At 47.0% G+C, this 68,904-nt stretch overlaps 13 protein-coding genes across 13 annotated transcripts; 9 read left to right on the forward strand and 4 right to left on the reverse strand.

Moving 5' to 3' along the window:
• Nucleotides 1–3,322: 3,322 nt before the first annotated feature.
• Nucleotides 3,323–12,292, forward strand: HD556DRAFT_1433655 (NUC071 domain-containing protein; the record flags this gene model as incomplete). The annotated part of the gene is made up of 16 exons (XM_041305241.1): nt 3,323–3,556; nt 4,714–4,797; nt 6,374–6,679; nt 6,733–6,990; nt 7,046–7,737; nt 7,789–8,065; nt 8,120–9,410; nt 9,467–9,721; nt 9,771–9,906; nt 10,060–10,228; nt 10,293–11,057; nt 11,119–11,364; nt 11,412–11,553; nt 11,577–11,812; nt 11,833–12,051; nt 12,197–12,292. 16 exons carry the CDS (start codon nt 3,323–3,325, stop codon nt 12,290–12,292), a joined length of 5,406 nt encoding a protein of 1,801 aa, XP_041156542.1.
• Nucleotides 12,293–13,108: 816 nt separating this feature from the next.
• HD556DRAFT_1193077 (HAD-like domain-containing protein) lies at nt 13,109–13,646 on the forward strand (the record flags this gene model as incomplete). The annotated part of the gene is made up of 4 exons (XM_041296224.1): nt 13,109–13,159; nt 13,210–13,314; nt 13,367–13,516; nt 13,590–13,646. Coding segments are annotated over 4 exons (363 nt in total), but the record flags the coding sequence as incomplete, so codon positions are not given.
• Nucleotides 13,647–17,396: 3,750 nt separating this feature from the next.
• On the forward strand, nt 17,397–18,707 carry HD556DRAFT_1433656 (uncharacterized protein; the record flags this gene model as incomplete). The annotated part of the gene is made up of 8 exons (XM_041305242.1): nt 17,397–17,536; nt 17,586–17,694; nt 17,741–17,934; nt 18,005–18,131; nt 18,192–18,203; nt 18,226–18,335; nt 18,399–18,527; nt 18,584–18,707. 8 exons carry the CDS (start codon nt 17,397–17,399, stop codon nt 18,705–18,707), a joined length of 945 nt encoding a protein of 314 aa, XP_041156544.1.
• A 145-nt stretch (nt 18,708–18,852) lies between these two features.
• Nucleotides 18,853–19,587, reverse strand: HD556DRAFT_1311251 (uncharacterized protein; the record flags this gene model as incomplete). The annotated part of the gene is made up of 5 exons (XM_041300524.1): nt 18,853–18,936; nt 19,008–19,127; nt 19,179–19,298; nt 19,350–19,423; nt 19,521–19,587. 5 exons carry the CDS (start codon nt 19,585–19,587, stop codon nt 18,853–18,855), a joined length of 465 nt encoding a protein of 154 aa, XP_041156545.1.
• Nucleotides 19,588–20,194: 607 nt separating this feature from the next.
• Nucleotides 20,195–21,727, forward strand: HD556DRAFT_1208396 (kinase-like domain-containing protein; the record flags this gene model as incomplete). The annotated part of the gene is made up of 5 exons (XM_041296521.1): nt 20,195–20,243; nt 20,305–20,579; nt 20,629–20,850; nt 21,176–21,179; nt 21,522–21,727. Coding segments are annotated over 5 exons (756 nt in total), but the record flags the coding sequence as incomplete, so codon positions are not given.
• Nucleotides 21,728–30,206: 8,479 nt separating this feature from the next.
• On the reverse strand, nt 30,207–31,158 carry HD556DRAFT_1311254 (uncharacterized protein; the record flags this gene model as incomplete). Its single annotated transcript, XM_041300525.1, has 5 exons — nt 30,207–30,292; nt 30,412–30,517; nt 30,704–30,715; nt 30,755–30,854; nt 30,953–31,158. 5 exons carry the CDS (start codon nt 31,156–31,158, stop codon nt 30,207–30,209), a joined length of 510 nt encoding a protein of 169 aa, XP_041156547.1.
• Nucleotides 31,159–38,720: 7,562 nt separating this feature from the next.
• On the forward strand, nt 38,721–40,025 carry HD556DRAFT_773400 (Got1/Sft2-like family-domain-containing protein). The gene is made up of 6 exons (XM_041311588.1): nt 38,721–39,174; nt 39,227–39,337; nt 39,390–39,416; nt 39,476–39,593; nt 39,648–39,800; nt 39,859–40,025. The coding sequence occupies exons 1-5, from the start codon at nt 38,957–38,959 to the stop codon at nt 39,798–39,800; spliced, it is 627 nt and encodes a 208-aa protein (XP_041156548.1). The 5' UTR covers nt 38,721–38,956; the 3' UTR covers nt 39,859–40,025.
• On the reverse strand, nt 39,961–46,890 carry HD556DRAFT_1243605 (nucleoporin Nup186/Nup192/Nup205; the record flags this gene model as incomplete). Its single annotated transcript, XM_041298393.1, has 12 exons — nt 39,961–40,065; nt 40,125–40,330; nt 40,389–40,512; nt 40,571–40,710; nt 40,764–40,838; nt 40,891–41,134; nt 41,185–41,334; nt 41,394–41,515; nt 41,571–41,735; nt 41,787–46,178; nt 46,229–46,668; nt 46,721–46,890. The coding sequence occupies 12 exons, from the start codon at nt 46,888–46,890 to the stop codon at nt 39,961–39,963; spliced, it is 6,333 nt and encodes a 2,110-aa protein (XP_041156549.1).
• A 172-nt stretch (nt 46,891–47,062) lies between these two features.
• HD556DRAFT_1243680 (acyl-CoA N-acyltransferase) lies at nt 47,063–47,866 on the forward strand (the record flags this gene model as incomplete). The annotated part of the gene is made up of 5 exons (XM_041298397.1): nt 47,063–47,187; nt 47,255–47,273; nt 47,331–47,460; nt 47,519–47,574; nt 47,624–47,866. 5 exons carry the CDS (start codon nt 47,063–47,065, stop codon nt 47,864–47,866), a joined length of 573 nt encoding a protein of 190 aa, XP_041156550.1.
• Nucleotides 47,867–48,449: 583 nt separating this feature from the next.
• Nucleotides 48,450–50,362, forward strand: HD556DRAFT_1446895 (uncharacterized protein; the record flags this gene model as incomplete). Its single annotated transcript, XM_041307170.1, has 9 exons — nt 48,450–49,279; nt 49,330–49,414; nt 49,465–49,618; nt 49,669–49,771; nt 49,832–49,934; nt 50,000–50,054; nt 50,106–50,132; nt 50,188–50,249; nt 50,303–50,362. 9 exons carry the CDS (start codon nt 48,450–48,452, stop codon nt 50,360–50,362), a joined length of 1,479 nt encoding a protein of 492 aa, XP_041156551.1.
• A 1,425-nt stretch (nt 50,363–51,787) lies between these two features.
• HD556DRAFT_1243675 (Tim17-domain-containing protein) lies at nt 51,788–52,447 on the forward strand (the record flags this gene model as incomplete). The annotated part of the gene is made up of 3 exons (XM_041298396.1): nt 51,788–51,956; nt 52,024–52,232; nt 52,283–52,447. The coding sequence occupies 3 exons, from the start codon at nt 51,788–51,790 to the stop codon at nt 52,445–52,447; spliced, it is 543 nt and encodes a 180-aa protein (XP_041156552.1).
• A 2,688-nt stretch (nt 52,448–55,135) lies between these two features.
• HD556DRAFT_773942 (uncharacterized protein) lies at nt 55,136–56,784 on the forward strand. The gene is made up of 7 exons (XM_041311590.1): nt 55,136–55,388; nt 55,444–55,562; nt 55,616–55,777; nt 55,836–55,911; nt 55,962–56,090; nt 56,144–56,328; nt 56,383–56,784. Exons 1-7 carry the CDS (start codon nt 55,325–55,327, stop codon nt 56,656–56,658), a joined length of 1,011 nt encoding a protein of 336 aa, XP_041156553.1. The 5' UTR covers nt 55,136–55,324; the 3' UTR covers nt 56,659–56,784.
• Nucleotides 56,785–59,029: 2,245 nt separating this feature from the next.
• HD556DRAFT_1397035 (amino acid/polyamine transporter I) lies at nt 59,030–62,321 on the reverse strand. Its single transcript, XM_041303716.1, has 16 exons — nt 62,027–62,321; nt 61,928–61,977; nt 61,676–61,856; nt 61,571–61,617; nt 61,467–61,521; nt 61,305–61,385; nt 61,179–61,245; nt 61,093–61,125; nt 60,942–61,032; nt 60,781–60,882; nt 60,636–60,727; nt 60,518–60,580; nt 60,110–60,464; nt 59,751–60,063; nt 59,377–59,691; nt 59,030–59,307 (listed from the first exon to the last, which is right to left on the reverse strand). The coding sequence occupies exons 3-15, from the start codon at nt 61,835–61,837 to the stop codon at nt 59,395–59,397; spliced, it is 1,758 nt and encodes a 585-aa protein (XP_041156554.1). The 5' UTR covers nt 61,838–61,856; nt 61,928–61,977; nt 62,027–62,321; the 3' UTR covers nt 59,030–59,307; nt 59,377–59,394.
• Nucleotides 62,322–68,904: the final 6,583 nt, after the last annotated feature.

A 68,904-nucleotide genomic window follows, 5' to 3' on the forward strand; every position in this document is an offset into this window, starting at 1 on the left:
GAGAAGCATTATGGTGTCGATAGCACAGCAGTTGAGACCATCCTCAAACCTGATTCGTGGGTGCCAACCTCCGTGAGGATGCCCACCAGTCTCTTTCTCACCTTTGCTAACCCTTGATTAGAATGCATTTCTAGATACTCTCGCACCTTTCGGATTCAACATCTTTGTTGCACTTGTTGTTGATCTTTTGCACGAGGTTGAACTCGGAGTATGGCGCATGCTTCTAGTCCATCTACTAAGAATTCTTACTGCCTTGGATAAGGACCTGATCAATAAACTCGACGAGAGGTCTGCCAGATATTCATTTACAACGGCTTTGCAGGCTAAACTTACCTTTGACAGGTATAGGAAGGTCCCTTCGTTTGGACCGGCCACGATTAGACGGTTCTCTTCGAATGTTTCCGAGATGTCGAACATGGCTGCGCGAAATTTCGAAGATCTTCTACAAGTATGTACTCGCAAGATTCTCATACATAGCCGCGAACTAATTTTGTCAGTGTTCTATCCCTGTCTTCGATGGTCTTTTACCCGTCCCTCACAACAAAGTTCTTATGAATCTCCTTTTCACCATGTCACACTGGCACGGGCTTGCGAAGCTCCGTATGCATTCTGACATCACTCTAAAGATTCTCGACCAACAAACGACTCATCTTGGCGAACAGTTTCGTCGCTTCAAGGAAAAGGTATGCGCTTCATACCAGACCCAGGAGCTCGATCGCGAAGTCGGTGCGCGATCTCGTCGCCAGGCCAAGGATGCTGCTAAACGCAATGGAAATGACCTTGGACGAGCTAATGAAGATAATGGAAAAGGCAAAGGCAAAGGCAAAGCGATAGAGCAGCTTCAGTATTACCCGCACCCAAGCAACCAAGGCGAAAGAAGTCTTTCAATATTCAGACTTACAAATTTCATGTACTTGGAGATTATGTGTCCTTCATCCGTCATTTTGGTACAACCGATTCGTACAGTACCGAACCAGTGAGTTGTATTCTGCTGCCTATGTATATGTTAACTCACCTTCTCAGGGGGAGTTAGAGCATCGTACCCCGAAAGGCAGGTACCATCGCACCGATCGAAGGACCTTTGTTCGTCAACTGACTCAAATTGAACGCCGCAAGACGCGCTTGCGCCGCATCAAACGACGACAACAGCCAGCCTCTCACGCAGGGGTACCTGAAATGGCCAACGATCCCCAACTCCAACATCATATAGGCCAAAGCGAGAAAATGTATGATGATTTTGGTCAGTACCTTCGCGACCACAAAGGAGATCCTGCTATGAGGGTAAGCAGTTTCTGTAACGCGTTGATCTTTATCTTGAAGCATCGCTTAGGATTTCCTGCCTGGATTGAAAACCCATATTCTCGATCACCTCGAGCCGGAAACTACCCAATCGCCTCTAGAGAGATCAGCTCTTACCGACCAGCACAATACCATCCTCTTCAAGCGGAATCGGATATATCACCACAACCTCGCGCGATTCAACTATACCACCTATGACGTTCGAAGAGCTCAAGACGTCGTAAACCCAAGGACTCAGCATTGCAACATTATGCTACTCGCAAATCGCAGTGATGATGGGCACTACCTCTATGCCAAAGTCATTGGGATCCACCACGTCAACATCGTGCGCGTCGCCAATGTGTACGAAAGTCACCGATTCGAATTTCTTCTTGTTCGATGGTATGAATCAGTGCAAATTCACGCGTGGGACTCACATACTTTGGGCCGAGTTCGCTTCCGGCCGCTGGCACACCAGAACGCGTTCGGTTTTGTTGACCCAGGGATGGTTCTTAGGGCGTGTCATATCATCCTGGCCTTTTCTCAAGGCCAGCGCAATCCAGGTGAATCCAGGATTTCTCCTCTTGCGGGTGACAAGCACGATTGGCATGAATACTATGTTAATAGGTGAGCGACCTGAAATAACTTGATGCGGATGAGCATTAATAATAGGACTACACTAGCTTCGTTGATCGCGATACACTCATGCGCTTTCATTATGGCCTTGGGGTAGGTCATGTTTATTCTCATGAAGCAGGAGTCGTGGAGACAACAGTACAGACAGAACATGAACCTTCAGAAAGTGGAGGCCTCATGGAGCGCACACACTGCCAAATTCCCGGTGACGATGAACAGGACGAAGACGAAGACGACGATGAAGATTACGTGGGCGTGGAGGAGCATGGCTTTTTCGATCAGGCAGTCAATGCCAGCACTGAATCACTCATGCAGGCACTAGACGAGATGTTTCTGGCCGGTCACACATTCGATTATGAAAATTAATAAATATAATCAATTGTTCGCTACTGCATCGCCCTTATTCGCCCCCGCTTTTTCATCACATGTGCCGATTCCTGGCTGGGCTGGGCTACTCATGTTCACTTCTGCCTGGCACTGCTGTGCCGCCTAGCAAGCCCCCTGGCTTCTTCCCGGCATATTTCCAATACATGGTTTGCCGTGACTGGCCATCACTGGCTTTGGCCTACCCATGACTAAACCCCTGGCACGCATGTCGATGGCTGATATGTTACGGCATCATTGCCTAGCGGTCGAATGTAATGTGGGCAGACAAGCGCATGTTTGAACAATTTTTAAGGTCTTTTTAGTGTTGTCTGATTCTTCATCACTCCAAACTTACCGGGATGATGCAACTGTCAACTGCGCTACCAACTGTCCATGTTAACAACGCTCAAAACTATGTTTTTGTTCAAGCAAGGAACAAAGTTATGCGACTTGTTCCGCTTCGGGTGAGTGCATCAGTGGCTGACTTTATTCACATCACTCATGATTTCTTACTGCAGATTGATGAGGTTCACTATCAGCCATCAGTCGTCACTCTAATTGACCCGTGTTTTCAGCCCTTTCAAGGCCTTTCAGGTCAATTCTCTTTCCTTGGCTATGTCACTCATGCTTATCATCTTTCGCCACTCTATGTGAGTCTGTCTGTAATTCTCCAAGTCAAATTTTTCATATAATTGTACTTGTTCACAGTGGCCTGAAGAATGTCGTGGTCTTGCTGATGAGCTCCTACAACAAGTGGGATTGTTGGGCATCATAGATGACATTAGTAGATACACAATCTATGAGGTTATTGAGGTAAGAGATCTTTTATGCAGTCGAGTTCACTTCTCATTAGACGAACACATTAGCATGGTGGCGCCTCAATTCTCGAGAATACTAGGACACCTTATTGTGGGGCCAGCACACAAATGAAACTTGTGCCCATGTGGATGGTGAGTTTCCCTTCGAATCCCCCCACATCGTCGGACTCAGTGCGCGTCATACATAGCTTCACGAGTTACACGACTTCCAGTTCTCCCCGGCAATGTTCCCATATGGATTCCCTCCTCCTGTCAAGCTTTCGGAGGAGTTATCTTGGCAGCACTTTGATCAAGTTACTCGGCAGTCGCTCCCTGGACCATCGTTCCATGACACGTCCCTCCACCTGCCCTTAGATTTTGATTATGATCCCTCCGTGTTTGACGTAACCACAGCGTCGACTTTTTCTGGCGTACTCACACCTGCTTTGGAGGAGGAGGGTGATGGCCTCTCGAATGCTGTGATCCTCCCTGCTAATCATCCTTTCGATGGGACACAACTTCCTTACAAAGACCTCCATTGGAGACAAAACTCACGAGAGGATCCACTGAGCAATGGCCAGAGGACAATGCTCAAAAGTTTGATGATAGACTCACCTTGGGCACGCCCATATAAGTTGGCAAGATACCTTTATGTAGGGTGTTTATTGGTCGGCATACCTGCCAACCCCTTTAATATGCCCGAGCCGGTGTCGAGGCAGTTGATTACAACCAGTTTTTTGAAAGCTCTGCTTTTCACCGGTCAAACATACGAATCATTGTGTAATGAGAAATGTAAGTGTCCGCCTCCAATTCTCAACACCACTAACTAACATTGTGATTAGTGAGGGTCACGGACAAAGCTGGGAGGGAGACCCTTGTGGATTGGTCATATTTGCGCAATAGAGTATGTTCGTTTGTCGGTTTACCTTCAGTCACCATTAAACGTTTTCCACAGTTCCCGGACTTATACATAGAATTTACTTCTGAGCTACGTAAGGTCGCCAGAGGTAGCATGAATGTTACGGATGGATTCGTGACCCACGAAACCCACCGGAAACAGAAGATCCTCGACTTGATTAGTTTGTTCGACTCAGGGGACCTAAACCTGGTAAGAACCTGCAAATTCGTATCAAATAGAAACTTGAGACTTTGTCTATCAGATACAACGAGCCCTCACGGAGCTTATTGTCACGCAGGCCTTCCGGGAAGTGCTCTGGGCTTCGTTACTCCGACCTATCGCCGAATTAGCTGAAGGAAAGGTTAGATTGGCAGATCTATACCCTGACGCTGTACAATCTTGGACAGGTTATCTACAAAAAGGTGTTGTCGGTGTACTCAGCACCCTCGTGAGCTTTTACTTATTTGCTCGTCAGACGTCGATGACCAAATTTGTGCTTATGTATCAGATGTTTCAAGGGTTAACTCATCCCCCACAAAGCAACTCTCACTTGAAGGCTCCTGCGCTGTTTCCTATCATCATGACTGCCCTCGATAACATGTACAAACATCCAGGTGACTTCAGCGTCTTCTTCAAGGAAGCCCATGAGCTTCTTTTTCTCAAGTCAGTCTCCTTTAACATTGTAATCTTACTCATCCGTCTCATCTGTTTAGGGAGAAAAATGTCTTAGTTTTGGAGCCTAAGCATGGAATTCCCAAAGTAATGTCAGACGGCCGGAGGAAGACCCTTGAAGACGTCAGGCCCATAGAAGTCAAGTCCGTCGTAGATTTCGAAGTCCCCAGCGCAGAATTCGCCTTTCCAGTTACTGGCATGGCGCAGATACACATTTCCTACTTCACACCGTCGACTATCTCACTTTGATCAACTTGAATATTGTACTCGTCATGATCTGAACGGTGTGCCTTCTGAATATTTTTGTACACGTGTATCTCAGAAATGAATTACCCTTTTACTCATTAGTAAAACGATCTCTGGTGTCGTACGAAAGCTCGACCGCCTCAAGTTCACATTCGCAAATTAGCGCCCACAAAGTTGTTTGTCATTGTTTTTGGTGTGTGACATACTCGCTGATTAGATCGATCAAAAATTGTTGTCAAACGCCCAATAAGGCATATTCACGGTAAGCCCATCAAGCCAAATCTCCTCCGATCGAATCAATCAACGCCTTCGTTAGAACATGTCCCGCGTTGTATACAGCCCAGAGAACGCAAGAAATGACGGAATTGTAAGCATCTCTCGTGTAATTTTGACGGCAAAGTCTCACATTTAACAGTCACAATTGGAGTTTTTGGCAGACTTGGTATGCATTTGTGTACCGCGTCACTGCGTACCTGACTCTGATACCCGAGACTGCCACTCCGCGAACCCCGCTGTGGGATCATATGAGGCAATTGATGCGCCGTTTCACCGGCGGCTGCGCTCGCGTACTGCAGCACATAAGATCGGCCATGCAGAGGGTGAGTTCTTTGATTTACTTCGTAACTATCTATAGTCTCAAGTTCCTCTAAGATGTTTTAGAGTTCCAGAGATGAAGTACAGGCTCAGACTGCAACTATGACCATCACTCCATGATCTACTATACCCATCTCACCGCTGCAGGAATGTATCATGATCTCCCATTTCACCAATCACGAATACTGTATACTATAATAGCGCATAGCATACAGTGCAGGTACTACATAGCCTGATATTGACCTCCTGTTGTATCGTCTTACTCAAATCTTCCTAAAATCTTGCTGGTCATATTGAACTGAAACGTCCTACTAGTAGTACTTACATTTTTGCACGTTGATTCTGAATCACAAAAGATCTGAAGCGATAACCCATGTGTATTGATGTTTTGAAATATATTTCAAGCTTGAACCGATTGAAATATTGACACTTCCAAAAAAGGTAACGATATCCGCACTTCGACCATTTTAAAAGTAACCTTCAAAGTAAAACCGTTCGTCCAGATATAATGAGGCCTCGCAAGGCCCGCTGAAGCATCTCTCGGAGGCGTGACGTTGCTGGAAAGCGAACATCCCATGAAAGTCCCTGGAATGCCCACTGCGATCAAGAACTTTATTTTACGGTACGTCAAGAGCAAAGCTGATTAGTGGTGCTTAGGTCGATTGACTCATCTGTACTTGAAAGCAGAGCGGGAGAGGCAGCATGGGGTACTTGAAGGATGGACCATACATCAGTGCGAAAGAGGCCGTTGCAATTTACACAGCAACTGTTCACGGGCTTGAGAGCCGCAAATTTGGTTCTATACCATTCCCATAAGCAAGCGAGGCATGGTTTGCACATTTTGAACTTACCGTTTTCTCTAGCCCTCTGTCGTTCGGCGCCTGAGCCTTATAATTGGCGCTCTGGCCGCATGCGTCGTGCGCAGGACATACCTCTGGTGAAGAACTGGTATCTGGAGCATTGTCCTCCTAACCAGCCAGTCAAAGTTCGCGTATCGTACCAGAAATTGCTCAAGTGTTTCGTCCTCAACGAACTCAAGAGTCGACCTGAGAAGGCAATGACTAAAAAGAATCTCTTTTGGCAGTTAAAGGCGACGAAGTTCTTTCAGACGACAAAACTTGACTGGGTGGAAGCCGGTTTGCAGGTGTGCAGACAAGGGTATAACATGCTTAATCTCCTTATCCACAGAAAGGTAAGCCTTCTTAGAGACCGCCGGGGTACATTGAAGCTAATTTTCATTTTCAGAACTTGAACTACTTGCATCTCGACTATAACATGAACTTGAAGCCAGTGAAGACGCTTACTACGAAGGAGCGCAAAAAGTCTCGCTTCGGAAACACCTTCCACTTATGTCGCGAGATTCTGCGCCTTACAAAGCTTGTTGTTGATGCTCATGTTCAGTTCCGCCTTGGCAATGTCGATGCTTTCCAGCTTGCAGACGCACTGCAGTATATCTTTGCGCACATTGGGGCATTGACTGGTATGTACCGGTACAAGTACAAGGTTCGCATAATCTCGGTTATAGGCGAAATTTATTTTGTTAATTTTATTCATCCAGCTCATGAGACAAGTTCGCATGACAAAAGATCTCAAGCACTTGATCTACTACCGCTTTAATACTGGCCCTGTCGGCAAGGGTCCTGGAAATGGCTTCTGGGCTCCTGGCTGGCGTGTCTGGCTCTTCTTCATGCGAGGCATTGTACCGTTACTCGAGCGCTGGCTTGGTAACCTCCTCACGCGTCAGTTCGAGGGATGCAACAGCAAGGGCATTGCGAAGACTGTGACAAAGCAACATGTCGAGTCTCACTATGACCTCAAGTTACGTGCGGCTGTCATGCATGACATTCTCGACATGATGCCTGAGTCTATTAAACAAAACAAGTCGAAGACGATTTTGCAGCATCTCTCGGAGGCGTGGCGTTGCCGGAAAGCGAACATTCCATGGAAAGTCCCTGGAATGCCCACTGCGATTGAGAACATCATTCTGCAGTACATCAAGAGCAAAGCTGATTGGTGGTGCTTGGTTGCACATTATAATCGGGAGCGTATCCGTCGAGGTGCTACAGTTGATAAGGCAGTAGTGAAGAAAAATCTGGGTCGGCTGACACGCCTGTACTTGAAAGCAGAGCAGGAAAGGCAGCATGGGTACTTGAAGGATGGGCCGTACATCAGTGCGGAGGAGGCCGTTGCAATTTACACAGCGACTGTTCACTGGCTTGAGAGCCGTAAATTTGCTCCTATACCATTCCCGTAAGCAAGCGAGGCATGGTTTGCACATTTTAAACTTACCGTTTGCTCTAGCCCTCTGTCGTACAAGCACGATACGAAATTGCTTGTACTTGCACTTGAAAAACTGAAGGAGGCTTACTCAGTCAAGGGTCGTCTTAATCAGTCGCAGCGTGAGGAGCTTGCCCTCATTGAACAGGTGTATGACAATCCGCACGAATGTCTGTCGCGCATCAAGCGATTGCTTCTTACCCAGCGTGCGTTCAAGGAGGCTGGTATTGAGTTCTTTGACACGTACAACAAACTCATTCCGTGCTACGACATTGAGCCCGTTGAGAAGATCACCGACACCGTAGGTTTCAGCATTTACTCCGTTATATGCCATGCTGACGTTGATACTTTACAGTATCTCGATCAATTCCTCTTCTTCGAGGCAGATAAAAGAGGGTTGTTCCCTGCCTGGATCAAACCTGCCGACATGGAGCCACCGCCGTTGCTTGTGTACAAGTGGTGCCAAGGCATCAACAACTTGACAGATATCTGGGAGACGAGCGAGGGCGAGTGCAACGTGATGATGGAGACCGTCTTCTCCAAGGTGTATGAGAAGATCGACCTGACCCTGCTGAACCGTCTCCTCCGTCTCATTCTTGATCACAACTTGGCAGACTACATCACCGCGAAGAACAACACCGTGCTGACCTACAAGGACATGGCACATACGAATGCATTCGGTCTCATCCGTGGTCTTCAGTTCTCTGCCTTCGTCTTCCAGTACTACGGTCTCGTCCTTGATCTCCTCATTCTTGGCTTGCAGCGAGCTAGCGAGATGGCGGGTCCTCCACAGATGCCTAACAACCTTTTGCAGTATCGCGACTCGGCAACCGAGACTCGTCACCCCATCCGCTTATACTCCCGTTATGTTGATCGCTTACACATTCTCTTCCGCTTCAGCGCAGATGAGGCAAGGGACTTGATCCAATGCTATCTTAGCGCCAACCCTGACCCGACCAACAACAACGTCATCGGGTATAACAACAAACGCTGCTGGCCTCGAGATTGTCGTATGTGTCTCATCAAACATGACATTAACCTTGGAAGAGCAGTTTTCTGGAACGTTAAGAACAGCCTGCCGCGCTCACTCACCACCATCGAGTGGGAGGCCACCTTTGTCAGCGTTTACTCGAAGGACAACCCACAGTTGTTGTTCTCGATGTGCGGGTTCGAGGTCCGTATCTTGCCCAAGATTAGGACGATGGGTGGCGAGCAGTTCTCGTCGAAGGACACTGTGTGGAATCTCACCAACGAGCAGACCAAAGAGAGAACTGCGCAGGCGTTCCTCCGTGTCTCCGATGACGGTGTCCAGCAATTCAATAACCGTATTCGTCAGGTCCTTATGAGCTCCGGTTCCACCACTTTCTCGAAGATCGTCAACAAGTGGAACACTGCGTTGATCGGTTTGATGACCTACTACCGTGAGGCTGTCATCCACACAAACGAGCTTTTGGGCTCTCTTGTCAAGGCAGAGAACAAGATTCAAACTCATGTCAAGATTGGCTTAAACAGTAAGATGCCATCCCGTTTCCCTCCTGTTGTCTTCTACACACCGAAGGAGCTTGGTGGTCTTGGAATGCTTTCGATGGGTCACGTTCTTATCCCGCAGAGTGACTTGCGATGGTCCAAGCAAACTGACGTTGGAGGTTCGTTCACTCTCTTCTTTGATAATCATCTTCTGGCTTACAATTCGTTTGATCAGTGACGCATTTCCGTGCTGGTATGACCCACGAGGAGGACCAGTTGATTCCGAACTTGTACAGATATCTTCAGCCATGGGAGGCAGAATTTTTGGATTCGGCTCGTGTTTGGTCCGAATACTCCATGAAGCGGAAGGAGGCCAATGCCCAGAATCGGCGCCTCACCCTTGAAGATCTTGAAGATAGCTGGGACTGCGGTATTCCTCATATCAACACCCTCTTCCAAAAGGATCGCCATACATTGGCATATGACCGAGGTTGGCGTGGGCGGTGTTGAGGGTATCTTGGAGCACACGCTCTTCAAAGGAACTTATTTCCCTACCTGGGAGGGTCTCTTCTGGGAGAAAGCGTCTGGATTCGAAGAGTCTATGCGATACAAGAAACTTACCAACGCCCAGAGGTCAGGTCTTAACCAGATCCCTAACCGTCGATTCACGCTTTAGTGGAGTCCGACCATCAACCGCGCCAACGTCTATGTCGGTTTCCAGGTCCAGCTTGATCTGACGGGTATTTTCATGCACGGCAAGATTCCCACCCTCAAGATCTCGCTGATTCAGATCTTCCGTGCGCACTTGTGGCAGAAGATTCACGAAAGTGTAGTCATGGACTTGTGTCAGGTCTTTGATCAGGAGCTAGAGCCTCTCCAGATCGAGACAGTACAGAAGGAGACTATTCACCCTTGTAAGAGTTACAAGATGAATTCATCTTGCGCCGATATCTTGATGTTCTCAGCCTACAAATGGAATATCTCTCGGCCTTCATTGGTCACAGATGTTGGTCACTTTCAATACCCCATTGGACTTTGATCTGATCTCTCCGTTTTTTTAGAACAAGGACGTTTTGGATGGCACGACCAGCAACAAGTATTGGATTGACGTTCAGCTTCGGTGGGGTGACTTCGACACCCATGATATCGAGCGGTGTACTCGTGCCAAGTTCTTGGACTACGTGTCCGACTCCATGAGTATCTACCCCTCACCAACTGGTGTTATGATCAGCATGGATCTAGCCTATAACCTGTGGTCTGCGTACGGCAACTGGTTCCCCGGTATGAAGCCTCTGATTCAGCAAGCCATGGCCAAGATCATGAAGGCCAATCCGGCATGCCACATCTTGCGCGAGCGTATTCGCAAGGGTCTCCAGTTGTACTCTTCTGAGCCCACGGAGCCTTATCTCAACAGCCAGAACTATTCAGAATTATTTTCGAACCAGATCATTTGGTTCGTCGACGACACTAATGTGTATCGTGTCACTATCCACAAGACGTTCGAAGGTAACTTGACGACTAAACCGATTAACGGCGCCATCTTTATCTTCAACCCACGTTCTGGACAGTTGTTCCTGAAAATCATCCACACCAGTGTCTGGGCTGGCCAAAAGCGTCTCGGTCAACTCGCAAAGTGGAAGACTGCCGAAGAAGTGGCTGCATTGGTTCGTTCACTGCCTGTTGAAGAACACCCGAAGCAGGTCATCGTCACTCACAAGGGCATGTTGGACCCTCTCGAGGTTCATTTACTTGATTTCCCGAACATCGTTATCAAGGGAAGTGAGTTACAACTGCCCTTCCAGGCTTGCATGAAGATGGAGAAGTTCGTTTCCTAGTAAGTGGGTCCACGCGTATTTACATCTTCATTGCTGATGCTGTTTCTCACAGCGTGCTACACAACCTCAAATGGTACTGTTCAGCTTGTACGACGACTGGCTCAAGTCGGTGTCCAGCTACACTGCCTTCTCTCGTCTTATCCTCCTCCTTTGTGGCTTGCACGTCAACAACGAGAAGGCGAAGATTATTTTGCACCCAGACAAGTCGACCATTACAGAGCCTCACTTCGTCTGGCCCACTCTTACAGATGATGAATGGATCAAGGTTGAGGTCGCAATGAAGGATCTTATACTGGCAGTAAGTAATATCGCACACTTTTTGAACTTTGACTCATCGAGTCCAAGGATTTCGGCAAGCGGAACAGCGTCAACATCGCGTCCTTGACTGCGAGTGAAATTCGTGACATCATTCTTGGTCAAGAGATTGCCGCTCCCTCCGTACAGCGCCAGCAGATGGCTGAGCTTGAAAAGAGTAATGAGGTGCAGGGTGTTACCGCTGTGCAAACTCAGACCACCAACTGTTCACAGGTGAAACGATTCAGACTGTCACTGACAACCAACTTCAGGTGTTTAGCAGCAAATCTGATTGGCATGTCCGTGCCATCTCTGCTACACATCTTCCTCTCCATCTCCAACATATCTATGTCTCCAATGATGATATCAAGGACGACGCTGCTTCGTACACCCATGTATTGCCGAAGAACATCCTGCGGGCATTCATCACTGCAGCAGATCTTCGCACTCAGGTTGCGGCCTTCCTGTACAGTGTATCACCAAGCAGGTCGAGGAGATCAACGAGTACCTCGGCGTGAAAGTAACAATAGCATTGAGCTGCCCAACCAGTTGCCGAGGGACTGACTTCCTTCTCAAAGATCTCGGACCTCCTGGGTGGGTCAAGACACAAGCGCTTGAACTCAGTCATCTTTCTCCCACAGACGTCACCATTCAAGCCAAGCTGATGTCTGGATCCAAGATGCCATACCTGGTTCGGATTCACATTACAGGCTGACAGAACGCAATATGTAACAGTTTTTTGGCAGCTGCCTTGTTGTTTCCGCGCGGCCGCAAATAATTGACGCTTAGGTTGACGGCCGCAAGTGCTGCTTAACGGGAGGCAACACTGTAGGCAGGTTGCGGTTGGACCACGGCCTTCAAGTCGTCTTAGTACTAGTAGGTCCCTGCATCAACTCTCCCCTTTTTATATCAACTGTTCACAATCGCAGTAGTTCAATACCTCCCTTCAAGCTTACTGCTTGTACTCATCCTGCTTGTCATTTGTTGAGGACCTCTCGTTCGACGACGCTCTCCTGATAGATACCAGGACTGTAATCATCATGCCATCAGATACTCAATCTACAGCTTACAAAAAAGCTGCTGCGTCCGCGCCTTCGAAGGATTCATTATCAAGGACACCACATGCCATTGACCGGTAGGTCCCACCACGCGTTCGTCCCTCTATTTCTTCCAAAGAGAATGTAGGCAGTGCTGCATATACTTCTTCATCATCTACTGCATCTCCGGCACTTGAAAAGCGTGAAGAATCCGCAGGCACATCCACACTCCTTTCGCAAAGTTATTCCAGGCGCAGCAGTCTCCGGTGTCGCTCTCAATCTAAAGATCACTGCTTCATTTGTAGAGTCTTCTGAGATCAAACGTGTCAAGAAACCCAAAGAGAGCTTCTTGGCCACGTTCTTTCGCAAGCTCTTCTGCTGTGTCGGAGTCGATTCCCGAGCTCATGACATCGACGTCGATGGTGTGGCAAGCGTTGGGTCGGGTCCTACTTTACTGGCTCACAAGACCGCGGACAATGCTGTGAAGCAATTTTCTGAAAAAGCACCGGTCGCATCGGTAGTTCCAGGTCGCATCCTCAGGTCAACCTGCTGTACCTCTTAAGGACTTGCTAGAGTACTGCGGGCGCTACCAGTAGGGCCGTACAACTGCCAGGTTCTTCTGTTCCTGGTCAAGTATTAAAGACCTCTGCAAGTCGCCCGTCCGAACATGGTAACGAGTCGGATGATGTTTCATTTGATGAGTTAAGCAAGGAAGATGAAATGCTGATCAGGAATGGGGGTGCAGGCATTCCCATGGGCTCTGTGAGTGGATCCGTAGTCCAATGGATATATTTCTGACTTGGAATTTACAGGACGGAAAGCCATGGCCACTTCTCCCACCCATCGCGCCTAAACATGTTGGCAAGAAGTGTTTAGTGCTTGACCTGGACGAGACCCTCGTCCATATTAACATCATGGTATATCTTTCACTCCGATTTTATACCTGCTTTTGACGTACCTCGCTGTCAGCCCATACCAGATCCAGACTTTGTCGTTCCTGTCCAAATTGAGCATCAATGGCACAACATGTATGTACAGAAGCGACCAGGAGTAGACGAGTTTCTTCGACAGATGGGTGAGCTGTACGAAGTAGTAGTGTACACCGCAAGTCTGGGTTCCGTGCGTTCATTACAGGTGGCCGGGTTCTAAAATTCAACTGATGTCTTTCTCTTCCTTGTTTCGTCTCATTTAGTATGCAGATCCGGTGATGGACCATCTCGATATCTACAATGCCGTTTCGCATAGGCTTTCGAGTTGGGCCGCAAGAACGTGGATAATTCTGCCAACCTACATATACTGCACCAGTGGGTAGGGCGAAAAGTTTCTGCTGGCATAAGGTGCCGTCCTAACACTTTCTTTTGATACTTAGGGTTCGTCTACTGCTGTGGGGGCAGTAGTCTCTGATATAGACCTCTAGCTCGCAGCATAAATATATTTGTGGGCTATATATATCGATAATTTACTTATGATATCTATGGAACTTGTCATTGCGATTGCTTTCTGGTCTACTTGTTGAGTTGAGCGCGCTGATGACTACGTCATAAAATTCCCAAAAAGGAAGTTTGGTTCGATTGTCTTTGTACTCTCCGTACTACTACGGCACGAACAACCTTCAGTCACAGGTTCCTGGCTTGAACATGGTAAGCTCAACTGTGCCTCTTGGACGTGCTCATGATCAAGAGTCTAACATGGTTTAGACAACTTACAGTTCTCAGCAACAGATTCTCAATCATGCGGTTGGTATTTGGCCAATGCAACTCCCGCGGTACGCTGAAGTGATGATGCTGTGAGTACCCGTCTGCGAGTAGGATTGCATTCGATTGACTTTTTCTGCGTACAATTAGTGATGATATACCTGAAGATACTTTCGTTGGTAGGAAGAAAACTGATGTCCCTAGGTTAGTTTCTTTTCTTCATAATGGATTCACTTCAACGCCATCAACAGGCCCTTAAAATATGGGAATTGGGAGGAATTTGTCCACCCATTAGGTGGTACATACTACTATCATAAGGACAAGGTGAGTGCTGCCTAGCTAATCGTATAAGTGATAAACTCGATAAAAATTTAGAGAACGTATACTTCGGTAAACCTAAGGCGGTACCAGGATCCCCAGAAGATCGATGACTTTGTCGATGCATTACGAGCTGTGACGCAAGAAGATGCGTGGATACTGGTCGTTCATCCAACAATGTTCAGAGGAGAAGAAAAGTTCCAATATTACTATGTGGTTCTGGACCAGCGTATCATTGCCTGGATAGAGGAACTAAATGGTTACCTTCTTTTCCGCGACTGTGTCCAGCCAAGCCAATGGGAACATAAGAGTCAGTACCTTATCTTTGAATTTTTCTTTGAGACCGATTGCAATCATGTAGGACTCGAACTCGAGGCTCAGTATTGGTAAGTGGTCGGATGTGCCAACCTGATTGATCAAAAGACTTCTCACTGTCGGCAGGAAACACTTTGAATTCTTTCCGCAGCAGTTGTCGATGGATGTTTCGGTTGTGAGAAGCGTACGGAGAGAAATTATTTGCTATATTGGAGGTAAGCTTTATATCACGGGGATGGCAAGAATCGCTTAGCAGGCACAGAAGCAATTACGTTGAGTCAATCCACGGCCGGTTCGATATTCTGGACCCTGGAGCAAATGAAGCAAATCATCGAACATCTAGCCAGTATCGGTTCGTACTTGTATCTAGTCCTGCATAGCATTTTTATAATGAAGAAACAGAAGACCTTGCAGACAACGGGCTCATACATGAAACCGGTATCGTGTTCTGTTGTATGTGAGCCCTGGAAAGCTGAATTCAAGTACTGATATCCCAATTCACAGGTAGAATTTTATACATCTTACGTGCGTTGCTTTCTCACAAACCCTATCGTCATCAAGTAAATGAACGTTTTAGGGCACCATCAGTATCTTAACCGCCACAACCAACCAGAAGCTCGACTGATTCGGAACCATGCAGTGAAAGAGAAGCGTAGAAACTGTAAACTTCTTTGTTTCATGAGCAATACTGCAGCTACAGTCTTCTGCATGCCGGTCACGATCGAAAGCGTCAAGAGGACTTCCGTCGATGGTATCGTGAATGGAGTGGAGGTCAAAAACTTTGTCGACAATCTTAGCAATCAGACGAAAAGTCAAATTACCTTGGTAGGCGCTACATCAATGAGGGTATCCACCCACTTATTCACCCACAGGCTGGTGTCTCCATGGCCTTGGACATCGCCATCCTTGCTGTTCCAGGTTTAGGCACAACAGTGACCTCACAGATGTTATGTTCTTGCTCTTTACTTTTCGGTGTTGGCTGCATTTTTGCTGGCACGATGGTGCAACATTTCGGCGAGAGAATGAGATCCATTGACTTTGCGGTTCGATTCACACTATTTTTTCTCAAGAACAAGCCTGATATTACTGACTGGACAGGTATATTACCTGCAAAAGAGGACAGCGATGCTTGTTGTCATTACAAGCATACCGACTTCTTTTTGTGTATTGAGGTAAGCAAACTTCGATCGTGATTATTTGTGTCACTTATGGTTCGGTAGTGTGACAAGCTCCATCCTCGGATTCTTCGCAGGTGTTGCTTCAGACTTCAGACCATCTACACCTCTAATGATTGCGTGCTTCACTACGCTCGGTGTTGTGGTAGGTTCTTTAATTATATTGGTGATTGCTAGTTATGGTCCTGGCCTGGCCAGGATACGGCCGCAGTAACATCTTGTCCTGAAATTATTCTGCGAGAGTATTGCAAATATAGGATGGATATGTCCCACGCAAGTCGCATTACGAAGATAGGAGTCACCAACATTGTCTGCACCGCGACATCATGCGACACGGTAACACTACGGTATTTTTTCTGTACTTAGGTTCTCAAATTCGTCGTCATCGTCCGCTAAGAAAGACAGTCAGTTTATTGAAGGGGAGCACACGCCGGACATACATTGAATGGGAGAAGGGGCGTCCCATGGGATCTGACCAGGAGATGTACTGGTTACATTTGGCACATATTCCTGCAAGATTCTGGCACAATAATTTTCTTCCAGCCAACGCAACCTGTATTTTTTGTACAGCTCTTCAAGTCGCGCGCAACCCAACTCTGCATGTCGCAGTCGTTCTTTAACATCAGCCATGGACTCCTCGCGGCTCTCTGTCGTAGGGCAGTCCTTGTCAATATTTACCTCTCTGGTCTATGATGAGCTTCGAAAATGATTGATGATAGTATCTGACACTTACCTTACGCTGGTGAATTCCTCAGGCTTGGACCCGCCACTTTGTTTGTCAGTGATATCGTGCACTAACTCAATCCTGACACATAGAATTAGCAAGTCCAGTCTTTGACAAGTAAGCCATTAAGTTTACCGGAGGTTCAGATTAATAACATGTCCAGAGATCTGACACGATGATGATTGTTGCATATCCAGGTTCAGCATAGGCAATGGTAGCCTAGCTGCGATATACAAGAAGATGCAAAGTCCAAGAACGCTTTTATCCTTCGGGTCCTTTATTAGCACTTTTTTCGGACCATGGAGCTTATCACCATCAATTTTACGAAAGGTTACTCGGTCCCGACTCCCGGTAAGCCATCCCATCATTGCGGCTACTAATACCTAGCTGTCACTCACCCTGGCCACTGCTTGACTGGCATCAGGCACCCCGCAATTTGACGAAAGGTTGTTCGTTTCCGGCAGGCCATCCTGGCCCATAATCACTGCGGCTACTGCCTAGCCGTCAGCCACCCTGGCCACTGCTTGGCTGCTATCAGGTACGCCGCTTACTGGAATATCACGTGGTGCGCTGCTGGAAATAAAAAGCTAGATTTTAGTATCTGTGATGCTCGAGCTACTTTTGACTCGCGAGCTCTCATGACCACTGAAGAGACCATATCTACCATTCCGAGCAAGCGTGCTACATCAGCCCTTCAAATGGGACCCCGCAAAAAAGCGTAAGCTGCCCTTGTTCGACACAGGTTTTGCAGACTTATTCTGTCGCCCAGCTCTATGTCTGATCCTCTTATATCCCATGGGCGTCACTTCGGTCGAACAGTATTTGCACTATGTAATTATCCTTCTCTACTCACCAACGGCATCCTTAGATTGGAGCAGATGGAAGATACTCCTTTGGAAGACTTCCCTGCTGAGTGAAACACATTGTCTCTATTGACTTACTGTTGTCTGATTTTTTGGTAGAGAACGACGAGAACATCGAGCTTTCGAACAGCTCTTGGACTCTTATCCCGACCTGTTGGAGCGACTGAAAACCGGGTCTGAGGAGGAAATTATTCATGTTGGAGAGCTGGTGAGTTGTTTTCTGCGTGGCTAGACTTCGTGCTTACAATTCATAGATCGGTAAGGGAGCTGCAGGCGCGAGAGGTGATGATACGAAAACGTTGAAGTCTGCAGTGCTCGATTGGATTTCTCCGAAAGGGGCAGCAATTCAGCCCCCCCTACACAGGAACTCAAAGATCGATCGGGGATTCAACCACGAGCTTACCGGATCACTGCTTTGTCCTGCTGGGTTGGACTGGAAGGACGCAGAGTATGTTTTCATTTTCTTTTTTCTAGCATCGGTAGTCCTGACAACGTTTTTTGCGCTTGATTCTCAACAGAACGAGAGAGAACCTCCGAAGTGGCGAAATGTTAGTCTGTGGGGACCAATGGCCCATTTTCTTATATGCCCACCATACATTTGATGCAGATGACCCATGGTGCGGTCTTCTTAGGAGCCACTTGTTGGTATGTGTGAGTAGGCAAATGTATTTTTACATAGTTCACTACTGATTGCTTGCACGTCAGGCCTACAAGCATGTCTTTACGTCTCCAAGTTCAGGTCGACAAAGAACCGAAAGCCACGCGGTCCGGGAATGCTCGCCTTCATGGCATGAATTCCGTCACCATCGCGTCCATAGCTTACGTTGCAACTCAGGTTCGTCGACGCATGTCTTTCTCGTTGAATAGCTGATAGCTGACATACATGCAACCGAAGGTCTGATTTGCTATAAGTTCTTCTTCGGTGTTCTCAAGGACCGACACAACGACCGACTCAGAAAATGTTTATCATAGCCTCCTCGACCTCTTCGAAGATCCTGAGGAATCTAAGGAGGTTGATGACCTACTCACTTGGTGGAATCGGTATTTTTTATTACTCTTCGTTATATCACTGAGGCTCATGCATTGTTATGTGCCAGCCAAGTGTTTCCCACTTCCTCTGCCGCTAAACGACCTATCAGCGCCAACAGTGCCTTATCGAAAATACGGCTCAAACGTCTTGCGATCAAACAAGCTACAGATTCAAACTTAATTTCATCGTAGTCTTTCTAGAAACATGTTTTCGTATAATAAATTACAACTAATATAAGCATAAGCATGTTGTCGTCAACTAGAGCACTCGAGTGACCAGAAGATAGACCTACAGCCAATAATGATCTGAAATAAGCCGAGATGAATTGTAATAGCCCTACCTCTGCAACAAGCTAGCGGATGGTACCACGTCGTCATTGTCCCGCACTCTTGTAACGAACGCAGCTCGGTCCAGAACAAACTAACGTCGCAAGGCCTTATATAGCGTCAGAGTTTATCAAGACTTCGTGGAGAATAGACTGACTAACCCACCTTACACCTAATGACCATACCTTGGCAGTGAGCTGGCAGATAGTATCGCGTCGTCATCGCCCCGCATCCTTGCACCAAAGGGAACTCGAACCAGAACACACTAACGTCACAAGACCTTATCTAGTGCCAGAGATTATCAAGAGTTTGTAGAGAACAGAATGACAGACTCACCTTGGACCTAACGACCATATCTCGGCAGTAAGCTGGCGGATGGTATCGCGTCGTCATCGCCCCACATCCTTGCACCGAAGGGAGCTCGATCCAGAACACGCTAATGTCGCAAGACCTTATCTAGCGCCAGAGTGCATCAACAGTTTGTGGAGAATGGACTGACTGACTCACCTTGCACCTAACGACCATATCTCGGCAGTGAGCTGGCAGATGATACCGCATCGTCATCGCCCCGCATCCATGTACTGAAGGGAACTCGGTCCAGAACACGCTAACGTCACAAGACCTTATCTACTGCCAGAGTTTATTAAGATTTTGTGGAGAATGGAATGACTGACTCACCTTGCACCTCACGACCATACCTTAGCAGTAAGCTGGCGGATAGTACCGCATCGTCATCGTTCCGCATCCTTGTACCAAAGGGAACTCGGTCCAAAACAAACTAACGTTGCAAGACTTTACCTAACGCCAACATCCAGGGAGGATTTGTCGAAGTTCCATTGAAAAGCATAGGTTGCATGTGATAAGCGGATTGAAACTGCATGATAATCGCTTTACACATTTGGGCCGTTGGCAGCTTTGATCCAAAGCAGTCCGGCCATATAAAAAATTATCTGTTGTTAGCATTCATCTAGAGATTGCGCAACAGCCAAAGGTCACATACCACGACCAGGGCATGGCAGAATGATAGTGTATCACCGCTAGTGCTCAACTAGGTGACTGTGGTGACTTTGGGCAACTTAATAATTCATTCTCACGGCTGGTGGGTATTGCAATCTGGTGACAAAATGGCAGATAATTGCAACGAGACTGCACAAATGTGCATTTGGTGGTTTCTATCCAACATAGTCCGGGTATTCAAAGCTCTGTCATTTGAAGTACAATTGTGATATATATTGTACGAATTTTACTTTAAATAAACCTTTCTAACACTTTACCATTTTCGTGTCGCTTTCCTGATGAACGCGTCAAGGCTCGAGTTATCACATACCATGAATGACAAGGTTCCAATATGAGTTGATGGTAGATTCAGACTCGGAGATGTCGTGGGCTCTGGTTCATATGGTACGTCGTTCACAAGCTGACTACAATTGTAAAAATTCAACATACTATGTACCCTGCTTAGGGGTTGTATACCATGCAAAGAACATTATCAAAGATGACACAGTTGCCATCAAACTCGAACTCATTGCCAATCACTCATCTTCTGTACAGCATGAATACACCATTTTAAAACGACTTGAAGGTGGAGTTGGAATACCCCGTGCTCTCTGGTTCAGTAGAGAGTCAGCATATCATGCTTTGGTTCTCGACCTCCTTGGGCCATCATTGCACGATCTTTTCCTCTCACATAATCAAAAATTCAGCCTTCATACTGTCGTAAATCTAGGAGACCAGCTGGTCAGTTGGTCTGTGCTGGGTTGTTGCAGATAGGCTAACCCTTTCCCAGCTCTCATGTCTTGAGTACATCCACTCACACAATTGTGTTCACGGTGATATCAAACCACAGAATGTCTTGGTGGGTCTTGGCCATTTGAAGCACACCACATTTATTATCGATTTTGGTATCGTGAAGGAATACTGGGACACTGCAACCAAAGTCCATATCCCATTTCATCAGAATCAATGTCTCACTGGCACTCCCACATTCGCTTCAATCAATAATCACTTAGTGTTACGACACTAGGTCGTATGCGGACTTGGATGGGTCGAACAGCGACAGCCAAGACAATGGCGATCAAAGGTGCTGTGGTTCTGTTGGCTTCCACAAACAAGCAGAAGTTGTGTACGCCTTGTGGGGCTATGGTAGTGATTACAGACAGAAGGTTCAGTGCTGAGGCAAGCTTCTGAAGGTATGAATCAGATGTCGAGCAAGGTAGCCTTATGCAAGACAAGAGGTTTCAGGGGAATACCAAGTAAGATTAAAGTAAGGAACATCTACTTTAATCGTCGACCTTATATAAGGCTACTCTATCGTATCTAAGCTCAGCCTAAAGCTGGGTTCTAATCTGCTTATCTATCGAGTCAGAGATAGCATCCATGAGGCAGGCTTCTATCTAGGATAAGGAGCGCGAGGCGTCCTTCTATCAGTCCATGAGGCAACACGAGGCTTGCCTTCTATCTTGATAACATTAATAGGTCTTCTAGACCTATGTCGTCATATGTGGTCCAGACCGCTTATCTAATCTGGCATCTTCCGGACTTCTCTTCTATAATTGGTCCTATGTTCTATCCTGTGTTCTTCTATCAAGGGCAGGTGAGGCCCAGGTATCATCTATAGCTGTGCAGGTGGCAGAGGGCATGGGTGGCAAGGGGACTCATGTAACGTGTTGTAACACTTAGGAGTTGACCTGGGTCGTCGTGATGATCTCGAGTCGCTTACATACATGTTGATCTATTTGTTGCATGGCTCCCTTCCATGGTTAACTAGTAACCATGAGAAGCTCTCTAGCTGTTCTATACTCGAGCGGAAAGTTAACACCACCATTGAAGTTTTATGTGATGGAATCCCTGTTGAATTTGCAAGTATTCTCATCTACACACGCTCTCAGAAGACCCTGACTATGGGCATCTTGGTTCGTTGCTTCATGGTCTTCATGTTATGCTCGGCGTTGTTTAGACGTCTTTACGTTTCAAGGATCAAAGTCAAAGTCAATGTTTGATGAAGATGAAGCTAGATTGCAGGCCCTGGTCTGCGTAGGTCAAGTTAAAGATACAAAGCGTAGAAAGTAAGGTATATATACGAGTATTAAAGTGGAGTTTGAATATGAATAGCAAATAGGAAAAAGAGAAAGAGACTCGTACAATAGAATGTAATAGAATACTATGGAATGAATGAGTAAGCATATGTGATGACGTGAAGAAGTGAAAAGAGAGAACTGTAACATTACCCCCGTTTTAAGGGTAGTAAGCCCAGATTACTACAAAATGTTAAAGACGATGTGATCGTTTATAAAAAGAAAGAATGTCAGAAGCATTACCCAACTGCTTCTCAGTAAGCCACTCGTTCTCAGAACTCGGGAAACCTTTCCATTTGACGTGGTAAGAACATCTAGATGTAGAGCCGCGATGACCGATGATGGCTTCTACTTCGTACTCTTCTTCTCCATTGACAATATCAGGTGGTTCATGAATAAAGTTAGGACCGTGAACATTGTTTTCTTTATAGGGAGATAATAGGGCGGCATGAAAGACGGGGTGAATGCGCCACTGAGTGGGAAGTTTTAATTTATACGTGATGGGTGAAAGGACCTGAATGATAGTAAAGGGTCCTTCGCGTTTCGGGGCTAATTTCCGATTAGGATATCTGAGATGGGGGTTCTTGGCTTCGAGCCAGACCTTATCGCCTAAAGAGAATGGTACAAATTTAGATGTGATTTGTTGACGCATAGTATTACGAGCGAGTTTGTGAGCGGCTAGCACTTTATCGCGTACTTTATTCAGCATAAGTAGGCGTTGTTCAATATTAGGGATGTTGGTTTTAGGATGTGAATCGGGAAGATGTTTCGGATGATAGCCCATCATAAGATAAAAGGGTGAGGTGCCATGTGCAGAATGATGCCGTGAATTATGAACGAATTCAGCGAGAGGAAGCATAGCGGCCCAGCCTGTCTGGCCATTGGCGCAAAAGATTTGGAGGTAGATTTCGAGTTCTTGGTTAACTCGTTCAGTCTCTCCGTCACTTTGTGGATGGAAAGCGGTGGAAAGGGAATTCTTGTAACCGAGTAGTCTTCCGAGTTCAAGTTGGAATCTGGAAGCAAATTGGGGTCCGTGATCTGATATAAGTTTATCGTAAAGTCCGCATCTAGAGAAAACTTTCGAAAAGAAAATGTTCGTGATGTAGAAACTACAACACAGCGAGAAGTGAATGAGGCTCCAGACTGTATCTATAATGTTGTAAGGTCGTGCTCTGCCCAGTCTGCTATACTCAAGAAGACAAGTGCATTCGACCCTAAAGGGGAAGCGAGTGCAGCGAAGATCTAGTGGTGAGCGCTGAAGGCACTACTGGTCGGTCAATGTGAAGCACGAGAAAGCGCAGGCGCACGTACTGCGTGAAGCGTGGGAAAGTGCGCATGCATATGCATAAACAAGAGATAGTAAGAGTGAGTTTGCTTAAGTGGAGTTTAGATACTAGATAATAGGTGAGAGATGTGAGGTGCCAAAGGATAGATTTCTACTATGTTCTCTAGGTAGTAAATGGGTGAGTAAAAGTAAGTAAAAGGTGTAAAGTCAAGTGGGAAGTCAGGAAGGGTACCCCCTAATAGTATGTAATGCTGGCGCTTAAGTAGGGCGCCTAAGCGCTGTCATGTGGAGCCTGTTACGACACTAGGTCGTGTGCGGACTTGGATGGGATCTACAACAGCAAGGCCAAGACAATGGCGTTCAAGTGCTGAGGGTTGTCGGCTTCCACAGAAGAGCAGAAGTTGCGTACGCCTTGTGGGCGATGATAGCGGTTACAGACGGAAGGTTCGTGGTCGTTTAAGACAAGCTTCCGAAGGTGCGAACCGGATGTCAGGCAAGGTAGCCTTATGCGAGACAAGAGGTTTCAAGGGGAAAACCAAGTAAGATTAAAGTAAGGAACATCTACTTTAATCATCGACCTTATATAAGGCTACTCTATTGTATCTAAGCTCAGCTCGAAGCTGGGTTCTAATCTGCTTATCTATCGAGTCAGAGATAGTGTCCATGAGGCAGGCTTCTATCTAGGATAAGGAGCACGAGGCGTCCTTCTATCAGTACATGAGGCAACACGAGGCTTGCCTTCTATCTTGATACAAGAATAGGTCTTCTAGACCTATGTCGTCATATGCGGTCCAGACCGCTTATCTAATCCGGCATCTTCCGGAGTTCTCTTCTATAATCGGTCCTGTGTTCTATCCTGTGTTCTTCTACCAAGGGCAGGCGAGGCCCGGGTATCGTCTATAGCCGTGCTGGTGGCAGAGGGCAGGGTGGCAAGGGGACTCGTGTACGTTGTTGTAACAGAGCCGAAGCGCTACCGAGTAGGTATGTAAAGATATATGTAGGTAAGGGTCCATGATAAAAATAAAGGTGGAACAATATGCAAATAAGGAAATGGAAATATACGCACTAGAGAGCTTGGTGGACAGTGGATGGATGCTTCCGGATGGCTGGCGCTATAGGGCGCTCAAGCGCGGGAAAGCGCGCGCACATATACCTCGTGAAGCGTGGGAAGTCGCGCATGCATTGCGCGTTGCACGGGAAAGCTGCGCCTCGTATAGGAATAGCTGTGGATGGCATACAGAGTGATGCTGCAAGTCGTGCTGTGTACTCCTTGGTGAAAACAGCCATATCACGCAATGAGAGGCATGAGTCTCTACAGCGACTCCTTCAGAGTCGATGGTTTTGAGACAAGGGGTGAAACTACCCCCTTCGAAAGTCCATGGTCGACCATGACCATAATAGAGTTGAAACCGTCAGAAAGGGGTAAGTCAGTGATAAGATCTACTGAACAATGAGCGAAAGGTCAGTTAGAGATTGGAGCAGGAATGGGTGCAAGGGGTGGTGACGATGGGTGCGTGTTGACTTTGTTCTGCTGACAAATACTGCAGCCGTCGACATAATTCTTGACAAAGGTTGCTAGACCTGGCCACCAGTAGTCATGGGATAAAAGTTCCTGGGTTTTATAACGTCCAGGGTGTCCAGCAGTGGGAGAGTCGTGATGGAGGGAGGTGAGTTCATGACAAATATCACCTGGGGGTACATATGTGAGTCCTTTATAAAGTAAAATGCCGTCGCTCAATTTCCAGTTGGAAAGAGCCGAACGGAATGGAAGGGGTGTTTCAGGGTCTGTGAGCGCCTTAAGCGCTGTCTGTACAATGGGGTCGATAGAAGAGGAAATACATAATCTGTCTGTAAGAGAAGTGTCAATGGTATTAATAAACATCAAATCTGGGAGAAGTTGAATCGAAATGTTGTCCTTTTCGTCAGAGTCGACTGGAAGGTGATCTGTTCTACGAGATAATAAGTCGGGAATGATTAAGTCTTTACCTGGTACATGTTGAATACGAAGTTCGAATTGAGAAAGGAAAGTCTGCCAGCGTGCTTGGCGTCGGTTGAGGTCTTGTACATCTCTAAAATATTGGAGGTTTTTGTGGTCAGTGTGTATGGTTACAGGGAAGGGAGATCCGAGGAGATAGTGTCGCCATGCTTTTAGAGCATGGACAATCACCAATAATTCTCTGTCATAGATTTGATAATTACGTTCAGTGGGGTTAAAGGATTGAGAAAGGAAGGAACATGGTAACCAATCTCCATTATCGTTTTTCTGAAGGAGCACAGCTCCGGTGGCATATAATGATGTGTCAGTTGCTATTGCAAAAGGTGCCACTTTGTTGGGTATTTGCAAGATAGGTGCTGTCGTAAATATTTGTTTCAGCCTTTCAAAGGTGTTTTCGCGTTCTTGAGTCCATATAAAAGGTTCGTCTTTCTTTGTAAGGTCGATTAAAGGCCGTGCTACCATGGAGTAGTTGGCAATAAATCGTCTGTAAAAGTTAGCGAATCCGAGGAATGATCGGACTTCCTTCACTTTCGTGGGAGTCTTCCATTCAGAAATTCCTTTTAGTTTAGCGGGATCCATAGTTACCGAGCCAGGACGAATAATCATGCCAAGATAATCGATTTCCATGACATTGAACGTGCACTTTTCTGGTTTCAGATAAAGGCGATGTTCACAGAGTCGTTCTAATACTTTATGGGTTCTTTTTTGGTGAGTTTCGTAATCGTCAGAGAAAATGAGAATATTGTCCATGTAAATAATTACCCATCCTTCTTGTAACATATCGCCGAAGATGTCATTCATCATAGATTGAAAGGTTGCCAGAGAGTTGCACATACCAAAAAACATAACTGTCAGTTCGAATAGGCCGTGAGCTGTAGCAAAGGCGGCTTTCCATTGGTCGGTTTTCTTTAGATGTACATTATTATATCCCCATCTAATGTCGAATTTGGTGAATATTTTGGCGTTCTTCAGTTTATCTATAAGATCCAAGATTAGCAGTAATGGGAAGTTATTCTTAACCGTGTGATCATTCAAGTATCGGTAGTCTTGGCAGGGTCGGAGGGAACCGTCTTTCTTTCCTACAAAGAAGAAAGGTGAAGATTGAGGAGATTTGGAGGGTATGATCGTTCCTTTAGCAAGGTGTTCGTCGATAAATTTGTTCATGGCCTTCTCTTCCGCTGGGTTAAGCAGATAGGTCTTACACTTGCGTGGTTCGAAAGAGTCCTTGAGTTCAATTTTATGGTCGAATTTTTGTTCCGGGGGTAGAATACCGTTAGCTACTTCTCCAAATACGTCCTGATACTTCCTGAATGACTCGGGGACGAGTTCTTCAAAGGTTTTCTTAGGTTTCGCAAATTCTTGAGCGAGAAGTTGAGAGGTGTTCTGTGCTTTCCATAATAAAGTGCCTTTAGTTGAGTAATACCGGTGATCTGATGGAATTTGTTCATCAGTAAGAGGGGGTTCGGATACTTCCAAAGAGAATGTTCTGATGGTATGTTCGCCTTTGATGTAGGCAATCAATACGTCATCGGGATCTATAACATCTGTTTCGTCAGTGTCGTCTTCCATGGGGATAAGGTCAGGGATTTCATGAGAAAAGGATTCTGAGGTGGTTTTGCTAGCGGGATCCCACTCCTCATTGGAACTTTCCTTTGGTTTATAAGCATCTTCGTCTAATACTTCTTCGATGACTGATCGAACACTTCTTTCGCATAGTCAGATTTCTTGATTATTCCAATCGATATCTGGGTTTTCTTTCTTTAGCCAACCCATTCCCAAGATCGCATCTTCCCCTCCTAAAGAGGTTACAAGGAAGCATACTTTCATGGGAATGTTATGGATCATAAAGTAAAGAATACAGTACCGTGAGATTTTTCCATTCTTGTTGAGCGTGCCATCCACGTTTCGTACGGGTATGGGCTTATTGAGTTTATGAGTTCTGATATCGTTTTTTAGGATGAATTCTTTGTCGATAAACTCTCCTTTGGCGCCTGAGTTGATAAGGGCAGCCACTTCAGTGGTTTTCAGGAATCTAGTAGAGTGAAAGGTGAGGGGAATACGCATAGAATTACGATCGCCAATGCTCTTTACTAAAAGTCCTATTCTGGGAGAATCTGACACCGGTGCAGATCTCCATTCTAAAAATCCTCATCCTCTGACTCCTCCTTCTTCTTCAGCCTTTTTACCTGGCGTGCTTTGAACACTTTCCACTCAAGGAATTCCTTGTACTCGTCATCCTCCTTGTCGGAGTTAGATGCGCAGTTAGTAGTCGTCTTTCTAGCGGCGGAAGTTACCGTGGGATGGTTCAGGCAATCTTTAGCTAGGCCTTTCTTGCCGCATTTGAAGCAAAGGCCGTTCTTGCGCCTGTGGTCACGCTCTTGTGGCGTGAGATAAGTTTTCCTCGTACTTTTCTCACCATCGTCATCTTCTCCTGCCTCCATCTTATCTATATCCATGGCGTAGGGATCTTTGGCTTTTCCCATAGCTGGTGGTGCGAGGAGCGTCCTCCTCACCTCTACATCAAGGGTTTTGCTAAGCCAGTCGTTGATGGTGGTAGGAATGTTCTCGAAGGTGAGAATAGTGGAGACTAGCTCATGCTTCAAGCCTGTGCGGAAGAAAAGGATTTTCGTATTTTCTTCTTTGATGCCGGTGTCGGCGAGGATAGTCCGGAAAAGGGAAGCATAGGCTGTGACGCTGCCAGTTTGTCTGATGGTAGAGATCTGCCTCATTGCGGTCTCGGCGATGTTCTTAGGATAGAAGGTGGCTTTAAATTTAGCCATGAATGTGTCGTATGAGTTGAAAACGGAGGAATCCATGGTTGCTCTTTTCAACTCGCCTTCAGCCCATTTGGCCGCTTCTCCTTTCGTCATCCTACTAAGCGTTAGAATGATCTTCTTCTTATCTTGGTCATATACTTCTTCATTAAGCAAGAAGTATGCTTCCATCTGTAAAGACCAAGCAGTGGCCTTGCGAGTGTCTCCATTGAAGACCTCGGGAAGAGAGCCGATTTCTTTAGGCATATCTTCATCGTCTGAGTCGGGGGTGTCTGGGGTGTCTGGGGTGTCTGGGGTTTCTGGGTTCGGGGGAAGAGGAGCTGGGATATCTTCATAAGATTCAGTCCAAAAGTTCCAGCGCTGTCCTTGGGGCGCTAATCTGTCGTAATAAGTTCTCCACTCAGCTATAGTCCAAGTGTCGTCGTCTTCTGTCTTCACAAGGGCTTGTCTAGAATCGCTCCAGGTAAAACCTGGTGGGTTCTGTCCTAAGTGAGACATCGTGGGTTCTGGGTTCATGCACCAGTTACAAGTAACGGTGCCTAAAGATGTTAACTTGACCTTTTGTTACACTTGGCATTGTTTAGACGTCTTTACGTTTCAAGGATCAAAGTCAAAGTCAATGTTCGATGAAGATGAAGCTAGATTGCAGGCCCTGGTCTGCATAGGTCAAGTTAAAGATACAAAGCGTAGAAAGTAAGGTATATATATGAGTATTGAAGTGGAGTTTGAATATGAATAGCAAATAGGAAAAAGAGAAAGAGAATCGTTGTAGAGACTTGTGCGTCTCATGGTCTGATATGATAGTTTTCACTAGGGAGTACACAGCACGACTTGCAGCATCACTCTGTATGCCATCCACAGCTATTCGTATACGAGGCGCAGCTTTCCCGCGCAACGCGCAATGCGCGCGCGACTTCCCGCGCTTCACGAGGTATATACGCGCGCGCTTTCCCGCGCTTGAGCGCCCTATAGCGCCAGCCATTCAGAAGCATCCATCCACTGTCCACCAAGTTCACTAGTGCATATAATTCCATTTCTCTTATTGACATATCGTTCCACTTTTATTATTATCATGGACCCTTAGTTACATATATCCTTACATACCTACTCGGTAGCGCTTCGGCTCCGCATGACAGCGCTTAGGCGCCATATATAAGCGCCAGCAGTACATACTGGAAAGACACTGGACTTTACCACCTTTTACCTACTACCTAGAGAACATAGTAGAAATCTATTGTTTGGCACCTTGCATCTCTCGCCTATTATCTAGTATCTAAACTCCACTTAAGCAAAACTTACTCTTACTCTTACCTGTTTCTGCAAACACGCGCGCGCATTCCCGCGCCTTCTCGCCTGGCGCGCGCCTGCGCTTTCTCGCGCTTCGCATTGGCCAGCCAGTAGCACCTTCAGCGCCAACCACTAGACCTTCGCTGCACTCGCTTCCCCTTTAGGGTCGAACGCACTTGTCTCCTCAAGTAACGCAGGCTAGGCAACGCACGACCTACAACTTTTTAGACACAGTCAGGAGCATCATCTGTTCCTCTCTGTGTTGTTGTTTCTACATCGTACAATAGAATGTAATAGAATACTATGGAATGAATGAGTAAGCATATGTGACGACGTGAAGAAGTGAAAAGAGAGAACTGTAACACTTCAAGCCACATTGTCTGCACCAACCACATGCTTGCTGGATTTCAGTCAGCCTGATGACCATATCATACATCCACCTCCAATCTCCAATGAACACTGGATGGACAAGGTGGTGCCTTCATGCCCACTGGATGCAACACCTCTTCAAAGATCAACTCATGTGTGAGTGATCTGTTTCATTTTCCTGCGATCTGAAGCTCAAGTGATTTCTAAGTTTGCACCCACGTAAATGTAATAGCTCTCCAATGCACCCAACTACTTCAGCTCCACCCCGTAAAAAGACACTAGTTACTAGAGCACACTGTTGAATACTTGTATCTATCTGCACATAACCTATACAGTGTACGAATGAACCTTGTTTCTGGTTGGATGCGGCCAAATACGTGTCAATGAATCATTGATCATCCGAATTCCCGATTCCCAACTCTCGACTCCCATGCAGCGCTTCTTATCTTTTTTGCACTTCCCTCCTTGCCTGTCCTCGCAATATGCAAGTGTTATTCTTCTGCAGATCAGCCAGCCTGCCACAGAAACAAACTTGTCTTGGATACGTGTTCCTCAGGTCTGAGCCCTGACTCCCGACATCTACTCATCAACACCAATCAGCATCATGGCCATTGGCCAGCCTATTGGATGATGCATGGGGACCTGCCTGCCGGACTCCCATTTCGCTATAAAATCAAAATTCAATTGATCAGTTGTTGACCACGTGAATGAAGGTAAGCTCAACCCATTAATGTGGTCAAAACACCTGCTTAATGATACAAGCATTCTTTGACAGAAAACTCACAAAGAAAACCACCCAACCTGACAACCATAGACATTGGTACTGGGTTGGAATCCTCACGAAGATCTTCTATCATATACCCTACTGGATGGTGCATGGGGAACTTTTTCTAAACATGCCATGTCCCTTTTGCTGGATGGCATGCTGTGTTGCGATCTCGCTTCTGGACTTCAGCCAATTGACTCCAGGGATGCAGGTAAGCTTCACTTCACTTGATATATATCCAACTGATTGCGAGATTAAGTGCCCATCAGAATACATGTCTTATGGTGGGCATCGGGGAAACCCCACTCACATGTTGTGCTGCCTAGGACTACTCAAGTGAAGGAGATCTCACAGTATGTACCCTGGTCCCTGGGTGTATGTTCTGTTGTTCCTCTTGCATCATATCACAATTGATGATGCTGTGCTTAGACCTGTTACTTCGCTTGTGCGACACATTGGACCTGTTGTCATTAGTTGACGCAGTACTGGGATTTCCCCATTATTTCCCCAGGACAACGTTTTATAAAGACTGTCTTTGAATGTTCACCATTACACTCACTTGAACATGCCTCCTCGCCGACGAGGGCAGAAGTCCCAGGTTGCCACCACCCCTACCCCTGCTGCTGTACCTCTAATTGTCCCCACTGCTGCTGCCCCCATTGCTGCTGCCCCCATTGCTGCTTCCCCCATTGCTGCTGCCCCCATTGCTGCTGCCCACATAGCTGCTGCCCCCATCACCGCTGCCCACATAGCTGCAGCCCCCATCGCTGCTGCTGTTGCATTGAATGCAACTACACTTCAACACCCTCAGAGACAACGACAACTGCCTCTGGGATTCTGCGACAACAGCCCAGTTCAAGTTGGCACCAGTCATACGGCAGATGATGGAGAATATATTAGCATCGGCAATGTCTCTGGTGAAGAAGAGGATGACTTACCTGCACCTGGAGTCAGGGCTCCTCCAGTTACTGGCCCACTGCAAACAGCTACTAGTACCGTTTACTCTACCCAAACTGATCCATTGGCCATGGGTATCCAAGGAGCACAGCCTAAAAGCACTGCTGATGTCCATTACTTCTTTAGGCTAGATCCAGCTACTAATCACAAGGTCTGCCAACCCTGCGAGTGAGTATTGTCTGCCATTCTTTTGTTCTTTCTTACATCCTTGTCCAGAGTGTTACAGAAGGTGGATAGTTCACATGAAATCACCACATACAAGCACATGACTGGCACGTCTGCCCATTGTAAACACGCTTTCTATTGCCATACCGACCTTTACCTACAAGAGGCAGAGCGCCTGCACTGGCTTATTCTTGTAAAGTCAGTCAAGGAGTGACTTAATGAAGGGTGGACTTTGGCAGCCATCCATGAAAGACTCCAGGACCCCGCTTATTATATCGACTCACTCGGTCCCATCCCTAATCATGGACTTAACAATTTGCCACCTGGAATTGGCTTATCTCCGGATGATTACATACCAGATTTTAGCATTGATGAGATGCACCGTCAGTTAGTGAAGTTCATAGTTGTGGATGATCAGGTGAGTTGGTATTTACTTTCTATGTGCCTTGCTAATTGATTATCTGTAGGCAATAAATGTGATTGAATGTATGGAGTTTCAGTGCCTAATATGTTTTCTGTGGAGGGATGTGAATGAGTCAGACATTCCTCACCGCACAAAACTTCGTGAATTGATCATTGTCACATGGCACGAGTATTTCCAGGTGTTGAAAAGTGATCTTGCGGTAAGTTTCTAGTTGTCGAGACTTGAGATTCCCATCAAGTGTCTTATGTATTCTTACAGAGGGCGCAAGGAAAGATATCCTTTACATCTGACCTCTGGTCAGATCAGAAACTCTGCCCATTCATGGCACTCACTGCCCACTGGATTGCCAAGGAAGAGCAGACATCAGTGCTCGTCTTGAAGGCAGCCTTGATTGCTTTTCACCATGTTCCAGGAAGCCATACTGGCAAATCTCTCAGTTCAATAATACTGCATCTCCTCGATCATGCTGATGTTGCAACTGATGTTAGTGTTTAGCTGTACTATACGACACACGCTGACTTTGTTTAGCCTGGACACTTCACTTTGGACAACACAGCAAATAATCAAACATCGATGAAGGAGCTCTCCTGCTTACTCGAGGAATGCCAGATCAATTATGATCCAATCAAAAACAGAATTCCCTGTTTTCCGCATGTGATCAACATATGCATGAAACATATTGTCGACGACTACACCATGGTGGACTTTTCGTGCTTGGAGGACGAATGGGATGTTTGTGGTGAAACTATTAACAAGAAGGAATATGTTGGCGTTATCACTGGTAAAGCTCTCGAATGGGCCAGAAATGTTGTGCGCTCCATCCGTGCATCAAACCAACGACGTGGGAATTTCAGAGATACTATTGTGATAGGTAATGAAAGCAATGGTTCCAAGGAAACAATGGCGAGCCCATAAAGCTCCCTACAGTCGAACTGCTACTCGATGAACCAACTCGCTGGGATTCAGTTTATGTCATGCTTAATCATCTATAAAATCTATGTCAGGTGAGGCCTCATCTCACTAAACATCTGTCATGGACTAACAGTTACCCAGGCAGTTGATTTATTCTTCAAGTCTGCCAATCAATGCTCCATATACGACAAAAAGTTGAGTCCAATGGAATGGCATTTCCTACAAGACTTCGAAGTAATTCTGGAGGTCAGTACCAATGTCTCCGTGACCTATGTTACATTTAACTACGTAATGTCAGCCCCCTCACAGAGCTCAGCAGTCTATGTCGAGCGAGAGCACTCCTATGTTGGGTAGTGCAGTTCCAGCTTTTGAAAGATTACTCGAGGATTGGAAACAGTTGGCCAATGGTGCCCCACACTGTGCACCGCTCATCAACATTGGTTTGACTTGGGTGGAGAAGTATGATGACCGGATGGCTTGCACGAATGCATATGCAGTTGTGATGTGTCAGTCTCTCATATTTTCATAAAAGTTGATGTCTTATAATTTATTTGATAGTTGTTGATCCTACGTGCCAGATGTCTTGGGCCACAGATCATTGGGATGAAAATCAAGTTAATTTAGCAAAGGAATTCATTCTCAAACTAGTATGCCTATTTAACTAACAACAGCATGCACTCATATGTCCTGCAGATGCATGCCAAGAGAGCACAAAGGACCCCCGATGTACCAGTTCCAACCCATCAAGTCTCAAGACTACAGTCACGCACACTAGGGTCACGTATCTACGGACTTCCTCAGAGGGATGTACTGCCCAATTGCCATGATATTGTTCAGACGGTCGATCAGGAATTTGGGGCTTACAGCACAGCTAATATCAGCCCCAAGGGAACAAATGTACTCTCCTTCTGGCAGGTGAGAGTCTTGTTCTCTGTTGAATTATATCTTTCGTCGTTGACCACGAGGTTTTGACAAGATGTCCAAGGCAATGTTCCCAACAATATACACCATCGCGATGGACTACCTCCCAGTCCAGGCATCTGCTGTTCCCTGTGAGCGGGTGTTCTTGTCAAGCAGCGAAACATATACAAAAAAATGCAATTGCATTAGCCCAGTCCTCATGGAGACACTACAGATGGTGAAGTTCTCTGTAAAAAAGGAGCAACTCAATTTTACCAGAGGTTGGGCAGCGTCGCAATGGGCCATGGAAAATGCGATGGTATCCAACAATGGCTCCGGCGAGCTTTTGGCGCCTGTCTCCAGTGGAACTACAGGTGACAGTTGTGCATATGACACTGTTCTCAAAGCCATTGCAGAGCATGAGTGTGATGATGTCAACGACCAGGTTACCATCTATGATACCTGACATCTCCTCGGTCTGAATGGATTTTTGCTTTGTGTTTCTTACTTTTGTTTACCATCACACATCTTATGATTCTTCTTGCGCTATGTTTTTATATCTGATTTCAATTGTCACCTTAAACACTTCTGACAAGTTTCCTGGTCTAGGCTATCCGGATCTACTTCAGTGCCCTTCTGGGTGAGAACATCACATCCTCAGAATCTATTGAGTTTGAGTTATGCTGACCAGAGATGCTGCTCATCCATTGACAATGACAGGATGTCGGTTTGTTGACACCATAGAAATCGCTGACGCACTATTAACGGGTTTTCTGCAAATCCAACATACCCATATAAGACATCATATGTCAGATTCAGTCAGAAAGAAAGGTGAGTTGTCCGTCTTTGTGCTTCACACAGTCGATGTTACTCTGTCTTATGTTGCTTAGTGTTCGAAGTGTTTGACGCACTCCTTTACATTTTCCCTGTTGTTAAGTTATAGTTCTTTTGAAATTCACGATGCCTGTTCCATTCGTACACCACTCTGAAGTCAATGTTCTCATTGTCATTATTGCTGCTGGCCCTGGCAAATGCAAGAGTGATTGATTTCAGTGCTCACTCCTGCTCTTCTCCGAGTCGAGTCTTTTTGTTCATCTGCACTCTGGCGCTGCCAGTGCATGTGGATTCTTGTCCTTCTCGACTCGGAGTCTCTCTTTCAAAGTCATGTGCTCTGGTGTTGCATCTAGACTCTTGTTTATTTGGTATGTGATAACTGCAACCTTATAGACAATGCTAACCCGTGCGTAGATCTCCAATGAGAACTCACCCTCAGCTCTGGACCAAACTTTGGTCGATGTGACATTGATATCAACCACTTCCATATCCAACATATCACTAAAGCGAATACACCAACACACGCTCTATCCACATTATCTTGACTGCTAGCTGTTCCAGCTCTCACTCTGACAATCACCGATTTATTCAGACCCCTTTTGATCAATTTATGCACCAGATGGCCTCACGACGATGACAATATCAAAGACAGGTTCATCATGTTTCGTCTCCTCATTGAGCTTCATGAGGAGCTATATCCATACGCTTTCTTATCGCACTTGTGTTATTTGTCTCACATCTGGTTGTAGATGCTTATATACTTTCTTGCAAAAACCATGTCCATTCAAGGGACCACTTGCTTTCATAGCTGCGGCTCCTTCTGTTGCTGAAATTGAAACCATTCGTCTGCACCGCATGTTGCTCACCTTCTCCGCACCAATCGTCTCCTTCCTAAGTCTGCTATGGGACAGGTTGCTATTATTCAAACTACTCTTCCTGCCTCACCCTGACACCCTGATACAGGTGTACGATTACTTGCTGCTCGGTGCTATGCATCACATGTCAGTATGGCAGAAATTGAGTGCGAGAGGCTTATCACCCATGTCCTGAGCAAGTTTTGCGGCGTTGACTGTCCAATTAATTATGCCCAGACTATCGATGGGACTGTCACCGGCACCTGTTCAACGTGAACCTCCGACATCTCCTCCACCTGCTGGACATAAACCAAAATGAGCAGCACCAGTGCCTCGAGCTGGTGCCGGTGTCATGAGAGTCCTAGTAGCTATTCATACTGTAAGATTTTTTTGCAATCAAAATGGTTCGAGAGTTTGAACATGTTCTGAAACTAGGCTCAGAACCGTTCACTCAATTGTACTCACGCACACGTCCCCACAAATGGCTCGATGTGCAAGTGCATTTTTACTGATAGATTCTCCATACAGCACAAGTTCTGCATACCCCCGCAACAACTATTCCTCCCACACCTTCCAACCCAACCTCTCCACACATCTGCAACACTTATTCCTCCCACACTTTCCAACCTAGCCTCTTCAACACTGCACACCACCATTTCTTCATTGGCCGTTCCCGGACTGATCTCTCACTTTGTGAAGCCTTTGCTAGCTTCACTGCCCTTATCCTCTTCACCTCCGCCCGCTCTGCCTCTATCTTGCGAGTGTGATCAATGCTGCAATACAACTAATTGTTTTTCAACTTACCGTTCTGAACGTAGATCCAATCACTTACATTTTTTTGAGGACCCATTGTGAGTTGTGATTCTCAGTATCAAATGTGCGTTCAATGATTTTAGAGTAGCGTTGGATTGAGTGGGATCAAATCCAATCACTACGGCCTACAGCATGTTTCCTTTTTCGGTGTTTGACCCGAATTTTTAATGTATTTTCTATTTTACTAATACATCTACATAGTATAAGCACAGAGTGATTTCCAATATGGGTAGATACCACACCACAACCATAAGTTTTGTCCCCTCACTTGCACACCAACTTGTTCACTATCCACAGTTCAAAAGTGCCGATCTGAGCTCGATTCAAGGAATTAGCTGCGCACCTCCACCCCCAGCTTGCCAACCAGCTTTGTGCCCCATTTCCCAGCCATGAAAAGAGTCTTCGCAGGTGCACTTTCCATATCCTCCTGTTGCATGGATCATTGTATTAATGCTTGCTTTTAAGGACTTATTTCGGAGATGGAAATCTCCCCTGCTGAAATTGAGGACACACTCCTTGCTGTACCTTGACCCAGATTGCAGTCTTGCAAAGTCAACTCCAGCCACTACCACTGATATCGAGCTCACCTACTGGTCACTTCTCGTGATCTTTTCAACTTTGCGCTATATTGATGGTTCTACTGGTGCTGACTGAGGTTCAGCCCTGGCGCAATATCTTATTTCTGCCTGGAACTGCATTGCCCTGTGGCTTGTCTTCTTTCATGATCAGTTCATCATGTGCATGACTGTGGCCCCAAAAGACGTGGATGTTCTGTGCATTTCACATCAGTTCGGCGCGACCATCGTTTCTCTTCGACTTGTCACCACCATCTTGGCTGGAGAATGCATGCGCCACCAATCCTTTATGAATATACTACTCGAAGTGTCAGGTGGCATTGGTCCCTTCACTTCTGCAGCTCTGAAGTATGTCAAGAACATACGATCGATGGCTACAGTGCTGCAATGCGGGAAGCATTCATCCTCCGACAATCCGTCAAAGAGATTTTCTCTGCTCTCCAGGTTCTCCAGCCTCTTCCCCCTGGTGGAGGGAGTATGGTGCAGGCCTACAACACGTTACATGAGTCCCCTTGCCACCCATGCCCTCTGCCACCTGCACAGCTATAGATGATACCCAGGCCTCACCTACCCTTGATAGAAGAACACAGGATAGAACATAGGACCGATTCTAGAAGAGAAGTCCAGAAGATGCCGGATTGGATAAGCGGTCTGGACCGCATATGACAAAATAGGTCTAGAAGACCTATTTAGGTCATCAAGATAGAAGGCAAGCCTCATGTTGCCTCATGCACTGATAGAAGGATGCCTTGTGCTCCTTATCATAGATAGAACCATGCCTCATGGATGGTATCTCTGACTCGATAGATAAGCAGATTAGAACCCAGCTTTAGGCTGAGCTTAGATACGATAGAGTAGCCTTATATAAGGTCAACGATTAAAGTAGATGGTCCTTACTTTAATCTTACTTGGTATTCCCTTGAAACCTCTTGTCTTGCATAAGGCCACCTTGCTCGACATCTGATTCATACCTTCAGAAGCTTGCCTCGGCACTGAACCTTCTGTCTGTAATTGCTATCATTGCCCCACAAGGCGTATGCAACTTCTGCTTGTTTGTGGAAGCCAACAGAACCGCAGCACCTTTGATCGCCATTGTCTTGGCTGTCGCTGTTCGATCCATCCAAGTCCGCATACAACCTAGTGTTGTAACACCTTCGCTTTGAGTTTCACATACCTCATGTTTCTCCTCAAACATGTCGACTACCCTGTGTCAGCGTTCCATAAAGCACTCCATGCACATGCCTTTGAAACAATGGTACTTATAGGTCTTTCCGGGCTCCTGGAGGAACTAACTCTATTTTTTTCGTCTCCCGTATGTCCATATAGCTGTCCATATACCCATAAAGTGACCCGTACTGTACCGTCAAGGGTTTTCAGCAAGCCGTATGTCATACGGTATGATACGGGTGGTACCCATAAGGCCACCATAACTTGTATGGTCGTAACCGTATATGGTTATGGTGGCCAGCCCTAACTAGGAACAAGAAGAGACTAGGTAGGATAATAGTAAGGAAAGTGGACGTAGGGCTGTAAATAAGAAAACTCACCTCAGTGTCGGATCAACAGACTCAGAAAGATTATTTTAGTCAGCATTTGCGTATTCGCACCATGACTCGGAAGCCTAGAAAGCAAAGATGAACGAACACAAACTGACAGCCTAGCTTAAATCCTACTTCCACATCCGCAGATTTGGGTTGCTGTGTATATGTAGTTTAAATTTGGCTTAAGCTGGCTAAAGCCTGTAAATATAGCTTCGTTGGCTGGACCGGGCCATGTATTACATAATGTATAACTACATACATGGCTTGGCTAACTATGGCTCCGGCTCCGGCTAAAGCCGGACATAAACCGGAACTGCGGCAACACTAGTATCGCGCACTTGACGTTGTGTATCGCGCACTCGACATTGTGTATCGTGCACTTGGTGTGTATCGCGCATCTACGTTGTGTATCGCGCAGTTTATTAAAGTGGCATTTGGAGCGTCATAGTATTTCACTACAACTGGAGACATGGGGAATGTGTGATTGACAATATGCGCATAACGCGGAAGTAATTGCCGCATGACACATCCCAACTTGGTGTCAGGCACGTTTCACATGTATAGTACCCTTTTCCTGTGAACACCATCATGCCTTCATCCTCAGAACAAAGCTTCAGAGCCAATCTATCTCAGTTCCGCTGGGCCAGAGGAGTCACAGACGACTCTCAACAAACCCAGCAACCACTCCCATCATCAAACCCGTTCTCCCGCTTCTACAACGCCGTAGCAGGCGACTATATCCCTCTCAGATCCAGTGAACGTTCCAACGAAGACGAAGCATGGTTTGCGCTATCACGTTGGGAAAGGTACGCGTTCAAAATTCACTCCTGTCTTCTCAGCACAGAATCCAATCTCCAGGCTGCTCGGGTTCGGTGCATGCTTGTTAGGCGCAGCAGTCTGCTTCTTCGTCGCTTTTATGACCCTCCCTTTCCTCGCCATCAATCCCGCAAAATTTGCTTTGGCATTTAGGTATGCATAGTTTCTTTCGCTCTTCATCTTTCGATCGATAACTCCCTCGCAGTCTGGGGAGCTTGCTCGTGATGTTCGGGTATGTCCTACCACTCCGTGTCAGTCCGAGCGATCATAACTGACTACCATAAATTCAAGTTTCTCAGTTCTCATAGGACCATTAAACCACGCAAAACATTTAATTTCAAAAGAGCGACTACCATTCACCCTCGTCTACTTCTCAAGTTTGGGCTTGACCCTCTATTTCTCCATCAGCGTGAGTTTACAGCCGTTCATCACCGCAATGTTCCGTTTCAACAACTCCTATTAGGTCCACTCGTACTTGGGTTCGCTATTAGCAGGTGTCGTCCAGGTAGTATCTCTAGTAGCGTATGTCCTGGCATACTTCCCAGGAGGCACACAGACATTGCGCTTTGGTGGACAAATCGCTCTCCGGGGAGCAGGAAGCCTGCTACCTTTCTAAGTAATAGTAATGACAAAAACCGAATCAACACGATTGTATCCTCACACACGATATCTAGATCTAGTGCTTGCTCATTGTTCATTCCAACGACGACGATCAATCTATCATGAGCGCAATGCGATACTTTTGAAAATAACAAACGACGACAGCAACGAATCATCTACTCCAGAGCTTCATGCAACCCAACCGTATCCCTCAATCTCCGCGACATGATCTCAATATATCCCTGGTATGACTGCCACTCACTTCCCAGCGTATCCACCGTCTGACAGACACATCATCACCGTCATCAGAAGTCAGACAAGTTCAAGCTAACGAACGTACCAGATCTAATGTTGATAACCTGGCGAGAGCAACAATCAATCTTTTGCCCGCGTTCGCCTTGAACGAATCAGAGTCTGGAGGGGGAAGAAACCTGAGAGTGCTCTTCATATTTATGACTGGCGCAGAGGTTACGCTGCTCGACAAGTCGCGCTCCACATAGCTCACGAGATGGCGCCAAAGCAACAGCAATACCATCTCGGTAGTACCTGTGCATGCACTCGTGAATATCATCCAGCAACATCAGCATTCCAAGACTATTCTCACCGAGCATATTTTTGACCTCATCTTGAGCCTCGTTCCTGAACCGCTCGTACTCCCTGAATATCAGCGACCTCTTCTGCGCGATGTCTAGATCTTGGAGGAATGCGGGATCAGACACGCTGACGATCTACGCAAACGAAATGTTGAAATCTCGAACAATCCGTTGACAGGATTAGCAGACGTACCTCTTGGATGTTGTCCACTCGAATATGGTCTCGTGAGGACAGTTCAGCAGACAAGTCAGCTATCTGTTTCAACGTCTCTGAAAGATCGTCGCAGAGTCCACTCAGCGCCTCGATAGCATCGCCAACCGTCGGTATCGTGGCTACACCAAGACATAAGTAAGTGATGGGTGACATAGGCAGCACGACTACACACCGACGAAACGAGACGACCTTTCATCATGTCGAGGGACTACGACCACAGGAGAGAGCACCAGTGTAATCTCAGGCTCTACAATGAATGAAAATCAATCAGGCGCTCAAACCAAACGTCGACGACTTACCAGTGAATTCACTAGCAGTTCCCAGGTACTCCACGATAGCCTTCAGGAGCAAACGTTCTTGACGCCTCAAACTCAGATCAAATTGAGTGGTCGATCCATGCCCGGATGCAAAGACGCTAGCTCGTAAAACCTCTGCGTCCGTCTGAGGTTTGACCGCTTGACTCCAGCTTCTGTTTCCCAAGCACCGCGCGGCAAGGCCTAACACTGCGCCGTGAATACCACCAAACCCAGAATTCGTCGACATCTGCAACATAAATCATTAATAGTAAAGCGTATGCATAAACGGTGGCTTACCAGCTCAGATTTTGGAACGAGCGTCAGGACGCTTCTGCTCAGTGACACTACGAGGTGAATTTCTTGAACGATCGACAAGCCAATCTCTTCAGGATCATTTTTGAGAAGAATGATAATCGTTTCTCGATGGCTTGATAAAAAGTCGAGTGCCTGGAGACAAGTCAATGTCAATGTCCATCCACCAGACAACATCCATAAATCAGTCGTACCTGACTGCTCGCAGTAGCATGCTGAGCTCCTAATGTCGTCAACATCGCAGCAACGAGCTGAAGTGCCGGCATAAACAGCTGATGGTATCGCTGAATCGCCGAAGGTAAGAAAGAGTCCTGGTCTTAATAAAATAAACTCAGCACGTAAAGACCTTCTGAGTGAGATAGCCCACGTACCCATAAACGACTGATCAGCTTCTGGTCTGGTATCCAAGAACTCACATTGACTCAGGATCGGGAAAATTCGAGCTTCAAGTAGCCGTTCAGCCCCCGGCCTCGTTTGTGCCATCCGTATCAAGAAGGACATCTTTGATTCGTAAACGTAAAGTGGATTTAGATCGTCTACGTTATCACTTCAGTGTCCCTCGCGATACAAGTCGATTGCGCACATACCTGGATCCGGTTTGAGCACGTACTGCATCTGCGACTCCGCTTCCTTCAGCCCTTGAACAAAGTTCGACAAAATCCCATAGCGAACTAAAGATGTGAGGAGCATGCGGGACTTGTCCGAGCGGCACAGCTGAGCGAGGGAGTCTAGCAGCATGAAAGCGACAGTCTTCCAAACTTCAGTGCCATCAATTGCGTCCCGGGATATGATCGTGACCAGTCTCTCGAGCACGCTTTTCAACGCAGCTAGCGTGCCAAGCTCTAGCACTGATGCATTCGTCGCAGGCTTTGGCGTACCACGCATGGATTGAGAATCATTTAGGGATAAATCGTCGCGCGAGGAGAGCACGGAGAGGGACATCGACATCGATATCGACATCGACAACGAGTGCTTCCCGAACGTTTCCAATGACGCCTCTCCCGAAGGCTTCTGGTCACTCCCTCCAATAAGATGGAAATAGTTGATCAAAGAAGCGTATAGGTTGCCACGGACCAACTCAGAACGGTTGTTGTCCAGGATACAATCAAGGATGCTGCGAAGAAGCGCATACAGTCTCTCTGCAGGCAAAGAGCCTGCGTCAGTGTCTCCGCCGGCGGATTGTAGCATAACTTGATGACGTCGATCTTCGCGTAGCTTCGTGATGCAGGACAGTACTGCTTCCGAAAGCAGAACTGCGGTAGGCTCCTGGATGTCAGAGGAACGGATTGCAGTAGGCAGAACGTGTAATAAGTCGAAAAGCATGTTTTCGCGCCTGTCGTGCGGCAGGCGCTGAAAGCACTTGGTAAGGGTGATGTCCAATAGCCTCCACCACGCTTCATATCCGGTAGCAACAGCAAAAGCGACCTCGCGGCGATGGTTCTCGATCGCACAGCTCTCCAAGACGTACGAGGTCTCAGCGTTCAATTTGTCAGCCTGCGCGCCATTGGTGATTCGGCCTTGGGCGTGGAGGGAACGTCGAGCGAGTGTCAACAGGGATAACAGCGCAGATCTATCAACGACTTCGCACCCGGTGCCATCCACACGGATGCAGGACTGGAGGTTCAACTGACCAAGGAGCTCCAGGTCAACAGGATGAACGGTTAAACTTTCTGACCAATCAAAGCTGAGCGACTGCACGGACTCAATGATCCGAAGATGCGACTGGCCCATTTCCTGAAACGGCTGCAAAGCATCTACATCCCATTCAAGCACATCCTCAGCAGCCGTCGCCTCCGAGCCGAATATGATTTGCAAAACCTCTAAAACGCCCTTGTGGTGGCTTTTGCGGGTCAGGACGTGGAGATCAAGCGATGCTAAATCCAGGATGCGAGAGCGTACGCCCATGAACGACCGCAGAGCTGATACGCTGGTGATAACGCGAGAACCGTCATGATACAGTACCTCGATGACAGGCTCTTCAAGCGTTTCCGGGGCTTTGGAGGGTATAGCTGCGAGATGGCGGGCGAAGAAGTCGTCTCGTGTGCGGAGGTACCGCATGGTGGACTCTGATGTCCGTGGATGCACACAGAGCTGATGAATGACCTGGTAGCAGCGTTCTGCCAAAGCAGGGATAGAAATGAACAATGGATCGACTTGACGCGCAAGTCGACGTTCACGTTCTTTGCCTTTGCCGTGCACTCTGGGTACGCCAGCGTTGACAAGGTCAAAGATGACATGGGCACATGTTCTGTGCACACCCAACGCGTGTGGATCTTGGATTTGATGCTCGTTTTCTGGACCACCGAACAACAGGAAATGGCCGATGGTAGGATATTGTCGGTTTGGTCGCGTATTCTGGATCAGCAATTCAAGGATGGCAAGTCGTATCGCTTGATCGAGTGGTTCTTGCGTTTCTCTATCAGGAGCACCAGCACCGGTCACCTGTTCAGCCTGCGTTTCACTGGCATCCACATCGCTAAATGACTCGACACTGAGCAGCTGCTTGAAGCCACTGAGGATACGATCCGAGTCATTGCTGCGCTCGATGAGGGTAGTTAGGTTGCTGACCGACGACGACAGTTGCGTGACAATCTTGATGGCGAGAAGGACAAGCTCTGGGTATGAAGGGTACACCACATATGCAGCAATGGCAGGAATATGCTGTGTGCCATACGACAACGCTTGATCAAAACGCGTATAGTATGACCGAGCATGAGCGACGCCCACAAACTGCGAGCCATCAAACTCGGTGAGGAGCGGCACGAGAACGTCAAGGAAGATATCCTGGATGTCCAGAACGCGGTGAACGATCCGCAAAACGCGCACGATCGTATTCTTGAAGTGCGGTTCTTCATCTGCAAAACCTTTCTCGAAGCCTTCTACGCCATCAACGATGTACGTCAAGATACTGGTTTGCAACAGTGAGTTTGTCAGGAGACGCTGCATTATATCATATCCTGGATGGACAAGGAGGGGAACAATAGCCTCTCGCTTCAAGACGACATCGTCACTTGACGAGACCAATAATTCTAGATCGTAGCTAGCGAGGACTCGCTCGACGAAGGATAAGCACAAGTCATTCATCTGCCACCTATCTGAAGGTCGCCTGTACTCTCTCCGGGGAATATTGGTGAAGACATTGTCAATGACGAAGGATATGTAAGGTGCAATTCCAGGAAGACGGTATGGTTGACCAAGGGCATCAGGGATGGTATTCAGTGGCTCCGAATCCGTGATGAGGTCCTTCAAAGAAAGTCGTTTGGGAGTGTGGATGAGGGTGCTGAGGAGATTGAGGAATGGGATAGTGGCAGGATAAAGCTTATGGATAGCTTCAACCTCATCCAACTCCACCTCAACGCCCTTGACGGGATGCAACACTCCGCCAATGCGGGAGGAATTTGCACGGACATTGATGACCTCCAGCCGCTCCATCAGCGTCCATACCGATCTGCATATCTCCACTCCAGAAACACCCCCTCCAGGTTCACAAAAAGCTGCCAGGGCATCAAAAATTGCTCCCTTCAGCTCCAAGGGTATCCCAAGAGGTATCAGTGAGATCAGCGTGGGAATAGCCCTGAAGTGCGCGTTTCCAGAGACCGCGAGGCGGACAGCGACCGAGCACGAAACCACCGTAGATAGAAGGCGGAGGAATGATTGGGCAAGCAAAACATCATTAGGTCCTATGACAACCTGTTTTTGCTGCTGCCGTTGTTGGGAGGCAGCTTGAGACTCGGCGAAATGAGATGACCTGAAGCCACTGAACGATGTCCCCAAGTTCTGCTGCGGAGGTGGGTGGGGCTTGGGGCTGGTAGAGGAAACTGCCCAGGATTCTAGCAGAGCGAATATAAGCGTCCAGGACACAGCCGAACCAGCACTATAGTGAGATGAGCTGGCAGCGAGGCTGCTTCCAGGTACGACTTCTACACCCCCTCTAGCAAGGAAATTATATGCGAGCTCGCTACATTGTTGGCCTTTTGCTAAACCAGACAACATGTCGTATAGTGCAGTGGTCATAATGACATCACGAGTCTGTGTGGACCATACTGCCCACTGAAGGAAAGAAGGAAGCCTGCCTGCATTGGTCTCCGCGGTCTCCAGGTAGGTGAGACGATGGGTTTCGGTGAGTGGTGCAGCCCCCCAGAACTGCAGAGCTCGTTCGGGAGGAAGTATGGAGTATAGAAAACCTATGAACGAGTACAGCATGGCGATGTCGTTGCGTGGATTTGCTTGAGAATCCGAGTCTTGCCCGGAATGTGTCATTGACCGGAATAAACGTGCACTGGCGAGAACGATATCCTCTTGACGTTGTTTGATTTTGCGTAACTCTGAGGATGCGTATGTAATCACCGAGCGCACCAGGGCTTCACAAGCATTCAGAACGGCTAGCTTAAAGTCTTCATGAGGCGGTTCTCTTAGCTGCTCCTGCTCGGGCGTAAGCTCAATGAAGGCAGCGAATGACGTCGCTGGTGAGCTTCTTGACAACTGGATAAGCGCTGCGGTGAGATACGTAAAGGCATCGCCCTGGACCGCATTCCAAATCTGAGTCTCCAGCTCTGTAGTCTTGAAACCTTCTCTGTCCTCCAGAGAGGGGTCGCGATGACGAGTCTCGGTCAATAGGAGAGTCCACTTTAGCAATACAGTTGCTTTTAAACCTGTATCCTTCCACTCCGTATTGCGGGAGAGCTTCTGCTTCATATATGTTATCATTGCGTCGTCCGTGGCCAGGTGTTGGCGATTCTTGCCACCAGTGGACGAGGGGTCCATCAAATCAAAGGCAGCCAGAACAGCGGTCAACACATAGAATGTCATGGCGTCGTTGGGATTGACAGATAACCAATCAAGGGAAGTGCGGATGTCAGAGACCGTGAGACATCCAAGACGGGCAATCTGGAAGAAGACAGTGGCAAGGTATCGTCTCTCGTATTTGAGCGAGTCACAACGTGCACTGAGGATATCGTAGCCCAGAGTGGGTGAACCACCTTCAATAGTGGTCTATTAGAGATCAACCTCACGACGAGGCAGAACTTACCAGAAGGGGCCACAGTATTGCTCACGGCACCTTGTTTTGCTTGTTGCGCTCGTGCAACTGTGTTCCCCAACTTCTCCAACTTCTTGAATATTCGTAATGCCAACGATATCTCTCCCCCTGGTCCCTTCGTAGGTGGGACGAGATCCTGCCTAGCGAAAGCATCCAGCCGTTTGTAAAGTCGCGGTGCATCTGGTAACTCAGCCAACTCTGCAGCCTCAAAGATGTAACGCAGACAGTCGACCAGATGACGTCGTCTTTGATGCAATTCAACGACCGTAGCTTCCATGCAACCGACTGGGCCGATATTTGGGTTTTCGGTCATGACAGAATGCAGTATGCTCGCGATGTATTTCTCGGAGGACTTGAGCTGCTGAGCAAGGAATATTGCCTGCTGAGCAAAATCCGCATTGACAGCGAATGACCTGCCATTGATCGTGATCCTTCCTGTAGACTCATTATCGAATTTTACGCGTCGATACAGATGTAAGGCACTCACCACTTCGCAGCTCTTGTTGTTCCTGCTGACTGCTCTGTCCAACCTCAAACAGCTCAATTAGCCTCTGCTTGTGCATCATGAGTTCATCAAAAAGTTCTTGTTCTCCATGTCCACGAGAGCTGAGATTTGTCAGAAGCACGCTTCTGAGTCGCGATATGGACTCCATAGCGTAGATCAAGTTGTTTTAGACAAGTGTTTCGTTTGCAATTTGGATGTTGTATAAGCGTGGGAATGTTAAAGGTCCACCGGGGACCGCGCCATGGACTTGGCAATTTCGGTCGCGTGCTCGCCTCGAGGATAAGTCGTGTTTCCGCTCTTGCTCCTGACCATTATTGACGATGACTGAAATATTGTACAGACAGTATGTAGGCGAATCTGATTTACCACACATTATGGCGCTCGTACAGAGTGAGCTCAGTGAGCCGTATGTCATATACACATATCGTTATTTCCTCCATCAATGGTAAGTCTCGTTATCATTTATTTCACTTGGCGAATTCGAATCACTAACTTATGCCGACTATGTACAGGCCACAACTTTCTTTTCTCGTGCGTGTTACGACCTCCTTCTATCACCTGAAATGAATCAGACGTGTCCCCTTTCAGGCAATACCTGCGGGATCGTCGGAGCCGATAGGTGTCATAGTCTGCAAGCAGAGTATGCACAAGCATGCCTCGAATAGAGGCTATATCGCCATGCTCAGCGTTAGCAAGAGCTGGCGCAAACGTGGTGTAGGTACGCGATAACCACGTGCGCTCCCACCCAATCATCTGTATTTACCCACCGATCCCAGCAAGCACGTTGGTCAGACGATCAGTGGAGGTCATGAGACGAAATGGAGTTGATGAAGTGCGTAATTCATATCTAGATTTCGGACTTCTGCTAATGCCCCAACTAGGTCGTTCTTGAAACCGAATATGATAATGCGCCGGCTCTTTCCCTCTACGAGTCCTTGGGATTCATTCGCGAGAAACGGCTGTATCGATTCTACCTCAATGGAAAGGATGCGTTCCGTTTGGTTCTCGCCGTCCCTCCATCAGAATTGGATCAAGAATTTCCCCACTACATGAAGCTTTCCCCCACCCACAATATTTTCTCCTATCCAGTTTCTTCAGACGATGACGAGGTCTCATATCGTTGATGATTCCCAGTCACACGACCAATATCATTTCCCCCTTGATGGTGCTGACCCTAACATCCTAATCTGGCTTTCGATAGCCATAATGGCCCTTCAACTAGCTGTACAACAACACCACCGTCTCAGTTGTATAACCCTGTTCGATCTAGGTTTAACCAACCATTCATTTCCTGTTTCTCATCGTGTCAAGGCACTAGTATACCCCACATACATGTGTAGTGATATTTGTAGTAATATTTTGATGTAGTCCATGATTCACAGGTGGAGCTCCTGGTTCCTGCTCGCTCTGTGCAAGATGGTGAGTGACCATCATGGGCCATGGCAAAGTCGACCTTGCAGGAAGGCGAAACTCCCAGCCACTCCACGATAAAGATATCCTACGATTATATAATGGACGTGTATTGCTTCCGTTGGCCGCGGCCGTCACGGTTCTAGGTCGCTTCCTGGGAATCGGATCCAGGTACTCAGGTCACTTACTAGAAAGTTTGTGTCCCAAATCGTCGTGTTGCGTTCCGGAGGCAGATCTCACGCAATTGCTATCAACTGATATAAGTGCCCCAGTGCCCTTCGTTCACTGTGGTTCAACATGGTCTTCTCCCCAGCTGGCGTTGCCTCTGCGTTGCTATTCGTAGCCCCGTACACGCCAAACATTGCTACCATTGAAACCACACCAGGTTGTTTAACGGACAACTTCTATGGAACATACGGAGGACGGAGCATTTTTCATATCCCACCTACTTGCCTCGAAACCAGCTTTATCAAAGGCTCATCGATACAATCGGTCTCTCTGCTTCCGTATGTCGCCAACGGTGAACGTCAACTTGTATGGCTACAAGAGTCGGCTATCGACAGTACTCTGGTAACTCCAGAGTACGAGGCGGAGGTTCAAGATTTCTTTAGGTGGTTAGGAGAAGATGGTTACTCCATGGGGGGCGGACAACAGTTGTCCGGTCATCAGCATTTACTGTCTTCTGCAGACGAGCCTGGAGTAGAGCTGCACTTGGTAAATTTGCAGCAAGCGGGAGGATCCCATGGACTCATAGCCGTCGAACCGAGTCTAGTGCCCAGCATTGAGGCATTGCTCCCTCGCTACTGGAAGCCATACATTCTACCAAAGCAACCCACGTCGTATATCCCAGTCCCCAAACCTGCTATCGAGCATGTCAAGAACCTCCTCGAGACCGTTCGCTTCGACCCAGTCGTATCGTCACTCGTAAACAATATTTCATTGAGTCAGATGCGTGACGACATCAGATGGCTCACGGGTGAGGATGGAAAGTCCGGAATTGTCTCCCGCCACTCGTTTGCAGAGGGTTCTCGCGTCGCTGCTAATTGGCTCAAGGAACGTTTTGAGGAGACAGGCGCAAGTTGCGAACTGAAGACTTTCCTGACGGGATTCGCACCGAACGTGGCCTGGTAAGTAAGGTCTACTCGTTCTTGTAGTAATTGCTTAGCCAATCCATCAGCAAATACTCTGCGTCGGTAGACACAACGTCCACTGTCCTCATTTCTGGGCATTACGATTCGCGTGGTTCCTTTGGTTCACAGAGGGTAATGTCTCTATCCGCTATCACCGTCTTGGTGTCCTGAATATTTACCAGGCTCCTGGAGGAAACGATGACGGCTCGGGCACCGTTGCCCTTCTCGGAATTGCACATGTTATTGCCCACTCCAGTCTCACTTTCCGCAGTAACGTAGAACTCGTTGCTTTCGCAGGTGAGGAGCAGGGCCTGTACGGTTCAAAGGCTTACGCGCGTGAGTCAATACTTGTTAGCGTGCTCCAAATATCTGACCACTCCATGCAGGCGAGATGCGCGAGAAGGATGCAAATATCACATTAATGATCCAGGCTGATATGCTTGGGTACCACGCCCCTGGCGAACCTCCTCAACTTGGACTTCCGATGTAGTGCGTCTTCTAATACCTAATCTACCAATTCGGACATAAACGACCTCTTCCATTCCACAGCATCGGTACTCCAGAAGTAGCTCAACTTGTCTCAAGGATGTCAGCCATTTACAGCCCTGAGCTCACTGTGGGCTACACTGCTGCATGTTGCAGTGACCACCAGGTCAGTTATATCATTTAGTGCATGCGCAAACGCAAGCCAACCTGTGTTGCTTTTACTTTCTCTAGTCCTTCCATGAGCAAGGATACGCCTCGACGCAAGTGTTCGAGCGTGCTGGTCCAAGTAAGCCCTAAACGCACATACTCTTCAACGTGCTAAGTTGCATTTACTTAGTTGCGGATCCCATGTATCACAACAGCGGTCAGTTTCTCGTGCCTTCCCCATCCTTGCCACCCCAGGGCTGACATTCCTGCAGGTGATCTCAGCGAACGTCCTGGCTATGACCTCAGCCAAATTCGCTCGATTGCGAAAGTTCAGGTTTGTCTGTTTATTCAGCACGGTCTCGTTCTTATCTTGATGAATTTGCACAGTTTGCTACCCTGCTTCACGCCGCAGGATTCGATCTTCCCGACGATGAAGATTTGAATTGATGTACATCCCTGTTATGCATAACACAGAGAGTATGTAATATCTTCATGTATATCCCTTCAGACAAGGAAAACAAACATTTTTAAAATGTTTAGTGGCGTTTGAACCAGGGTTGTTAAGCTCTACGTGCTTGGACAAGTAAATTGTCGGCTTGAAGATGACATCCTGGTGGAGGAGGGCCCTCTCTACTTTTCTCTGTACTGATCTAATTACTTCCCGGATGTCTCCACGGCAGCGTGACTTTGCTTATCTTCCCAAAGTTATCCTTATCAATGCTCCATCCCAATTCTCCTCCTAGTACTTCAGAATCATGCATACCCTGCACTAATATTATAACCCCTCTTGTAGCCAACCCCCCAGTTTTTTCACATGATAACCGCTGATATCGTCGGCTTGTGTTATCTGTATGGGGCGGCTCCCCATCGAATCTTACATGCCTAAAGTTCCTTCCTCGCCTGTGTTCCTTTCCCTTCCCTTTATTGGCAGAGTGCGTTTTTCTTCGCTGTGCTGCATGCCTCATCGTTTACCGTGATCGCTTTGCTGACTCTGTACGTTACCTTAGCGATAATCCTGCGTGGGTCTTCTTTCCCGAAGACCCAGAGGCTTGAAGCTCGGTCCTTGAAATACGGAGAGGTGTTGAGATATGCATCCATTGAGTCGAGATGGACAGAAGTATTGTCAAAGGAGCAAACAAAGTCTTGTTAGATCATCCAACAAGGCCTTACTTGCTCCTTTATCAAATGTCTGTTGCCCTCTGTATCCTGTCTGTGCGTCATCTCGAACTACATTGAAATTTTGTATGGAGATGTTGTCGCGGCTGCTCTCTGCCGACTGTATAACAAACTTCTTTGCTAATCAGACCCTATACCAAACCAAAACCCTGACTCACCATGAACCAGACCAATCCGACCGACTCTTGGGTATACTAGATGGGATCGAGGTCCATGACTCGGAGGCTGCCACTGACCAGGCTACCAAGGGCCTCTTCACGAAATCCGCCACCAAGGTGACGGTGACCAAAGGACCGATGGACCGGCAGGACAAAGCTGCATTTAGTGAGACCACAATTCGTACGGAACTATGCTTTAAGTATTGCTTGAACCTCCACAGCTTTTGCTTGCTTCAGAACACACGGTGTGATGAACAGCTAGATAACTGCTGTCCTAAAAGCAGATCGTTGTGGACGCGTAGTCGTTGGTACCCATCCGATAGTACATGAAGTCCTAGCGTTGCTGTGATGTGAGTGCTATGTGCGACGAATGGAATGTGGATGTTCGTGCCATCGGATGCGTCCTTTGGTGACAGTGCAGACGTAATCTGCATTTTTCTATATACGCTTATGTAATGAAGCTTTTGCTCAACAACCTCAAATATACGGACTCGTCCTTTCAACTTTAGCAAGAGAAAAGGTTCGTTTGTAAGTAACTATGAGCTTCCCACTGGTCGCTCCAATGTTTCCTGCAGGGAGGGAACCCCTTCCTCCAGGAATGACAGAGGAGGACCGTGCTCAGTTACTCGAGGCCAAAAAGTACCAAGGATGGATGACCATGGGCATGGAGTCTTGTGCAGCAAAGACGGTCATTGCTGGTGTCGGCGGTAAGTACATCATATTCGAAGGCGCCCAAGTCATAACCCAAAATTCATGACCAGGATAATTCTGCAGGTCTCGGCATTGGCGCATTTTTCTCTCTCATGTCCTCATCGTTTGCGTACGAGGATCCTTTGCTACGGCAATCCACTCAAGCTGGCCTGAATAACACTCAGAAGGCCCGTGAAATTTTCAAGGAAATGGGTAGAGGGATGTGGAAAAGCGGAAAGGGCTTCGGAAAAGTTGGAGCATTGTTCGCCGGAATAGAATGTGTAATTGAAGGCGTGAGTTTCGTTTAGTTGTTTCCCTTGACCTAATCTCACGCCTTCACCAGTACCGAGCGAAGAATGACATGGTAAACCCGATTGCTGCAGGCTTCGTTGCCGGAGGTGTTCTTGCGCGAAATTCGGGACCTAAAGCTGCTCTTGGTGGTGGATTGGCATTTGCTGCATTTTCCGCAGCCATAGATTTGTTTTTACGGAGGGAACCGTCAGAGTAAGTGTGCACTGTTATGCACCTGTCTTCAATAAAAATATTGACATTCTTCTAGCGACGACTGAGTCGTCATACATATTATGACATTAGATCATTTATTCCTTACTTTTGGAATTAATATTAATATGCGATTCATGTCTTTGCCATTGCAACATCTTTCATAGCAAGATCCTCAAGAGCGCATTGTCCGGTCATAAGCACAACACTCGCGACAAATGCGACCACAAGTTCAACACATCCTGCCACATCATCAACATGTCCATCAAACACACCCTCAAGGGAGGGTTTCTGACGGTGTCCAACATGCATGCCTATTCCCACTGCTTCTGGACTTTGAAGTCATTCTCGTATCAGCCTTACCCACCTCAGCAACCGCTTCTATGTTGCGCTCCCACCACCGGCATCCGCACCCCCAATGTGTAGAGCTAGGTTGCGCACAAAATTTATGCACATGCCTTCTATTTCAGCCCCGGTTAGTCCCAATTACCCTCAGCAACCTCTTTCAACCACCCGCATACGCTTACGTCGTAAACGGTCTATCGAACTAGATCACCGCCACTCGTGCCTTTCAATCTTCACCCCAAGTCACACACCGCGATATCACGTTCTACTGTATCTGCAGATCTGACTATTGCAGAGACGAACGAAGGACGAGGTTACGTTAATACTGTATTTCACAAGTTGCTAACAATATATCGCCGAAGAGAAGGAATGTCCTTGTATATCATATACAGAGTACACCCTGGACTTGCGTAAACACAGGTCCATGCACTGACTGGACCTAATTCCCTCCTGAATCAGTCGTCATAGAATTTCACCCATGGTGCGCTCCATTGCATATTCGGTCTCTTATGATTTTTAGACACCGTACGTGACGCACCACAAGATCTACCGACGAGTCTGATTATTGAAAAGTAATGGCAGTTGCGGGTGGACTGTGTTCCTCTCAATAATCGAAGGATGGAAGTTCTCCTGTGTCAGGAGTCAAGACAGTAGAAAGAATGATTAAAGCGTGTGTAAATGTCGAACTTGACTGATTCGTGAATGCTTCTCTGATTTTCATGTGCAGGGGACTCTATTTAGTATGAGGTCTCAGTGCTCAGCGCTGATCGATGATCGATGATCTCCCAGTATCCAGTTTAGTGTCAGTATACGTGAGACTCCTGAATCCACTTCCAGGGATCGCCGGTCGTGACCTGTCACAGGCTGTATGCAATAATGGGTGGGAATTACACATCATCAGCATTTCCTAATCTTCTGCCTCGAGAGATCGTCGAGGATAGAGCAAATCAAACCCGAGGTCTGCTGGCAATGCAAATGACATCTGTCTGAAGGAGTATTTCGGGTACACAGAAGATTACCCAGGATATAAAAGCAAGCTGTCTTCCTACCGTCCCCTTCAGCTTTGTTTTTGAAGTCTCATATCACATCTCACAGATAATGCGTCTCCCCTTCATCCTCGCCGTTGCTGCTGCTTTCAAATTGGCAGTGTCCACGCCAGTGGTCAGTGATGACTGTCCCGTCTGGTGCACCTTTGATACTTGCTGCTCTGACTCTACATGCGAGCCAATAATATCTGTCTTTTGGGTGAGTATGAGTAGTTTGAAAATACCTCAGTGGCTTACCGGCGTGGTAGCTCTTATGGATGTGTGTCCCGTCTGACTCACTGAGCTACAGTGAGTTGTGTTTCCGTTCTCGCCTTTGTGCAGTGTGGTTGACAAGTCACAAGACGACTCGGACACGTGAGTAGTTCGTCGCTGAGTGCTCAGTTGTCACGGTGAACGAATTTCACCCTGTTCAAGCATTAAGAAGACATCAAATTAGAGGAACATCTCGTGCATACTATGTAGACGGCAGAAACTTTGAGACTTGAAGGACGAAAATCAAACTTTGCGTGTGACAAAACCCTTCTCTCACTAAGGGGATATATCTTTAGAACTGGGGTGCTTTTGACGGCGGCACGCAAAGACTTTGAAAATACAAATCTACATGAAAGTGTCTTTCGATCCACACGCTCGACCCCCTCTTCAGGGGTTAGCTGAGATCGTGCACATGTGTTGCATAATATTTCCTTATGTAACCAGCGAGTGTTTCAAATCGTGATTTTGATAATGATCTGAGCCTTCATTGCGCCGTGCGGTTGACATATTTAAATATTAGATATTCGAGTTACTGTTTTTAAAGTCCGAACTTATGTCGCTACTAGATTTATCGCGCGCGACGTCTCACCGAGTTTTTTTTTTCTGCAAGAAGCAACTACGTATAAGTCTAGAAACTCCCAAACGATTGGTGTTCTCAGCCCGGCCACCACATGACAGAAACTGCGACTTCTTGACAAGTAAGAAAGAACTCGCATACTGAAATCTTATCGTCACCTGCTGATCCCATCAGGGAGAATAATGGGTCCAAATCTCAGGCGGTATTGGCATCATCCACCATGATCATGGGTTACATAGATCCGATGGTCCCGGGGGGTTGTACATCTGTCATCTGCCAGCTATCAATGTTTCAATGCAAAACACTGCCCTCGGGGCGCAGGCCTCAGGCCCTGTCACATCATACATGCACTATTTGAAAGGCTAGCGGCGTTACACTGGTATCGACACGGCCTTCTTTTGTAAGCAGCGGCTTAGTTCATTGATTACGAGCACATATGGACCATATGACAACCCGATAAGTCTAGCTTGGACAGATACAGCTTCATCGCTGCCGCAATTGATAAGTTAGGCCTTAGAACGCTGAACAAAATAGTATCCACATGTTCTGGGGTCTTTGTGTTGAGTTCTACTATTAGTAGAACTATAATACACATGGAATTGACGAAAGTGCAAGGCCCTTGCACTACCCCAAGCCATTAATATTCCCGAGCGTCATTCTTGCCATGGCCTTTGTCTCGCTCGATACAGCTGCTATAATATCGACATCACTGGAAGGCATTCTATATGGTGAGTATCTCAATCAGTTCGTTCATCTGGTAACCACAAAGCTCGTAATCTTCAGGCCTTTCGGTCCTTATGTTTATTGGCACCATGTGGGCAATGACCTACAAACATTCCATGCGAGATGTCAATCGCCCAGTCGCTGCTGCATCCATCCTACTGTTGATATTGAGTACCGCAGTGAGCCCCTCGCCTCTGTCATTAAATGTCACTCACTGAAACATTTCTTTAAGCACATAATTTTGGGCATTATGCGGATAGAATACGGACTGGTGACCTATCGCGACACGTTCCCAGGCGGGCCAGCGGGGTACTTTGCAGATGTTTCTCAAGAAACGTATGTGATCAAGAATTCAATATACGTTCTGCAAACTCTGCTTGGTGATGGGATGGCAGTAAGTTCAACTTTTGTTTTGCGAGTTTAAAATTCCTATAGAGATGTCTTGGTGACAGATTTATCGTTGTTACGTCGTTTGGCAAGCTCCCTGGGTCATCATCCTACCAATCATGCTGTGGTGTGGTATCGCAGGTTGGGTTACATTGATTCAGGGAACCGCATGCTCTAACATTGCCTTGAAGTCACTGGTGCTCTTTCGGTCTACGGTGATTCACAAACCAGTAGTACTGGAATCATCTCCGCCGTAGTGGATATGGAGTGCATGGGAGCATTCTGTGCCTTGACACTTGCAGCAAATTTGTCGAGTTCGGGTAAGCTCGCTTCTGCCCGACCGTGATGTTATATTCTCATGCTATCTTTCCAGGATTACTCGCGTATCGCATCTGGAAAATCGAGCGCAGTGTTTCTACCTCGCGCACTGCAAAGGTCATGACCACGAGTATAACGCGCGTAATAATGGATGCTGCTATGTTGTACAGCGTAGCGCTCCTCTCTACAGTAATTGGATCCCTCTGCTCGGGCAGTGGGCCGTTTGTTCTGGTAGACGTGGTGATTACACTGACAACATATGTTATAAAAAATGACTGATTTTCGATCATCTAGCTCACGCCAATCATCTCGATTACCTTTTACATGGTGATCATTCGAATCGCAATTGGTAAAAACACTCACAGTCAGATCTTGACTGTCCGTGCGGGAATGACCAGTGACACGGAACGAGGGAGCTTTCCACGATATTCTATGAAGCCTCTGCAGGTCCAGGTATCCCACTCCACGCATATCGATGGTGCCCCGGTGTACGGAATTTTGGACCAGAGCAGACTACCGATACGCAAGGAGTCTTTGGATGGAGCATATGACGATACATTATCAGGCTAAACTTAATCACTGTTTCACAGAAATTGCTTTGATAGTATTGGACGATAGTATTTGGTCGGTCCGAGGTGCGTGATAACGAAGAAGAATCACTAATAAATGTAATACATGACTCGAACAAGACTTTGTATAATCACTGTACGACCTTCATATCCATGCACAATTGAACAATGGTAGTGCTAGCAGTGTAGATTGATGATTGCCATCAGTGAATTCGGATAAAGAGCCAGAAACGATTCCAGCACCTATAATTGTTACATGGAGACGCAACGTTGTAGCTGCGGAAGTAGCAGCAACGGGAGGTGGTGGATGATGTGAAAGCAGTGATATATGGGTGCGAAAAAGAGTGGGCCTGGGCCGCTCCGATGGATTGCTGCGTGATACTGGACTTGGCAGGCCGTGAGCTGCCTACGGTAATTACTAGTAGTCCGAGTCGTCGAAGTCAGCAGATTCTTCTTCCATTTTTCTCTCGCTGAAGTATTTTTCAGTATGGAATCAGGTGGAATCAATAACCGGAGAACCATGAAAAAACATGCGTAATTTCCCTGTGCATACGGGACGTCGATTGCCATCATGATTGGGTGTTCCTGCAAGTTGATCTTAGTCATATTGAGATGATTGTGTATGTATCACGTACATCAAGTAAGACCTTGTTGTTGTCCTGATAGGTTCACATATCTAACACAAGCCAATTAATTAATCAGTAAGGTCATGGCGTCATGGTATCATGATAAAAGGCAAGTACTGATTCTAGCTCAACCTGGCATCTACTTCACCGTCAATGTCGTAAAGCTTTGCTACACACAACACTTGCTATGCATATCGAACACTGACCTGCCACGCTTTGTATAACAAAACGTCCTTCGGTATGAAGAGTGGCTGTAATGTGGAGTTCGACTGACATCTCCGAGAGAGCACCGGTGAATATTGTGGGTAGGAAGATGGTGTATAGATCTCAGGAGTAAAGTTCCAGATTGCCTTGAAGGCATCACCTTCCCCCTACGCTTGATCACCATAGCAATATGCCAGGTCAAATCGCAAAAACTCTACTTAATGAATAATTAATAAAGTCCTCAAATTCAAACTCAAAGATCGCGTCATTGATGGGTGGGTCCTTTGCTCTATTATTATATAACACAAAAATATTATTATCATCCGCTGTGCTGGACAAGCACATTAATACCAAGAGGTCTAGTAAGACCAACACTGACTCGGAGTAGCCGGACAGAAAAGGGGGGTCATATGATACGCGTGGTCTAACCCAGGAGACTCATATCACGTATGGAATCAAGGCAGATGGACGACACGCGACCTACTGATCACCAATCGGGAGGGACCCAGATGGACGACACTGACAAGTTACCCGGCGGTTCAATGCCCATAGAAGAGGCCTAGCCTTACCCACGAGTGTTGCAGTTGATGCATATGGTACATTCACCCTGGTCAATCTTTCGGTCCATGTTTGCTATGTAGTGCAGCAGTATGCCGGAGACTACAATATTGGATCGCGTCAAGCCATGGCATCATTGCAAGACATAACTTCCGTTGATACATGGATGTCGGTGCCGTAAAAATACTATAGGTCCGTGTCATCTCCGTTGCACAAAATGAGCCAGTTTATTCAAATGCTCACTCGTGAGCATTGCGTTTGATAGTTCGAATTGGACAACCTTTTGGTGCATTTTTGCTATCGCGGCAACGCGACGGAGGATCGCGTCGGATCATAACATCACTGTACAGTTTAAAGATGACTTTTATTAGCTACACATGTGATGGACAGAGTGTGATCAGGATACTAGAGATGCTGACATGCTGTAGCTGTATGGATCCTTTCAAAAATCTCACCTGGTCCTGGAGAGCGTTTATCATCGCGCCATCTTCCAAGATATCGATAGCCCGATTAGACTGATTCCCAAATCTATTCAGCTGCAATTACGGTTGATGAGATCGATGTTAACAAAAAGACTCACCCTGAAAACACGTCATGGCCAGGGTCGGCCCATGTTACTCGAGTTCCGGTCTGCAAGCAAGGGAATGTGTTGAGGTACTAATGGACTGGACTTCCAAATAGGTCGCGGCAAATCGAGCCACCAAAATTCAAACATCGTTGCATGTACAAGTGCGGATTCCAAAACAACCTGATATATATGTCTGGGCAATGGTACATCGACGGTACACACACCATTTGTTTGGAGGTGCTAGAAGCCCTGACAACCAAGGTATCAATACTGTGAATATCAATGCCGAGCCGTTCCGACCTACAAGCCTGATCACCATCTCTCACATAACGGATCCTAAGCTGTCGCTCGCATTATTTTTGCCATGTCCCCATGTGCCGCCGACCAAGTTGACAGGATAATGGAGTAGCATGAAGTCAACGTGTATCACCTCACATCTTTAAAAGCTTCTTCTGTGCTTCTTGGTCGCTATGCATGTCACAAGACCTACCTCGATTGAATAGACTGGTGTTCGTGTTTGGCCGTGCCACGTCGTTGCCGCTATGATGGCTGTCGACTGCAGTTTCAGTTTCCCGTGATCATTTCCCGTCTGACAGTCAAATTGCTGTGTCAGACCAAGTCTCCTCGCGCATTTATGTGGAGTATCCATATCGGTCTCCGCTAGCTTAAAAGAAACTCCTCGATTCGTTCGTCCCTTCGTAAAACAAATGCAATTCCACATTCCTTGTACGGGTTGAGCAAATAAAGTCTATAATGGACTCACTATCGGAATCCTCTAGTATCAAGCCCCAACGGGTACCGCCCTAACATCCTCACGTATATTCTTCTCTTCTGACTCCCGAATGCTCGATGCGTTCTCCTCAGTTACCTTCCCAATGTTTGACACTGGGCCCGTGAACCAATGCACACCACCATACACGGGGAAGTAGTACCACACGATAGACAAAAAGAGTATACCACCCAGCACGACCACGGTGTAGTTCATGTTCGCAACATCAGTTTGTGGCGTCGTCGGGAAGAAAAATGCGATGTCCATAATGAACATGTACGACACGGCAATGAACGCAACTGGAATGCTCTTCAAATCACAACTCAATAGTCAACAAGCATCCTTAAGCACCAAGCTGTCCGACTCACAAAGATGCCTAAATCGAAGGGACCAGGCTTGAAGTCGTTTTTGAACACGAAGCGCGCGATGATCGGGATTGAATATGCGATGTATAACGCTGTGACGGATAGAGAAAAGATGGCGTTGATAGCTTGCGGGCCCGCGAACGACAACAAGCCGAGGATGATCGAGATGATCGCGACGAACCAAACAGTGTTGACGGGCGTCTTGGTGAAGCTGTTCATGCGATAGAGGACGGATGAGAACGGAAGTGCGCCATCACGGGAAAATGCGAATGTTTGGCGGGATGATGCAAGGACCATGCTCGAGCCCATCATATATCTGCACCTAATCAATTATAGTTCAAAGGGCACAGCTGTCCACTTACTGAACAAGCACGACGAAGGACCACAGTGCAAGCGTTCCCTTTTGGCCGAAGCTGTTGAAGAAAATTTGGGCCATGGGTTGTCCAACCGGGCTGTTCAGAAGGGACTCCAGGTCGCTGCCCATACAGAATGTAAGAGAGACGTTGATTGCTGCAAGACGATAGGCAGTGTTAGAGAAGTTAACATGAATAAATACTACGTACCCCAACCAAGGATGCCTGCGATACCGATGGCGCTGACCTGGAATGCACTCAGTAATTGAACAAATACCGGGTTCGAGGCTTACAATGGCCCATGGAACAGCAGTGGCAGCATTCGACGATTCCTCGCTGATATGCACACTTGAGTCAAAGGAACCTTCAACATGACATCAGTACCCATGACACGTGCAACGCCCTGTGAGAACATACCAATGGTCCATGCCGGTGCAAGGAAACTTAGAATGAATGCGTAGCCATCTGTCCAGCCGTTCACTGTATATACCATTCTGATATCAGTCGAGTTCACTACCAGAACGTATTCACTGACAATTTGTGAAATTACCAAGCGCATAACTTGCGCTGTTCATGTTCGCCTTTGGCGTTGCAGCAGGAAGGCCAATAATAACGGCAAGACACAAACTACTCGCAGTAATTCAGTAACTCGAATGCACCTGTACGGCTTCATCACAAACCAGACGTTAAGCACAACATAAACTGTTTGCAGTCTTGCGAGAACCGCAGTTCCCAAGCAGCATATCACTGCGTGCGACAAGACTATTGCAACGTAGACTCCACTAGATATTCGACATCATGAGCAAGTTCATTAATTGGACCAGTGTCTTAAATGGCGCACAAAGTTTGGGCACTTGTTGGGGTAAAAGCTTGGCCTGAGCCAATGGATATTGCAGCCATGACTTGCACTGCGCATCCCCAGTCAATAGATGCTATGCAGGAAGTCATAGTAAGTAAAATTTGGCATCACAAAGCAGCCATGAGCGTCTTACCAACCGACGCTATGGTACCGATGGTGTTTGAGTCTGTCGTCGCGTCAATACACCTCTGCTCGTTAAAATTACCATAACAGACTTACACCCAACAATCCAGGCAAGTAAATTTCTGCACCGCGGAGATGACAAGGAATGTGTCCAGAAGTATAACTGTGTTTCATCCACATCACTCCAGGATACTACGTCAAGAAAGACAAAACCGGACTCACCCCTCCGGATGTTGGCGCTGCGGAACCCAATTCGGCCATTGACATCCCTACGCAGAGGATAAAAAAACTTGCAGCTGCCCACTATGGGATATCGACAAGTAACCATGTCACCCCCATCAGCATAATTCGCGCAAGGAGATACCCGGCGGAGCAAGCACGTACACCCCACACCATCGAAGCTGGTCCTCCATTGGGCACAGCGTAAAACAGAACAGAGCTATTCAAATGAATTAGACCCTTGGAAGGCAAAGAGAAGGACGACGTACGCAATCGAGGGGAGTAGGCCAATAATACTGAAAGCTATACCAAAGACCTGTGATCGTCTTCGCTATCAGTTCTCCAATGGCTAAACATGGCAGCATTGATAATACCTCTAAGGGTGTAAATGCACGCTTGAACTCCTGCTTGTACCCGAGCTCAGCGAGCAAGGCCTCGTCTGCCCTTGAAACAGCGTGCTGCGGTGATTCCATGTCGCGCGCAGCTAGTGGGATGAAAAGAAGAAGCGATGGAGCGCGGAAGAAAGCCGGCCTCATACGAATCCCATTTGGTTATCTACAGCATTAAGCGCCCATTACGAAGCTAAGCCATATCATAATAGAAAACGGTCTTGATAAGCAACCCACCGGTGGGGCGTACCGTAATCTAGGCACTAGTACTGAGCGCTGAGCTGTCACTGTAACAATTGGATATTGCAGAGATCAGGCTGTGTGATAAGTACCCACTTGGAGCTCTTGGTACATGTGCATGAGATGCCAGTGAGAGCGTTCTGTCGAAAGTGGCAGCGTGGTGCGCAATCGGTTATCCGACTCCCTCGCTGCGATGATAGCAACAGGTTGGACCTGGTTGATATTATCGGTTGCATGCTTAAAGCACTAACACCACCTGATTGGACTCGTCGTCGCTTCATGATCACGGATCTAATGTTGGTCACGGACACAGTCACGGTGCTGGGGCAAAAAAAAATCGGATATCCTAAAAATGCCACGCCACCATTGTGACACGGGCTGGCTGGCTTAGTACATACTACTTACACACTGACTGAAACACAAGCTACCTTTTGGCGTTACGGTGGACCAGGGGTCCCAGGACAAGGGTACAGAGACCTAGGCTTTCGGAGGTTTCCACAGCTTAGTCAGACGATACACACATGCACACGGTTCCTGTAGTAGCATAGCTCATTCCTTCGCAGCAGCGGTCTCTCATCTCATCTCTAGCACTAGTCCATCTTGGTGAACAGAGCGATTTCGAACCAAAGACGCATAGGATTTTAGGAGCATTCAGCATCTTCAGATCATCGGATTTAGCAGCAGCCTTGCATATAACCGCAGCATCAGAATCAGAAGCAAAGCAGGATACCATTTGCGAAAAGCTTCGCAGACAACGTATTACGTCGTATTACGATCAAAAAAGATAAAGATAAACAACAGGTGTTTGTTAAACAAACCACAAGTATTCAAAAAGGGCTGTGTTCTATTTCTACTCGTTTACGTGGAATTTCACCAAAAAACTGATGCATAGCGGTTTGAGACCTAGAACAGAAACAGGACAGGCGATAACCAACGTTCGGTTAAAAATTAACTGGTCAGCGGATACGTCCACAGCTTCATCCCCGCTAGACACACCAGAACAATTTCCAAATTCTCCGCTCACGAGCATCAATAGCTCAGGAAGTAACAGGGCATTGTCTGAGTTAGACGTACCGAATTTGGACCTCGATTTATCTCAGCTCGAATTAGAACTACAAGAGTACGCAAAGCCAGAACCGTTCACATCGCTTTTCACGACACCAAACTACAATCTTGGCGAGTTCTTCGAAATCGCAGAGCCAAAACAATATATGCCTATGGAGACACCGCAGATATTTCATGGCGATGGACGCAAAACAGAAAATCCGGCAGACTTTCTTAAGTCATTCAATCGGGCAATGAGACAACAGGAGCATGGATCGAAGAAATCTCGGAGCAACAGGGAAAAGGGGATGGGTCGACGTAGAGCAGAACAATACATCGACCCAAAGTTTCAAGGACCCGCAGGACGAAATCGAAGTCCTCGCATGTGTGGAGGCAAGATGCGAGGAAAAGATCAGGATCAATAGCCCCGAACTCTATGCTAAAGCCGTAGCTAAGGATGTCAAATGTATCACCAATTCTCGCAGCGCAATCGAGATAGTTGACTTGTATTCGGTCGGACACCCGCAAACAACGAAGGCACAAATAGAGAACGGAGAGGCAGTTCCATTCATACACCGAATCGAACTGGAAGGTCCACAGGGAGAGGTGGTTAGAATCAGAGCGCTATTCGATGACGGAGCAATGGTTAGCGTTATGTGCTCATCAATATTTCAGATAATCAAGCACAGACTACACAACTATGGCCAATCGAACAAAAAACTACGGATGGCGAATGGAAACGTCATTAATTCGGTTGCGAAATGGACAGGAAACGTTAGAATTAACGGGATAATAACGGAGAGTACGTTCGAGGTTTTCGATAGCGGAGGGAGTTGGGGATTTCTACTGGGAAAACCAACGCTCCAAGCATTTGCGGCGGTCCACGATTACGCAACGGACAAGATAAAGATTTCAGGAGGCGCACAAGAAGCACAACTAGAGAATCAAGTCAAAGATCAGCGCATGATGGAGCAAGGCGAAGGGGTCAACTTAACGCTGGACGAGAAACAGCAAAGAGAGGAAGTTGAAAGCACGAGAGCAAAGAGGGTGCAGGAAAGAAGAAGGCAGTCGAGAACACCGATGGGACAGTGGAGACCAACGGTGCAAAGAATGGAAAGGGGAACATGGAGAAAAGAATTAAAGAGGGAAACATTACGGGGGAGTGAGGAGCTCCCTGCGAGGGAAGTCAATCAGAATTCGTCAGCGGAAAAGGAGAAAAACGTTAACGCACCAGGGATTACAGAGCATGCGGTCAGCACCAACGTAATATTGGAACAGGATGAAGGGGAGACAGAGGACGAGATATTAGAGGAGCTTCGAGAACCAGAACCAATCAAAGGAAGTGCGGCACTATACACTCGTCAATTGGACCCATTCAATCCGATAAGAGTCAAGGAAATCTTACGGCAAATAATGTTTGGGGACGACTTAACAGAGGAGGAACGAAAGGAGTTAGAACAACTGGTATCGAGGAACGCGGATAACTTTGCACTAACATTAAAGGAAGTGGTCCCAATACCAGGAGCGACGTTGAACTTAAACATCCCGGACGACGCAACATTTAATCTGAGGATACACCAACGACAACTAACACCAGAACAGTCGCAGTTCTACAATGAGAGAGTGAGCGAAATGCTCGCAGCAGGAATAGTGGAAAGGGCACCACCGGAGCTTATCAAGTGCGCAGCAACAACGGTCATCGCTCAAAAGGCACACGAAGCTGGAGGCTTGACGTGGGACGAACTCAAACAACGAGTCAACGATCAATATAGGACAGCAGGAATGCGCCCAGCGTTCGAGTTACCACCGAGAGAAGTACCAAGACCAACATTGGACGAACCAGAAGAGAGAAAACCGAAGAAATGGAGAGTTTGTCAGAACTTTGCGCAACTCAACAAAGTAACGGAAGTCGCACCAATGCCACAGGGGGATATCCTAGCAAAACAACAAAGATTAAGTGGTCATCGTTTCATATCAATATTTGATTTTGCAGCAGGATATTACGCCATAGAAGTACCGGAAAAGTGGCGCCCATACCTAGCGTTTTATATCGAAGGACGCGGGTACTTTTGGTATCGAAGAATGCCAATGGGAATAACGGGAGCCCCAACAGCATTTTGCGAAGCGTTAGCGGCAAGACTACATGATTTATTAGTAACACACTTCATGGAGTTGTTCATGGACGATGGGGGTTGCGCGGCAAGTACATTCAAAGAAATGATAGAGAAACTAACAGTTCTATTCAAGCGCTTTCGAGAATGTAAGTTCTCGATAGCACCAAGCAAAACCAAGCTGTGCATGACGGAAACCGAGTTTGCGGGGGGAACAATAGGAAGAGATGGAGTTAAACCAGATTTAACAAAACTCACAGCTATTGTAGAATGGCAACAACCCCAGGACGCACAAAACTTAGCATCGTTTTTAGGTTTGACGGGGTTTTATCGTACGCTAATAAGCGCATATGCAAAAAGGGAGGGACCAATTCATAATTTGTTACTCAGAGTACCAGTGGACAACACCATGTCGAAAGCGACGTACCGACGAACAATGAGCAATTTCAAGCTAGGTGCTATTTGGACTCAGGAACACACTAACACATTTCTAGACCTCAAAACAGCGATCACATCAAGACCAGTATTACAAGCACCAAGATATGATGGCTCACATTTTGTTGTTACGTCGGACGGATGTCTGGAGGGCTTCGCGGCGGTACTATCGCAGAGAGTAAAGACACAAACACCGACAGGATGGTGGGTAGAACGAATGCATCCACTAGGTTTCGCATCGAAACGGACATCGGCAACGGAAAGGAAGTATAAGTCGTATTTGTTGGAATTTGCAGCACTGAAATTTGGGTTAGATAAATTTTCAGGTATAATATGGGGTTTCCCAGTCGAAATCGAGACAGATTGCAGCGCAATGAAGGACACGCTACTAAATCCAAATATGAATGTGGCGCACGCTAGATGGCAAGAAGGAATTCTAGCATATCACATAGTGGACGTCAGACACGTACCAGGTAAGCTAAACGTCGTAGCTGATGGCCTCAGTAGGAAATGGGAGAACACGCAACCCATTCAAGGAGACGGGAGCGAGTGGACGGTACAAGAAGACTGGGAAGCAAGGATAGGATTAGCAAACGATATCATGCACGTGGAATTGGTCAATACGGAAATCGACAATCTCCGTAAACGATTCGACAAAGAACCAGTTTTCTTGGAAGTCGTAGATGCAATACACAATCTGGATCAAGATAAGGACGTACGGGAGAAAAAGAGAGCAAGGCATAGAGCATCCCAATACATCATAGAAGAAGGGAAGCTCTGGAAAGTACATGGCGGAACAACGACAAGAGCCAGAGCTAAGGTTGAATGTATATCGAGAGAAGAAGCAAAGACACGAGCGGCAAAAACGCACCTGGAAGGCGGGCATTGGGGGAGGGACACTATCAAGATTGCTCTTCTGGACAGCATATGGAGCCCGAAGTTAGATGCGTCAATTTTGGAAGCTATTAAGAACTGCGCTAAGTGCAAGAATTTTGGACCGACACACATAAACTCACTATTTGAACCCATCACCAGGAGACACCCATTCGAGCTCTTAGTCGGGGATTACCTATCTCTCCCGAAAGGGAAGGGAGGGTATAGCACACTTGGAGTTTATCTCGACACGTTTTCGCAACATACTTGGGTCTTCAAGTATAAATCGGCGGGTAGCGCAAGAACCACGGTCGACAGTTTAACTAATATCTTCAGCGCATTCACACCATCGGAGACGTTCATGGCGGACAGGGGCAAACATTTCAATAACGACGCTGTACGAATGTTCTGCGAATCAAGAAAGTGTAAGTTGCACACAGTAGCGGCATACTCGCCCTGGGTCAATGGTTTAGTAGAAGGTACGAACAAGCTATTATTACACGTACTGAAAAGATTGTGCGCGCCCGAAATAGGAGAGGATCAACAGCAGGAAATAGCATGGGACAAACTGCCTAAGTCGTGGCCGGACCACATCGATGATGCGGTCCACGCCCTTAACTATCGTCTGTTGCCGGCACTAAAATTTTCACCAAAGGAGTTACTATTGGGACTCGTCATTAATACCCCGATAACAATGGTAGAGGAAAGCACATCAACACTACGTTCATCAGAAGCATTAGCACAAATAGCTTACGTGGAACAACAGAGGTTAGATGGATACGACGAAGTCGTGCGACATGCCATAAAGCGGAAGGCGAAATTCGATAAAAGAGTACTGCAACGGGCACCAGGTGAAGTCACATTCAAAATAGGTCAATTGGTTCAGGTCTACCGTAACGATTTAGATTATACATTCAAAACGGAGAGGAAGCTTATACCGAAATGGTCCGTCCCAAGAAGAGTGCGAGCAAGAGCACGGAATTCATACACGCTAGAAAATCTGAAGGGGACACCGTTACAGGGAGATTTCAGTGCAAGAAGACTGAGAGCCTTCACACCGCGTCTAGGCACTGAGCTAGCAAGAGAACAAGAGGAACACGAAAAAAGATTAGAAGAAAACAAAACGGAGGAGGACGAAGAACATACGACAGAAGAAAGAAATAAGGAAAAAGAGCAAATAGAAGATAACGAAGATGAAGAAAATAACAACGAAGAGGACGATGAAGAAAGAGACGGAAAAGAGGAAGAAAACGACGAAGAGAACGATAGCGAAGCGGAAGGAGAGTAGAAGACGGAATAGGATCAAGAGTGGCGTCGAGGCCGGCGCCGGTCGTTTTTTTTAGGGGGGTGCATGGACCAGGGGTCCCAGGACAAGGGTACAGAGACCTAGGCTTTCGGAGGTTTCCACAGCTTAGTCAGACGATACACACATGCACACGGTTCCTGTAGTAGCATAGCTCATTCCTTCGCAGCAGCGGTCTCTCATCTCATCTCTAGCACTAGTCCAACGGTCAAGGGTACAACAATACGCCAGGCTCTCAACTCCTCTTTTCAAGTTGTACGCATCCCTGCAGTTACTCAAAGTCTCTTTCACAACCCTCATCAACGTTTTTAGAATCCCGAGATAGCTTGTCATTCATGCAATTGCTGGCTGTTGTACTTTACAGTTTACCGTGGATTAGGGTCGTTACCAACAACATTTCCTCCAGCACTTCCGCTCTCTGCTCGACGCGACCGCCATCTTTCAGTGCTATCAATCTGCCTTTCTTCCCTCTACCACTTGGTGACCTTCACCTAAGGCGACATCTTCATGGCTTGAACTTACGCCAGCTGATGAGTCGAGTCCTCGGCGCTCGAAACGCTCCCTTGACTTTCCAAAGCAGCAATACTTGTCCGCAAACGAGCCAACCAAATCGGAGTCTTACAAGGGGATGAAGAGGCTGAATAGTTGTATTCCTATGCTTCCTAAGGTGCGTTACATGAGCCAAAAACATGTTTTTGAGAAATTTTCATCGCCTCGCCTTACAACGTCAAAATGGCTGGAAGTTGTGCAGAAAACGAGAGTGCCTAGTTTTAGCAGTCAATGTATGTCAGTGGCATCTTTGTTAGGTTCAAGATCCCTCTCGGAGAGGAATTCCTCCATCCAATAAATCCTTGGAACCTCGCGAACATCGAGCGGCACCATATCATCACGATGGTGGACCACGATGTACCAAGCATCAAAAGTGTCATTCACCGACGCTTTGCTGGTGTAACTGGCGACCTGAGTCTGCCTGTATACAGGTCGCCCATGCCCAAGATAAGCTGCCTCTTTCAGCAAGTGAATGATAAGCGCAAGGTGTAAGTTATGTTGATCGTATTACCGGAGAAGTGTCTGCTACAGTTCCACCAACATCATTCCGTATTGAAAAGCTCTGGCGATGTCTGATTCGACGGTCACGAGATTGTTTTGTGCACACCCGGCTCTCAACAGCAGACTTGTAACTCTTCAATCAGTCAGTTGAAGGTGGG

The sequence above is a fragment of the Suillus plorans genome, assembly GCF_016647745.1.
Source record: "Suillus plorans strain S12 chromosome Unknown HD556scaffold_58, whole genome shotgun sequence".
In the NCBI taxonomy this organism is placed as follows: domain Eukaryota; kingdom Fungi; phylum Basidiomycota; class Agaricomycetes; order Boletales; family Suillaceae; genus Suillus; species Suillus plorans.

Coding starts and splice junctions, on each gene's coding strand:
- HD556DRAFT_773400 (XM_041311588.1), top strand. CDS start 38,957: ATGCCTTCATCCTCAGAACAAAGCTTCAGAGCCAATCTATCTCAGTTC. Junction 39,338..39,389: donor AAATTTGCTTTGGCATTTAG/GTATGCATAGTT, acceptor ACTCCCTCGCAG/TCTGGGGAGCTTGCTCGTGA. Junction 39,594..39,647: donor CCCTCTATTTCTCCATCAGC/GTGAGTTTACAG, acceptor AACTCCTATTAG/GTCCACTCGTACTTGGGTTC.
- HD556DRAFT_773942 (XM_041311590.1), top strand. CDS start 55,325: ATGGCCTTTGTCTCGCTCGATACAGCTGCTATAATATCGACATCACTG. Junction 55,778..55,835: donor TGCTTGGTGATGGGATGGCA/GTAAGTTCAACT, acceptor TCTTGGTGACAG/ATTTATCGTTGTTACGTCGT. Junction 56,329..56,382: donor CGTTTGTTCTGGTAGACGTG/GTGATTACACTG, acceptor TCGATCATCTAG/CTCACGCCAATCATCTCGAT.
- HD556DRAFT_1397035 (XM_041303716.1), bottom strand. CDS start 61,837: ATGAGGCCGGCTTTCTTCCGCGCTCCATCGCTTCTTCTTTTCATCCCA. Junction 60,883..60,941: donor CCAACAAGTGCCCAAACTTT/GTGCGCCATTTA, acceptor TCGAATATCTAG/TGGAGTCTACGTTGCAATAG. Junction 59,692..59,750: donor CCTTCGATTTAGGCATCTTT/GTGAGTCGGACA, acceptor TGTGATTTGAAG/AGCATTCCAGTTGCGTTCAT.